Source organism: Pan paniscus, chromosome 6 (genome assembly GCF_029289425.2).
Source record: "Pan paniscus chromosome 6, NHGRI_mPanPan1-v2.0_pri, whole genome shotgun sequence".
NCBI lineage: Eukaryota > Metazoa > Chordata > Mammalia > Primates > Hominidae > Pan > Pan paniscus.
The window spans coordinates 59,366,086-59,438,174 of NC_073255.2; the positions used below are offsets into that span (position 1 = coordinate 59,366,086).

Here is a 72,089-nt window from a genome sequence, read left to right on the forward strand (position 1 = left end):
TCTAGGAACTTTAACGTTTTGGTGTTCTAACTTCGACCATATTAAACCTAGATTTTTTCTCAACAGAGTTTGAAGTTAGGAATCATATTTTCCTTTGTTTCCATGCAGCCATCCAAAAGACCAACCATCATTTATAGAAAATATCTTCCTTTGATTATTTACCTCAAATCTCACCTTTATCATATATAAAAGTCCATATATACACATTCAGATGCCTAAATTCTCTCCTTTAATATCGTTTGTTCATTTCTCTAACCTCATGCTAATATGACAATGTCCTAACAATTCTTTATATTGCCTTGATATCTAGTAGATCAAGCCTTCATAGCTGCTATAGTCTGAATATTTGTGTCCTCCACAAAATTCAGATGTTACAGTCTAATCCCCAATGCAATGGCATTTGGAGGTGGGGCTTTTAGAAGATGATTGGGTTACGAAAGTGGACACCTCATGAATAGAATTGGTGTCCTTATAAAAGAAACCCCAGAGAGCTCTTTCACCATGGATATTCAGGTAAAGACACAGTGAGAAGACAATAATCTATAAACCAGGAAGTGCACCCTCACCATCTGCCAGTGCCTTCATCTTGGATTTCCCAGCCTCCAGAATTATGGGGAATAAATTTCTGTTATTTATAAGCCACCCAGCCTTATGGTATTCTGTTGTGGCAGGCCAGATTGACTACGGCAATTTCTCTTCTTTAAAAAAAAAATCTTTGCTATTCTTTATTCTCAAAAATTTCCAGAAGAAATGTAAAATTCCTTGTCAATCACCACAAATGACCTTTTGACATTTTTATTAGATTGCATAAATACATAAAGTCATGTGTCTTCCAGTCAATGAAGATGAAAATACTCTCATTTTATTTAGATATTCTTACATTTCTCTCAATACATTAATAGTTTTCTATACAGAAATCCTGCACTTTTTCATTAGATTTATTCACAGGTGTTTGATAATTTTATTCTCTTGTAAATTTTATCTTTTTAAACTATTTTAATAGTCAATTTTTGTTGCTAGGATATGGAAATACAATTGATTTGATACATTGACCTTATATGCAACAATTTTTTCTAAATTTACATATAAATTCTGACAATTTATCTTTAGATTTTGAATTTTCTACATATATAGTCATATCAACTGCAAATATTGTCAGTTTTATTTCCACTTTTTTGATTCTTACATATTTTATTCATTATTCTTGATTTAATGTGCTGTTAGCTAGTACCGCCAATACAATGTTGAATGGTTCTGAAGGTTGTGGGCATTTTTTCTAAGTCTGAAACTCAGAGGCACACATCAACATTTTGCTGTTAAATATGATATTTGATTTTGATATGTAATAGATGTCCTTCTTAATATTAAAACAGTTCTCATATTTTTGTGTTAAGAAATTTTTAAAATAATAATCACAAATTGATATTTGATTTTATTACATTTTCATTAATTTCTTAAAGTAGTTCACTAAATGAGATCCAAGATTTACCATGCTAGCATTAGAAGTTGAAAGTGGTTCTAAGAGTTTGCTTGGCTCGGTAACTGAAACGTGGATTTAAAGATGGCTTACATTCAAGGAAGTTAAAATTATAAACTTCCATAGTATAATATGGAAAAAGATACCAAAGATTCAGGAAGATAGGAATGCTGTATGTGTTTATTATGTGAAACACATTTACCTTCCCACTATTCCCTGGGAGGGCTCAGAAGACACCCTGTTCTCTAAGACATTACCAATTATCAGTGAAGCATCACTAGCTGCCATAAAGCCAGCTCTGTGGGGTCAGCCTTCTGTAGTGCAACATTGTAATGGGCTCCTTTTTTGATGGGGATGACTTCTTCATGGCAGCAGTTAAACATTTAATTAAGCACAAAAGTGCAGTAATAAGCCAAATAGTGCCATGGCCATCCAGGGATTTTAATCTGGTGTGGATCTCTGCTTGTGGCCCATTAATCATGATGGACCTAGAAACTAAATATGTAACTACTGATACATAGTATTACCCAATATATACAACTGGGAAAAAACATAAAAGATTTTAGATCTGGTCAACAGAAACATGACTAGGCATGTGGTATCATCCAGAGAGTAGATCTCTATTAAGAACTGAGTGTGTGTTTGTGTATGTGTGTGTGTGAGAGAGAGAGAGAAGAGAGAGAGAGAGAGAATATTTACTGAAGAGGGAGAAGACATAGAGAAGTTTCTCTATGTCTCTAATCTTAGAAGAGAGAACTCTAGGCTGAGCATGGTAGCTCAGGCCTGTAATCCCAGCACTTTGGGAGGCCAAGGCAGGTGGATCACCTGAGGTTGGGAGTTTGAGACCAACCTGGCCAGCATGGCGAAATCCCATCTCTACTAAAAGAAAAAAAAAAAAATTAGCTGGTCATGGTGGCACATGCCTGTAGTCCCAGCTACTTGGGAGGCTGAGGCAGGAGAATCTCTTGAACCCAGGAGGCAGAGGTTGCGTTGAGCCAAAATCATGCCACTGCACTCCAGCCTGGACCACAGAGTGAGACATCTCAAAAACAAAATAAAAGAAGAAGAAGAGAGAACTCTAGGATGCAATGGAGAGAACTGGAGAAGGTCTGGACCAGTATGGAAAAGAGAGGGTCCCATAGAGTACAGAAGGCTGGTACATCTTGCTTGGAGAATGAGGGTACCTAGCACATGTGGTCCAGTCATGTTGTCTGGCTAAAAGACTGCAACTAAAATAGTGCCAGCTACAGTTTTTCCTTTACTCTTACATTTACTCCCTTCTCTCCAGTTCTATCACACCCCTGAAATTCATTGTCACAGCACACCATTCCTGTGCACGTGCATGCATGCACACAACACACATATCCACCCCTCTCAGTATGGAGCAGCAAACACAATATTCACAATTAGTAACCAAGCCCTCTGAATATAGCACAAATCCCAGGAAATTTTGAAGACTTGCTTTATCTTTTTCTTTTCTCCTTCTTAAATCGCAGTGCAGTTTCCAAAGTATAGTTTCCTGTACCCATGTTTCCTTAAATCTAAAGTGTCTTTGCCCAATCTTAGCAATTACCAAGACTAATTGATGATTCAGCCCAGCCATTGGGGTTACTCCCACAGGAACTATAGGTCTCTCCAAAGAGAATGTAAGCCGACTCCTAATCCTGAATTTAGAACGCTCTGACTTGGGATAAAAAATTACTTTTATCCACCTCAAATAACCCCCCAACTAAATTCTGACTGTTTATAAGACTCCTTTTTTTTTTTTTTTTTTTTTTGAGACGGAGTATCGCTCTGTCACCCGGGCTGAAATGCAATGGCGCGATCTCGGCTCACTGCAATCTCCGCCTCCTGGGTCCAAGAAATTCTCCTGCCTCAGCCTCCTGAGTAGCTAGAATTACAGGCACATGCCACCACGCCCAGCTAATTTTTGTATTTTTAGTAAAGACAGGGTTTCACCATGTTGGTCAGGCTGGTCTTGAACTCCTGACCTCATGATCCGCCCACCTCGGCATCCCAAAGTGTTGGGATTACAGGTGCGAGCTACCACGCCTAGCCTAAAAGACTCTTAAATGATCTTTCATCTTGTACCTTGCCAGTTACCCAGTCATGATGCTTAACTTGATATCGGATCTAAGGTCTTCACATTACTCTTTAGCTAGGGTAGTCATATCATTTACCATCCAAAGGGCACAGCTTTTGACAGTATAATAAAAGTGTGTGTTATTAATAATTACAATGGGACAACTGACATAAATCAGTACCATTCTAGTGGTGTCACATTTTTAACCAACCTAGGATTTCCATGATGATCCCCTAATTCTCAGGATTCTAAGAGTCCAGGGACTACACAGAGCTCTGTGATGACTAGGATCCCTTTCCTAAGTCACTGAGCCCTTCCTACTGTGACTCGAATAACTCCAATCAAGTTTATTATCATAAAGAATCACTCCATCGCCATTTAATAACATACCTGGCTCAGTTTACTTTAGGATGGGTGGAAGCTCCATACATACTGGAGTCATACCAAAACGCTTTTCCGAAAATAACTCTGCTAGAACACTGCTAAATCAAATATAGAACTCCAGACTCTTGCCCTGCCCCTCTTCTCACACATATCTCATAAATATAGTCTCAAGGCCCTAGTGTATTTTTTATGTAGTCTTGTTTTGAACTAATTTCAGTTTTTCTTTCAAATATTAGTTCTTAATTCCTCAATATCCACAGAGTATACTTACCACAGTTTGCCTCAGGAGAAGCTCAGAATATTCCCATGCATTCTCCTAAAAATATCACTACAAGGTTTAATGAGACTTCCCTTTTCATTCCATCTGAATTTTACAAAGCCTCAGGTTCATGCGTCAAAGATAGGGATAAATGACAATAAAAATCAGTTAGCTTTTATTGAACACTACTGTATGCCTGACACTGTGATTAAGCATTTGCATGCATTATCTCAATGGATCTGCACAAAATATGAAAAAGGAACTATTATTTACAGGGAAAGTGGGTGAGGTCTAGGAAGGGTAAGCCACTTGCTTAAGAACATATAGACAATAAATACTGAGAGGAAATTTGACCCCAGGTTGGTAGAACTCAGAAACCACTTTTTTTTTAGAGATGGAGTCTCGCTCTGTCACCTGGGCTGGAGTGCAATGGCATGCTCTCGGCTCACTGCAACCTCCGCCTCCCGGATTCAAGCGATTCTCCTGCCTCAGCCTCCTGAGTAGCTGGGATTACAAGCATGTGCCACAACACCTGGCTAATTTTTGTATTTTTAGTAAAGACGGGGTTTCTGCATGTTGGAAGACTGGTCTTGAACTCCTGACCTTGTGATCTGCCTGCCTTGGCCTCCCAAAGTGCTGAGATTACAGGCGTGAGCCACCGCACCTGGCCCAGAAACCACTTTTAACTGAGAATGTGTATACTTAAAAAATGTAAGGCTAGCTAAATGTTTATAACTTGTTTTGTTTCTTGAAAGATTTTCAAAAGCATTGTTTTAAGTCATTATTTACATTCATTCAAACTGTAAATAGAGGTATAGAACCATAGACAAACTTAGAAATTATAGATTTTATCAAAAATTGCTGCTTTTCTCATAGTTTTGTTTTCTTTCTCTAAATAATTATCTGCTACACAAAAATAGATATGGAAGGCAGTTACTTGGTTATTCATGCTAAAAATCCATAACAGATTTTTTAATGAGAAACACATATATTGAAATTATTAAATATCACAAATCCTGAGCTTTAACCGCAGCATAATTCTGAAGCAGGAAGGAGCATTCCTGAGACAGTAGATTCAGCCACAGCATCCTCAGCTTTTCTTACCTGGTGGCCTCTAGTTGAAGATTTTTTTCACAAAGGGATGGACACATAATATTGATGCTAACTGTGTTGCTAATGAAGACATTGAGAGGCACAGCTTAGTTTTGATCATGAGCCCATTTTAATTTCTCATAAGAGACAAAAAATGAATGTAAGTAGCCATGAGTTTTGTAGAGGGCATCTAAGCTGATTGTGATATTGAGGCTTCCCTTTGCCTTTCCTGGATGTTGCCTCTAGGCCAGATATTACGATTTAAAATGACATAACATGACCTCATGAATAATCTGAGGTCTAACTTCGTGAACTCCAATTATAAAGTTACATAGATTTCCACAGAATGAAAGCCAGATGTAAGTAATTTACATTTTAGTCATGTATAAAAGGAAGAGATAAAAGGAGAAATGCCATCTGGAAGATTAAAATCAACAGTAGCCATGTAATGGGCAGTTAGTGTCCACATAGGTCACCTGCCTCTTTAAAATGTTTGACACTTCCAGTGGCCAGCAGTTATTCTCTCTCTACCAATTGTTTACTTTATAAAACACAAGCTCTGAGAAAACAACAAGTTGTGTTGAGATGTGGGGACTATCTAGGATTCTGGAATCTTAAAAGACTTGTTTACCAGTGTCTAGAAAAGAGTTTGGGTGCAATTAATTTTGTTTTATGTGGTATTTTTCTTAGTAAACAACAACTTTTATTTGCTTACCTCAAGACACTAAATGTTTTACCCTACCTTTAAAGCAATTTAGATCTTAGGATGCTGAAGAAATAAAGTGTTGATTTGCTTCTGTGACACAAGTGACTAGTCATGGCAGGTTCCTTATATGTAGAATGAGTGGTTTGTATTAATTGCTTATTAAACTCTATTCCAATTCTGAAATTCACACGCGCTGTGAAGACACTGTACACATATGGAAAGAGGTATTATTCATGTTGCTTCTTCCATCATTATCACATGACAGACTCACCTGTGTCTTTGAAATTGCCAACAGGGAGAGACTGGTACATTCAGCAGGCCAAAGCATTGACTGGTATAATTAAGTGGAAAGCAAATGTGAAAAGCTCATCTTTGGTTAGTATGAGTTAGCAGCTTTCTCCTGTACTCTTATTTTCTTCAAATGAAATAGAATTTCTTTGTGGATATTTTTTATATTGCTTCAACATTTAAAGACTCTGTACTATTTCCTTTTATTTCCTGAAGTGAGAAAAGAATTTAATCCAGGAATGAGATTGTGAGTGAAAATGTTTCTCAATACCCTGAAATATTCTGTCTTATGCAGTTTTGATCATCTCCAAAGAAAGTGTTCAAGAACACAGTAGGATGCACATCGAAGGGCATGGACAGAAACAGCTCATCTAACCCAGTGAGGACTGTCTTCCAATTCTTTAGATGGCTATTTTAAAAGTCACTTCTAAAGGAAATATCTAATTTTGTATCTTCCAATTACTTATGAAAAGCTTTTAAAGTTTACATTCGCTCTTAAGCCTCAACTTATGACAAATTTTGAAAGTGTGATATGGAAAGCCATTCTATCATGAGCCTATGGGAGTGAAATACAGTGATCTCCCTCAACTTCAAGATGGAAAAATGTCTCCAAATCCTTAGGAGAAAAGGACAGAGCCACAAAATATAAAGACCCTCCCCCTCGCCAGTTCAGCTCCTAGGTGGATCAATTGCTCTCAAAGTGTATGTAGAAGCCTACAGACATCACAAAGAAACAGTGTTTGAAAGAGTAAGTTAAATAAGTTTGAATATGTAAAAAAATGAATAAATATAATCTAAATAAGATGCCAAAGGAACACAATGGAATGATCTCCAACAGATTTTATTATGCCTGAGGAAAGAGCATATTCAGATAAACATTCCTATTTTAGGTTTTGGGGGAAATGTCTGAATTTTAAGAAGCAAAATAATGACCAAAAGCTCATTAAGAGGGCAACAAAGCAATCAAAAAGTGAGATGGTAGAATTTGATTTTTGGAGCACTATCAATAGGTATTTTTTAAGGAGAGATTTGCAGCTATTTTTATAGGATAAGGCATCAGCAATCACTTTGGCAAAGGAGAAATGGGCAGGAAATATTTCTCTTATATCTGGATGCAGACAAATTGTCTTTCCTGATAATTTACTTCCAATCTTGTAGGAGAGTACAGTGTTTTACAAGAACTTGTATAAAGAATTGGACCTAGTCTCAGAACTGTGATCATGTGATATACTGAATATATTTACTTCTTAATTAAATTTTCTCATTTCAAACTGTTAACATAGAGACAGTTTGTCATTAACAAGGCAAATGACCTATAGAAGATAATGCATACATGTTTATTAGCACTATTTACAGTCCTTGAGATGATATAACACATATTTAAGAAAAAACGTTGGTCTACATTGGCAAAACTAAAATACCCATCAGGCACTTTTCATAAGGAGAACAAAAGGCTTTTTCAATTTCATCTTTCTCCTTCCTTTTTTTCTTCCCTCCTTTCTTCTTTGTTTCCTTCATAGCTTAAATGCTTATAACTTTATTTTAAAGTAATTCAATGGCTTACTTGTACTATAAAAGCTTTCTCACACTTTATTTTTCACACTCTTAAGCTTATTTTTATTGTACTTTTATTGTTACAGTGATCAAGTACTTCTTTTAAATAGCTGAAATGCTTTGCTAAATTAATTTAGAACTCCTCTTACTTAAAATAAATGCCCTTTATATTGAGAACTGTTTTAACAGCAGATAACCTTGAAGTCAGGTCATTTCCATGACATATTATACCCATGTTTATGCTAAAGGTTGAAATAAAGCCAAAATCATGTTAGCACATTGAAAACATCCTGTTAGGCTTAACATTTAAAGCATATGCAAGGTTTTGTTGTTTACTTTCCACGTAATGCTTAGTATGGTTCAGGTGTATTAACTTGGATTATGTTTCTATGTTCTGAACTCATTGTCCATGAATGTTTGAACATAAAGAGATTTCTTTTCTTAGAACGATAAACTTCAAAATCCTTTGCTAAATACAAGGAGGATACAGAGTCTGGTTGGCCTAAACATGAACAGATATAAAATATCTCCCATGATTGTCTCCAAATCCCATATTCTGCCCCTACTCACAGTAAAAAATAAATATATTTTCGGAAAATAAATAATATTGTGATGACGTTATTGTGTCTTTAGTTTTCTGAGCTTTAAGTTATTGCTGCATTCAGCAACAGAAGATAAGTGATTTAAAATGCAACCGCTATGTTAAGGTAAATTTTTTTTCTGGCTAGTAAAGGCATTAGCCAACTACAAATTCTTTATCTGTAAAATGAAAATACATACCCTACATTGGCTTCCTGATAGCATTATTAAGACTAATTCATATTTCAAACTAATACTGAAAATTTGTGGTATCGTTGCACAGAAATAATAATGGAAATAAAAAATGTGTACTCTTCTTAGATGGCAAATGCTATTAATTTTGTTAAAAAAATTTAAATCCACTAATAGTTGGATTGCATAAGGACAGATAGAGTCTTTAACATAATATACATTGTTGTTTCAGTTCTTAATAAAAAATAGAATGTACATCTCAAATCTTCACCAGGGCAGATAAGTAGATTTGTTCCACATTCTGAAACTTATTGTGATTTTTTGTGTCTAAAATAAGATTCCTTATTTACTTAGTCCCAGGGAACATTACATAAGTATTGTGCTATGCAAAAGAAAAGCAAATAAACAAAACAAAATCACGTAATGAAGACCTTAAAGGTATTTAAAACCCCTCCCCCCTCCAAAATACATGGAAGATGAAGGAAAAGAAGGCAGGAGGTACGTAATTTTTTAAAAAGTAAACATAGTATGGTAGGCTTTTCTTTCGAGAAAATTCCCTCATTGCGTGACTTTTTGTACTTTTTCTCTTCTCCGTCTGCCAGCTGGAGCGATATGGCTCCTGCATGAGCTGCTTGTACTGAAGGCTGTTCAGCAAGAAATTCGTGTGAAATCGTAGCATGTGATGCTCCTGGTTGGAGCAGTTAATAACTGGTTAAGCGGCATTTCCCTAAATGGCTGTTTTCCTCGGCCCACCCGTCTCTCATTGCTCCCCGGTCCTCAGCAATGCCCCAACTCCCTCCCGGAACCTTTCGCTCCGAGCCCCCCGCCAGCGCCGCAATCCCGCCACTGTATTGTCCTCCTCAGCACCGAGCGATCTGATCCGCCGAGCCAGAAAGACACCCGATGGGGGAGAGAAGCAAAGTGGGAAAAAACCGACGTCCCTGCTCTCCAGAAGGGAGACCCCAGCGGCGCCGCCGAGCCCTGAGCCCTCCGCGGCCGCCCGGCGCGAGCTCCCGGGCGGGGCGCTGTCCAGCGCGCACAGAGTTAAAGGCATCATCGCAGCCATTAGAGGGAAAAGTTGCGGCGCCGCGAGCCCGGCGAAGTCCTCAGCCCGCCCCACTTGCCCACTCCCCACTTCCCGAGCCGGCTCCGTGTTTAGGGAGGGCAGTGATCACGCAAGCCGGAGCGGCGGGCTGACGTTGGACGAGCTGCCAGGTAGCTGGAAGCAGGCAGCCAGACAGCCGAGACACTTCCCAGCGATTCCAGCCTGGGCTCCGCAGGAAGCCTCGCTGAATCCCAGCCAGCTGGTTCTAACCTTCCAGAATCGCAATCCCTTCTCCCCACAGCCAGCCCTCGCCGAGCAAGCAGCAGGATGTTTGCAGTGTCGCGCCCAGGGCTCTGAGACTGAGCCTGCCATCCACTCGCACGCCTTTCTTTCAGGGTTTTTCGGCTGTTGGCTACACTGATGTGACCCCCCTCCCTTTTTGGAATGATGGGGATCTTTTTGGTGTATGTTGGATTTGTTTTCTTTTCCGTTTTATATGTACAACAAGGGCTTTCTTCTCAAGGTAAGTCTTGCTCAATGGCAAATATACATTTGCTTGCGTGTGTGTGCGTGTTTCCTACACTCAAAAAGAATGGACAGGCAGATAGAATAAGCTTCCTAGCAAGTAACAGTGGGCTTAGGCTGTATAAATAGTGTTCTGTTTGACGATTTTTTTTTAAGTTTATTAAACTGTAGACTAGCTAGGCTGGAGAGAAAATCTAGCTGGTGCCTGACAATGAAGTGGGCTCCTCGGTGAGCACAAACACAGGGTCGTGTGGTGTGTGTGTGTGCGTGTGTGTGTGCTTTCTATCTGTGTGCATGCACAGGGTAGCCACTCATGCATACATAATCATCACAAACAAACACAGGGCTGGATATTGGGACTCTCCATTGCCAGTCCCTCTTCCTTGTGTAGTCAGACTGGGCTTAGAGTTTCCCTTTTCTAGGTCCGTGTGACTCCTTTTGTATGTGTGTTTATCAAAGGACAGACTCCTCTGAGGACCCATAAAAAGCCACAACTTGCATGACAAGCAGCGGCAGCCTGCTGAACCCGATTGTTCAGGACATCGTAGGCTGCAGTGGTCGTTTCAGCACCATGAACAGATCACATCTCTGGTGCCAAAAGACTGCATCACTTCTGCAAGCAGAAATGCCATACTCCTTCTGCCAGCTAGAATAGAAAAGTCCTTTTCCGATCAGAATGTCTCCTTAATAGCTTCCCTGTTTTAGGTACAAATATAGTTTCATTTCACTAGAGATCATTTTTGGGATTTCATAAAATGTTGAAAAGAGACAGTGTCTCTCTTTAAACCGGGGGTGAGGTGAGGGGTGGGGGGAGGAGTGCATCCACCCCAAATCATTTCTGCATTCCCCATGGCCCTCTTCTCCATAAGTGTGCATTGTGGTTGTGCATTTCCACTGGCCATACAAATCTTCCCAGGACTGCTTTTAGGGAACCATCAGCTCTTTGCAAAGTGCCCCTTAGATAAGATAAGAACAACCACGTTGGTAACAAGATAAGAGCATTGCATGTTCAAGAAATGCCTTTAGGAGGAAGGAAACATTATATTTTTGTGAGTTTCACCAGGGTTGCATGAATCTTGCAAACTAGCAGTGTCAAGGTTGGTAATGAAAAGGCTGAGAAACATCTCCATAGTGACTTCTAAATAATATTTAATCTGAACTAAGCCTGGATGTGTGATCATTACATCTTAAGATGTATGGCAATTCAAAATACAGTGACTTGATGGGAACAAATAAAGGTTAATTTGGAGAGAAGGAAACATATACAGTTTATAAAGTGTGCAACTTGTTTCACTGCTGCAGGCGTGTTTCACTGGTGTTGCTAATAACCGTTTTGATGTATCAGGAATGTGCATTTTGACAGATAATCATGATCTACTCTGTTACATGAAACATCCAGTTAGTGGTAGATTGTTTAGAAACTTAGAGGCAAGAGACTCTCCTCATTTATCAACTTGACAGATTGCCTAAATTGTATCTCACTGACTCTCTCAGTAAATGTTGTGGAATACTGCAATCTGACAAAAGGTATTTGGATCTACCTGCGGGGATCTTGGCTAAGAGTTATTGGCAAGCTTGTTAACCTTTCCATTATCTGGATTTGATCAACAACATAGTGATTTAGGTATGATACCAAAAGTTAGACAGGAAAGAGGCAAAGGAAGGGGGCTGGGGGAACCAGACGAAGCCGAGGATGTAAGAGAGGGGTTTTGTTGCTATTTAAGTCCAGGAAAAATGTAGCGAGCTCTCAAGGAAAGAGACTCAGGCAAGAGGGGTGTGGATATTCCAACAGGATGCCTTTCTGTTTTGCAGCAAAATTTACCGAGTTTCCGCGGAACGTGACGGCGACCGAGGGGCAGAATGTGGAGATGTCCTGCGCCTTCCAGAGCGGCTCCGCCTCGGTGTATCTGGAGATCCAATGGTGGTTCCTGCGGGGGCCGGAGGACCTGGAGCCCGGGGCCGAGGGGGCCGGCGCGCAGGTAGCGGAGCCCGCCGACCCCGCGTCTCCCCTTCGCTCGCCCGGTCCTCAGGGTGTCCGGCCCGGGGCTGGGGGCCGAGGTGCTGCCTGGACACCCCTGGGGACCTGCCCGGTTCTGTGGAAGCGAGTGACCCCCAGGGCTTCTAGGGAGGGAAAGGGAATTTGTCCTGGGGACGCGAAGTTAAAACCCAGAAGGAAGTCCTGCTGCCCAGTTTCTTCCTGTTAAACCGGGAAGCGCCTCCTCCTGTAAGTTCTGGTACTTAGGCAGATGCCCGCCTTGCCCCTACCGCGCTGCCACATCCCGGGACATCCGGGAGCCCCTTTCCAGGACGAAAGGAGTGGCAGGGGAATCGGTGGGCGGCCTCCACCCTCCGCCCCACCCCCTCTCCCTTCTCGGGGCACCAGGCACCATCTGGGACCGCAGCCCCCAGGCTGAACAACCAGAGAACCAAGGCGGCCAGCTCCTCTCATCTCCACTTCTAACAGATATGTGGGGTGTCGGGGAGAGAGGGAGAGAGAAGGAAAGGGGGAAAATGGAGGAGGGAGAGGAGGAGAGAAGAAAGGGGGAGACCGGGAGAGGCACAGAGAAGGAGAAAGAGACGGAGAGAGGGAAGGGGGGAAAAGGGGAGAGACGGAAGGGAAAGAGAAGGGAGGGAGAAAGAAGGTAGAAGAGAAGGAGAGAGGGAAGGGGAAAAGAGGGAGAGAGGGAGTGAGGAGAGGGACAGAGAGAAGGGAAGGAGGGAAGGGAGAATTGGAGTGGGGAGGGGAGAAGAAGAGGGGGAGAGGGATAAATTAGGGGGAGAGAGGGAGAGAGGGAAGGGGAGGGGGAAGGGGCTGGGAAAGAGGGAAGGGGGAGACGGGAAGAGACAGTGAAGGGGAAAGAGAGAGGGAAGGGGGGAAAAGGGAGAGAGGGAAGGGAAAGAGAGAGAGGGAAGGGGAAAAAGGGAGAGAGGGAAGGGAAAGAGAGGGCAGGGAGAGAGAAAGGAGAAGAGAGGGAGAGAGGGTAGGGGAAAAGGAGGGAGGGGGCGAGAGAGGCAGAGAGAAGGGGAGGGGGAAGGAAGAGAGGGAGAATTGGAGTGGGAAGCAGAGAAGGAGAAGGGTAGAGGGAGAAAGAATGGGGAGAGAGGGAGAGAGGTAAGAGATGGGGAAGGGGGTGGGAGAGGAGAGAGAATGAGAGGGGGAAGGGGGGAGGAAGAGAGGGAGCAGGAGAGACATGGGGGAGAGAGGGCACAGAAGGGAGAGAGGGAAGGAGAGGAAAAGGAGAGACGGAGGGAGAGGGAAGGGAGAGACAGGAAAGGGAGAGGGAGGGAAAGGAAGAGAGGGAGAGAGGAGTAGAGAAGGGGCAGGGAGAGGAGAGAAGGAGAGTGGAGAAGGGAAGGAAGAGGAGAGAAGAGAGGAAGCGAGGAGAGAAGGAAGTAGGGGAATGGGGAGTGTGGAGGGGACGGAGGGTGACTTGGGAAGAGACAGGAGAGAGGGTGGTGAGGTGGGGAAGGAGAGGGAGAAAGGAGGAGATGAAGAAAAGGAAAATAGCGGGAGGAGGGGAGAGGGGAAGGGGGTCCGGGCAAGGGAGACCTAGTTGAGCGAGAGGCGGCGCCCCTGCGAGCCAGCAAGAGAATCTGGGGCCAGGAGCGCGGGGCGGGACGGCAGGCGGGATGGTGGCCGGAACAAAGGCGCGAAAACTCGTCCCGGAGCACTTCACCTTCACTCACGCCGGCCGCCCCACCCCTGGCGCCCGCCCACCTCCGGGCGCGCGTCCGCACGGGTCAACCCGCGAAAAAGACCCGGCGGCTCCCGGCCCCGCCTCCCGAGCGCAGCAGCCGCGCGGCAGGAACAGCGCCGGGACAGCCCCGGGGAAAGCGCGGGGACGGCGTGGGGTATGCCGGGGACGGCGTGGGGTATGCCGGGGACGGCGTGGGGTATGCCAGGGACAGCGTGGGGGCGGTGCGGTCTGGGCCTGGACAGGGGTGGCCACGCCCCTGGTCGCTTCCCTGTCCCCAGGTCACCCTGACGGCCCTGCCCGGAGCCGCGAAGGCTATGCTCGCGTGGGGGCGGGTGGTCGGGCGGGTCTGGCGCGGGACTGAGCGTTCGCTCCTTGCCCGCAGGTGGAGCTCTTGCCCGACAGAGACCCGGACAGCGACGGGACCAAGATCAGCGTGAGTGCGGGGGCGCGCCAAGGGCCGCGGGCCCAGGCCCGGGACGCACAGCCCTTCCCTGTCCCCGAGAAGGCGGCTTGCCAGCGCTGCAGGACAGTAGGACAGCCGGACAGCCGGGTGCCCCTTGCTTGCCTCATTAGATACATACAAATGGAAGCACATTTAGAGTCCCTAAATAAAATTACATATTTTAGTCATGTAAATGTCTAAACATTCTGGAGGATCGTTTGCTATCCAGAGAAGTTGTGTGACACTTTCTTTCCTTGCTTTTTGTAACTTACCTAACAGTAAGAGTAAATACATTGCTAATATCTATTCAAAATTATGAAAACAATTATATTTTAGTAGAAAGTAAAACACTAACATAGGAAAATATTTTTAGGGAGAAAAATATAAAGCATCCAACAGGATACTGAAATTGTGATGAAATTAAGCAACTAAATTTTGAATGTCACTTTAATGCATGGAGTGTATTTCCAGTGCTGTTATTAAGAATATATAAATATAATGCCAAAAGCCAATATAAATGTAAAACCATTATTATAGGAGCTTGACCTATTGAAAATGTAAACTTATAGTTCCACTCTATTGCTTATTACTTTTAATAAGTGTGTGTAAAATTTAAAAAGTGAGTCTTATTTTTTTACTATACCTCAAATAAGCCGCATAGCATCAGTTAATATTAATAATACTGCTTCATTTGATAAATAGAAACGAAATAGTTATGTAATACAAAAGGAGGAAATCTGTTAAGCATAAACATATTATTGTTTGTTTTTAGAAATCTAAAATCCCAATGACCTACATTTTAAAAGAAAATGTATTTTAAGGCTCTTACAATAGCGTAAAGTGGTAGAAGATTGGACTTACATCATAACTAAAAATGTACAAATATATTGTACACAGAATCTAGTTCTGTGACCTAAATGTGTAATCTCAACATGGAAGAAAAAATGACAAAGATGAAATATCAACCATAAACTCTGATTTAAAACTCATAAAATTACTGACTTTTTAGAATACTTCAATTATTCTTATATCACAGAAACTGTTGTTTTCCTACAATATTAGAAAAGCTTTATTGGTAAAATCTAGTTTTTTCTTAATTATTTTATTTTTCACATACATATATAACTAGATAAATTGCTTGGTGACTATTCTTCCTTCACCCTTCACCTTTCTCCCTATCATCTAAAGGCCAGTAACAAAAATAGTCTTCATACATCCTGACCCCTGATGCATACATTGAGAAACATGATTACACACACAACTGTTGATAGTATTACCTATGCCAATAATGCATAAAAGTTAATGAGTAGAAGAGAGTTTTAGACACAAACTGAGGCAGAAAGTAGTTTGTTCCCTGTTTACCCACTGTGTGACCTTGAACATATTTTCTCAACCACTAGTTATTAACTTTGAATTCCCAGGAGAGTTGTTATAAAATACTGATGATATAAGCTCCACCTTCCAGAGATGCAGACTTAATATTTCTGCATTACTCCACATGCCAGTATTTTTAATAGCACCCCAGGTGATTCTAATGTACACTCAGTGTTGAAAATCACTGACCCAAACACCCCAAGCCTCAGTTTACTCAACTATAAAATGGGATAATAATATAAATACTCTAACTACCTCAAACTTTGTTAGGAGATTTAACCCAGAATAAATGTGAAAGTATTCATTTCATTTTTATAGTATTAGTATATTTATATATAATTTTATATACACATAAACCCATAGGGTTCAAATGTTGGAAATTATTTGTATATATACCTCTATATGTAAAAGCAGATGAGTGCTTCTCAGGTTTTCCTAGTAATTTATGGCCGTTTGAAAGTGTAGTGGCCATTAGCAGAAAAAATAACTTTCGGCCTCCTTCATTTCTTTTCTGTATCTTTCAAAATGAACCAAATTCTTGAATCCCAAATGTCTTATGAACCCTATCATTGTCTCAGTTATGAAGAACATATGATTATGTATTAAACCTAACTGTTCTGATAAAGATGCTCATATATATAATATAGGATATATAATATAAAATCATATATCTAATATATCTATCAGATATATGATCTTGCTATTAATCTGGAATAAAACTTATTAGAAGAAATAAGAAAGCCAATTTCAATTTTGAAAATCAAGCCAGTGTTTTATCGATGGCATCCCAAGTCCCTGTAGCATAAAGTCCCTATAATGGCATGGGATACATACTTTGAGCAACAAGACTTCAGGTGATATGAAGCTGTACCCCAAGCCATGCCACCCTATGACTAGAGGCAAGACTGCATCTAAAATTTAAGAAGAAAAATATTAATATCCAAGTTCATTAATAGCACCTTTAGTAGTCATCCCAGTGTGGGGATACAAGTGCATTCTCACTCAAACTCATGACCAACAAAATATTTTTGTGATGTCTCAGAGTTGAGGGAGTTAGTTTATAGCCCACAGGGAAGAAAAGAGGTTGTTTCACCTATAGAGTTGGCCTTATTGGTTTGTGCTTCATTGAACTGAGTTAAGCAGGCAGAGGCCAATCCCATGATGGAAAAATGACGGAGCTGCTACTGGCATGTAGACAATGGGGGGCACGTGGCTGACAGAATCTGGCACTGGCTGCATTGAACTAATTATCTCCTGAGTCTGCAAGTGCAGTGGTTGGTGGAATAGGATAGCCAAGGCCTTCAGATGTGACGTTAAGGAAATAAAAAGCTCCTTCACTATGGCTATGGGGCCATTAAGACCCTTTAACTTTCCAGTATTAGCAAGCTCAGGGTAAAAAATGGGAACAAAATCATTTGATGTAGCACTTTATTGTTTTTTTTTACCTGCAATTTTTCAGACAGTGAAAGTCCAAGGCAATGACATCTCCCACAAGCTTCAGATTTCCAAAGTGAGGAAAAAGGATGAAGGCTTATATGAGTGCAGGGTGACTGATGCCAACTACGGGGAGCTTCAGGAACACAAGGCCCAGGCCTATCTGAAAGTCAATGCCAACAGCCATGCCCGCAGAATGCAGGCCTTCGAAGCCTCGCCCATGTGGCTGCAGGATATGAAGCCCCGCAAGAACGTCTCCGCAGCCGTCCCCAGCAGCATCCATGGCTCTGCCAACCAACGAACGCACTCCACCTCCAGCCCTCAAGCGGTAGCCAAAATCCCCAAACAAAGTCCACAATCAGGTATGGAAACCCATTTCGAGCCTTTTATTTTACCACTCACAAACGCTCCACAGAAAGGTCAGTTGTATAGAGTAGACAGATTTATGAATGGTGATTTTTAAAATCGGAGACCTAGTTCAGTGCAAGTGATTATGAGAGGTGAGCACTGAGCCTGCACCAATTCACTCAGAGCTCAAAGCATGTGGGTGCACCCCGTCAGTCCCCTAGTGGTGCTTCATTTCCAGGGCATCTGAGAGCTGGACTCTGGTTTTTATCCTTTCTGTATTTACACATTATAAGAACAATAAATCATGTAATGTTGGTTACATTACAAATGCATGTTCATTTTCTCTACAGATTTATGTATCGATAATGACCCAAATTAAGAGGCTTTCACTTAATCAAAATGTAAATGAGAGAGACATGCCATATCATGCATTTTCAGCGACCCATAGCTCTAAGCAGGACTATTCTCCAAGGGCTTTTGATTTTGAAGGAGAAACCTCAGCTGCCTGTGATGATGATAATGGAAGGATGGAGGGGGGATTGAAGACTGTAAGTGGTGCAAAGATAAGGCAACTCCTCTGTGAATTTGCCTTCCAGGCCAATTTAGAAGCTTAGTCACAGGATTCTGAAGGCAGCTGTGCAAGTTAAAGCTGTTCTGAATGGCATTAATGTATGCAGTCATTCAGCCAATGGAAACGCGTGGAAGTTTTAACCTTGATGTGGGATAAAGGCTTCGTGGAATGAGCAGTACCCTGCACAACCCCGCGGCCGTCCCGATTTCCTCAAACACGTGACATGGGATGAAGGGAGCACAAACATACTGACTTTATCCTTCTTTAGGTTTTTCCCTAAAGAAGTATTGATGCTACCATCGGTAATGGAAAATTATATTGCTAATATTTAAGGTCTCTTCAGCCATTAAATTAAAAAGTCTGATTACTTCACCAGGATGATTTCTGAGATCTCATCTCATATCGTCCTGAATACACAGACACACACACACGCACACACACACACATCTCAGAAATCATCCTAATCAAATATAGACTTTATATATATCAAATATATATATACATATAGAAATACATATAGGTGTGTATCTTTAAGTCCTTGCTTGTGAACAATGCTTTTAAATGTTTTTAAAATACTGTATGCCAAAATAGGTTTTCTCTTAATGCTTTACTTCCTAATGGATGTGATTTGCAGATTTGTAGGGCACTTGGATTAGGGTTCTCTGAGTTTGCCCTGCCTTATAATGTAGATGAGCAACTCTCCTGGCATGCCTTGGTCATTGCAATTTATGTCAGTCTGATGAATAGATGGCTTAGCCTCTCTGAAGCCCAATGTGTGTGGATTTGTCTAATTTTTTTCTTTATAATCTTTTCTGCTTACCAAATTAAAGGACAAACTAATATAGCTGGAACATATATGTGTGTATCCATACACACTAAACACACAGGTATATGCTAAATTGTAATGGTAACCAAATGATGGTTACAACTTTGTGACTATTATTTGAGGAAGATTTAATGTCTTTGGAGTGATTTTCCCCTCTTTCTTCACATTATCATAAAAGAAGTGAGACACTGCAGGCAAGATTACAGAGTAGCCTAAGCAGACAATTTACAACCTAATTAGCAAGAACTCCAAATCATGGAAGTGAAATTATTATTATCCTACATAGACTGTTCCAAGTTAGATGTCATCAATCTGTTCGGCAGAATAAAATCAAACAGATTACCTATTCCAAGTGAAGAATTCCAAGGGTAGAATGAAATGCTTTATCTATTTCTAGAATGTTTTCTTAGCTTTTGGGGTTTAATAATGCAATCTCAAAATATCTATTTATTTTATTTTAATATCTCTTAGCGCTGTGATTAGTGCTAAATGATAAACTCTAGATCTCTTCTAACAATTATCAAATAAAAATTACTGCTCTTTTTGCATCCCATTGCCAGCCTTGCTGTCAGATTCAAAATTGCTTTTTCTAGATGTAAAGGTAGAAGGAGAGAAAAAAGTGACTCATGAAGTCTATATTCATTAAAAGTCCTGTTCACTAAACATATCTGCTTATATCAAAGAGTAACCTGAAATATCTGAAAATATTTAATTTCAATATTTCCAACCAGTGAATACTGGATAATATTTTTATATACTTCTATCAACATTTTCTAATTTCGATTTCAGAAGCTGGGGCAGTCCAGTCACTCACTTTACTTATGTGTAAGTTCCTATACTTGCACAATTATTATATATGATTCAGTATCTGGGGTGGATATTTATATATTATATTCACTGTAATACCCACATCCTGATTTATGATTTTTGCCTCACGATTTTCAGATTATATTCAAATAAAGCTTATTTCAATACCCATGCTTCATTTATTCATTCATTTATTCACCTTCCATCCCTCCTAGGAACTCACATACCAGGCACAGGGACACAAACATGGAAGACACACTTCTTCTCCTCAAGGAGTTTGTATTTTAGTTTGCAAGAAAACAAAATATTTGTACATTCCATTTATCATCCATCTTTATTTCATTATTCTATGAAAGGCAAGATGTGATGAAAGCACAAAAATCAAAATCTTGCTTTTGGAAGCCAATAGCTATATTGTACTAGCCTTTTATCTTTTATTGTTTGATACAAAGAGGCATCCTTCATCTATGGTATATGAGACACTGTCATCTCTGTCACAAAAGCTGGCCCGTTTGGCCCTTTATTTTCATCATAATCTTTTGACATAGTTGACTAAATTATTTAAACTGAAACACTCACCTCTTAATTGATACTATTTTTCTTTCAAAGAATTTCTGTTTTTAAATGAAGGAAAACATATTAGCTGAAAATAATTTTATATAAAATCTTCAAATTTTCATACAATTAATTTAACCAGTTTTTCTAGAGCAGAGATTTACATGAATAGAAGAAGATGGAAAAGATAGTCTATGACCATCTGCCTATCACAAGATAAAGCTAACTGTTATTTAATATGGCTAGTCCCATACCTTTTCCAGATATTTTCCAAAAGTTTTGGAGCATGTGACTTTCCCCTCCCACTTAAAATTCTTTTTTATCTTTGTGAATCCTTCACTTGTAAAATTATTTGAATACTACCTCCATTTAGTAATCAGCAATTAAAACAAAATAATGAAGCAAAACGGTTAGGCAAACAGATAAACAAAACTTGGCTTTTGCAATCCCTTTGAAGTTTGCCGTCTTCAATTGTTCTGAACACTCTCTAGTTTTGTGTACCATGACCACCTTAGATCATATCAAACCCACTCCCCTCTGCCCACTTTTTTTGGCTCTATTTGCAAGAAGCTTATCAAGAGAAGATGCCAATAAATATGATGTTATCAGGAAAGCAATACATAGAGTTAGAAGCAGAAGAAATGTTCTATAGATGTTCTGAGAAGGTGAATTCCTGCTTCTTGCTGGAGGAGTCAGGGAGGGCAACCTGGAAGAAGGGACTTGGAGGATAGGGAGAGTTCATACAAGCAAATATGGAGAAGAAAGACCTTTCGGAGAGGAGGGTGGCACCAAGCACAACTGACTGTGGAAGTCCCAGGATCTTGACCAGGATGGAGTGGTTTAGGTCCCTCTTCGCAGAGAACACAGGACTCAACGCCCCTCCACCATGCCCCCAAATACCCCAATATACTAAGCCATTCTCTACTTGTTTCTTCCTGTCTCATCCAGTGTCTCCAATCCTTCCAGAGGTCAAACATCTCCACAGACCACCTCTACTAGTCCTTCCTTTCTTCTCTCTGTCTTCACTTTTTTCTACTGACCCCCTTCCCACCTTCCCAACGTCACACAGAACTGTGAAGCAGCTTCCTGCTCCTCTTCCCCAACCTGGCCATGGATCAACCCCTGGTGTGCAGAGCTGCATGCTGGCTCCTCCAGGTAAATTGCCCAGGTCGCTCGCACTCCCAAAGCTGTCATGCAAGTCACTGGTGTCTCCTGCTTCCAATTCCCCACCCTCTCACATCTCGTCCTTCCCAGTCTCTAGGCAGCCTTTCTCCCTCGATCACTCCTTCCTGACACTCTTACCTCTCTTCTCTTTGCAGGCTGGTCCCCTATTTACTGGCTCCTAGCATTCTCCTCTCTCCTTTATTGGCCTCCTCCCCAACTAAATTCCTCTCTTAAATATAGTTCTTTTCCCATTGTCAACTGCCTGATCTTCTCATCCACTTCCATGGTTTTGACTGCTAAATTTTCTTAGGAAATTGTTCGAGTCACCTTTGTACTTCTGACTCATTTCTGTAGATCCAGACTCATGTTCACTCTTGTCCCCAAAGTATCTACATATATATCCTGCAAAAACTGTGGCAGAGTAAGGATGTCTGCACACTTGTCTCCATCCCACGCATTGAAGCCTATTTTCCTTCCCCTGAGCATAGGCTGGCCTGTGACCACTCTGCCCAATAAAGTATGAAGAAGTGAGCTGTGCTAATTCTAGACCTATCCTTTACAGGGGCTGGCAGCACCTGCTGAGCCCTCCTGGAAGCCAGCCACTGTGGAAGCTGTGCAGCCACCTTACTGAGTGAAGGCCAGCCAAGGACCTTGGTGTGCGAGCCTGGAAGCAGCCTTGGGCAGCCAGTCACCCCAGCCTTCCTCCAGCCACAGCTCCAGTGGCTGTCTCATTGCAGCATGAGGGAGCCCAAGCAAACACTGCCCAGCTAAGTACAGACAACACGCAGAATAGAGACAGATGATGATCTCCTGTCGTTTTAAGGCACTAGGTTGTAGTGAGGTTTGTTTCATGATAGATACCCAGATCAGACATCTAAAACTCAAATATTCAAGACTGAATTTATCTTAGCTTTCTCACCAAAAGGAAATGTTCTTCCTCCTATGATCCCAAACTCTTTTAATAGCATTCATCACAGTCATTGGTCTTGAGGAAGCCTTGAAAATGTTCTCATCTCTTCTGTCAGCTGCCACACTGAATTGTCCTAGTAATTGTCTCCCTAAAACATCCTTGAGAAACTGCGTCTTTTCTGTTCTAACCAATACTGGTTTCATTGTCAACACAGGCCCTCTTCACTTTCCTCATCTAATCCAATCTATTCCAAAAAGAATTTCTTGTTTTAACTCTACTACAAGGGACGTATCACAACAGAGCATGTGTGAAATGATTATTTTTTTCAAAGTGCCAACATTAGTTTTTGTAGTCTAACTCCAGCCTTGTTTCTTCTGAGTTCCTAATCTCATTCAGTCTTTCCATTTGGTATTGCCTGAATGTTTTCAGATATTTTGTTACCTCTATGGCTTTGCAAATGCTGTTTCCTTTGTATGAGTCTTTTCCTATTTGCTGAGTTCCTACAAAAATGCAAACTCCTTTGTTAAAGCTTTCTCCTTTTCTCTTAGTCAGAATTGGTTACTCATCAAGTTCTCAGCAATTCGTTTATACTTACTTTGAAGCCCTCACTGTGCCTTGTATTGTTGAACCTTTAGTGCTCAAAGTCACACATTCTGGAAAACCTCTTAGTTTTAAGCAAACTAGGACAGTTGATCACCCTAACTATAACTTCTTGGCTACAAATACTATAGCTTGTTTCTGCAATTCCTCTATGTGCCCTGAACAAGTGGGGCTCATGTTCTTATTATTTTGTATAATTATGTTTTCATAATTAGATAATTTTACCACTACTCTAGAACTGATCAAGACTCCCAAACAGTGTTTCTCAAAGTGAGTTGTGCAGCCTACCTATGCCAGACTCATCAGGGAGCTTATTAAAAATTCGTATTCCAGAACTCCACCCAGTGCCTACTGAATCAGCATCTCTGAGTGTAGAACCAGAAATAAGTATTCTATGTTCCAAAAGTTAAAAGAATCATTAGCTTTTTGAAGTTTTTCAGGGTAAAAAAATTTTCTTCTTATCATTTACTATGAGATATATATCTGTATGTGTATCTGTGTCATGCTACAAAATACTTTTTTTAGAGGCTCTGTTCTGTTGCTCTTATTGTTTCCAATGTTGGGATGGACTTTCGTGAAGCTGTTCACTCCTGTGATCAACAGCTGGTATTTGTAAGGAAACTGGCTGCGGTGAAGGTGGTACTTGTGTCTCCGTGTGTGGAGTCTGTAGTAGCTCAGCAGGAATGCTGATTCTCTGAACTATGAAATACAATTATTGTGTGTTCACCATGATGTGAACCTGACTGTTAAGAGGCAGCTGCTGCAACAGCTGCCAGGAGCCAAGAGTGGCCACTTTCAGCAGGGTTGATCTTAACACAGGATGTCAAAGTCATTGGGAGGAGGGAGATGAGGGACTGAGGGTCTTTGCAGGGAGAGTGCTTGTCTCATTTAATATGTGAGTAAATGGTGCACTGCTTTGAGGTAGAGTCAGTCATATAATTCAGCCCTTACTGCTGATTTTTGTTTAAATGATCCAACTTGGCTGCTTACACAGGTTAAATTAATTTAATCATTGTAATTCTATCATATAAATGGCAACTATGTAAATCAAGTGTCTATGAATAAGACAAAAATAGATATAAGGGAATGATTTGGATAATACAGGCCAAGGAATCTGCTAGGGCTATATTTGAACCAGAATTATGTAGATTAAGAGTCTATACTGGTTAAATTCTCCTGCAAACCATATTTAATTTTACTCATTGAAGTTCAGAACTATTTGGGCCTATGATATCAAGGTTGGATGGGTTTTTCCATTCATAACTGGCCACATGAAGGCTTGCTTGTGACTACTAGTTCCTCTGTAATTAAGAAGACATGAAACGGAATTTGCCAGTGTTCTAAGTTCTTGTCTCAAGTGATTCCATGATGTCTGCCACTTCAGGAAGCCACCAGAGGAGCAGCTTCCTGGCTAGATGGCCAAAGTGTTGAAAACTTGCTAGAAAGGCTTCACTCTGTTGGTCACAATAACACACACCCTAAAAGAGCAAGAAAGGTCAAGAGCTCCTTCTTCCAAGGACCACTTCTGCCACTGATAGGCTGAACCAGTGCCTTCATCTGAGCAGCGAAGGGGCATAAATGAGCAGGGACACACTCCTCAGACCTTCTGCCTCTGGCTCTGCCTACTCATTGGTAGAGGCACTAGTGCACAGTGGTTAAAGAGGAAGGCTGCTTCACATCTCAGCTCCATCACTCACAGCGCAGTATGTCTGTTCCCTCATTTCTTTCTTTTTTTTTTTTTTTTTTTGTTGTCGTTTTGAGATGGAGTTTTGCTCTGTCTGTCACCCAGGCTAGAGTGCAGTGGTGTGATCCCGGCTCACTACAGCCTCCACCTCCCGGGTTCAAGCAATTCTCCTGCCTCAGCCTCCTGAGTAGCTTGGATTACAGGTGCGCACCACCACGCCCGGCTAATTTTTGTATTTCCAGTAGAGACAGGGTTTCACCATGTTGGCCAGGCTGGTCTCAAACTTCTGACCTCAAGTGATCCCCCCTCTTTGGCCTCCCAAAGTGCTGAGATTGCAGGCATGAGCCACTGTCCCCGGCCTGTTTCCTCATTCCTTAAATGAGAACTATACTATAATCCTCACAGGGTTTTGACAATTGAAGGAAACGATGTACATATGAAGATTGACACTTAATAATCCCTGAATGAATGGTGACTAGTTGCTGTAATAATATGACTATTATTGCATATGCTTATATACAATTATCAGCAATGAAATGATTAGAGTTAATGGTCTTTACCACCTGGTTCTTCTAGGCAAATATCTTCCTTGCTGGTTGTGTGGAAGTGATGGGTTGAGGAAGGAAGACTAGATCTCCATTTCTGGCTTATGTTTTATGATTTATAATTTCAGAGCTTGCTTTTTTTTCTTCTGTCACAATGCCATTAATTGATGATAAATTTTCCTCTAAATAAGCACAACATATTAGCCACCAGCTGTCTTGCCCAAGGTTGTAACTAGATCTGTATTATAAAACATGATAAAATTCCAAAGGATTTTTAAGAATTTAAACTGCAACCTGAATAAATAACAGGTATTCTAAAGCCATAATTATACAAACTGGTGTTCATCTTAATTAAATTCAAGCTTTCAAAAAAGATTTTCTGAGTTTTTAAAATCACAAAGTAATTAGCAATACATCTGAAAACATAAACAAGTTAGAATATTATGTAAAGCCTTAAAAAGAGACAAAAATAAAATAGGAATATAAATTAATAATTAAAATTTCATAGTTTATGGTACCAGGTAGATACAGATTTGATTCTTAGATTTGCTATCTACCAGCTTGTTACTTTGGGTGAGCTGCTCACAAAATCTCTCTGAACCTTAAAGTCTTATGTATAAAACTGATATGGTAATACTTATCTGCCAAGGGTCATTTTTAGCATTAAATGAGATAATGGATTTTAAAAATCTAGGAGAGTAAACCTAGCATGTGAGTGAGCTCAGCAATGCCTAGTTCTCTACCTCTTTACCTACCAGATAGGAAAATATGCTACAAAATAACTATTATTTAAGAGGACAATAAAGAAACAGAAATATGAATAGATATTAAAGAAAATAAAAACAAGCCTGGAAAGCTCGAAAATTATACAAAATAATATCTAATGAATTTAAAAATGTAACAGTTAAAGAAGGACTTATTTAATTAATAATGCCAAAAGGAGACATATGATCACAGTTTACAATATATATCCAAATGAAGGCCAGTTAAAGAACTAAGCAGAAAAGAAAAATCAAATATAGGAAGATTAGCATAAAATAAGATACTTGTGGCTTTGAAGGTTAAAAGTTACAAAATAATTTGCAAGTGAAAATATTTTGCTATAACTTTAAAATTTTATTTAACTAAATAATATGTAACTAAAAAGTAAAGCATCAAACAAGGAAATATTTGTGTCTAATACTTAGGAAAATAATAAATGTCAATATTTACAGATGCTGTGATTATGTAACCCACTCCTAATCACTCCTAATCAATCGTAATAGAGATATTAAAAGTGATCATATAATATGAATAAAATTAAGATAAAAGTATAAACTTAGGTCAACCTTCTACATAACTCCAATACCAAAATAGAAAATATTTTAGGAATAATATTGAATCCTCAATAGTAGCAACAAGTAAAAGATATAAAATATATAATCTTTTTTTTACAAAGTATGGTTGCAAATAAGTAGTATGAATATGAAGACCACTAAAACACTTCATTGAGAGAGTTTAGGTTTGAATAAATGAGTTACAATGCTATGTTTTTGGATGGCCCATCTCAGAACTGCAAATCTGTCAGGTTTTTCAGAAGTATTTATAGATTTGATGCAGTCCCAGTCAAAACCCCTTCTCATTAAAAAAAAATTGACAGGTATAATCTTGGCAAAAGTTTTCTAAATCAACAAGCATCATAAAGGTTACAGTGAATCAGACATTCTGCTACATTGCCACTGGCATGGTGAATCAGTACTTCCCTTGTGAAGGAAAATTTGTCAGGGAAGAGTACTCACAAGGCTTTAGATTGTGCAGCCCATATGTCCCTGAAATCATACTTCTGAGAAGAAATTCCAAGGATATCATAGCGAGTCATGAATTGCAATACTTACCATGGAGTTTTTCATACACCTGGAAATACACAGATGACCAAAAGGAAAGTTACCTAGTGAATGTGTTAAAGCATACAGTGAACATTAAGCAGCTTCTAGAATCATATTCTCAAAGAATGTTTGGAGACATTAGAAAGGATTCAGTACATGACATCACATGAAAAAACATAGGATACAAAACTTTAAAGTGAAAAAATATATAGCATACAGAACTTTAAATCAGTCTGAGCCATGTGCATAGAAAAATAAAAGAAAAAAAGAAAATGTACAGCAGTCAATGTAAGTTATGATTTTTAATTTTTTATTGTTTCGCTTGTTTATAACTTTTGTACAATGATAATGTATTACTTTGTTATAAGCAGAAAAAGAAAATTTAAATTTTTTCCAATTAAAAAATGGTAAACAGTTGTCTCATGAGAGAGAAAATAAATTAGCAAACACATAAAATATTTCAACAAATAAAGAGAAGCAAAGTAAAATAATGGTGTATAATTATAGAGTGCATGACAAAATCTTAAAAATATCTACACATGTACATATATATACCCAAAGTACTGTTGTGAAAATGGTCGGTACTCAGAAATCGCTAGTAGCATTGAAATTAGGAACTTTGTATTTTATTATATCTTATTTCCTGGAGGCTGGGTAGAGAATCTGACCATCAAGTTAGTCTTGTTTTTCTAAGCAAATAGGTGTGATCTTGATGAATTCATATTGATTAAATAAACACATACAAGCAAATAAAATATCATGCAATCATTTTTCCTGTCAATGAGATGACTCACACAACCCCCAATTCCAAGGGAGATCAAAGTGAGGAGCAATGCATTGTCATTGGGAGTATCAAGGGAAATCGGACACAGGAAGATTTATAAATGAGAATTATGTTTTACTTAATGCAACTGCTTCACAACAGACTCTGAGAGAGCATTTTTGCATGAATTCAGAATCCTATAGGTATAAAACATACCTAATATAGGTGAAACAGTGCTTGAATTAAAGCAAATAGTAAAATCCAGGAGTTGTGATTTCTTCTTCCATGAAGCTGACAAATATGAAGCTGTAGAGAAAATTTTAAAGATGAAATTAAGTTAAGCAATTTTATTATCTTCACAGACAAACATTTTAATGAAGTTAAATAATGCAGTGAAATACTTCAAATTTTAAAATGTAAAGGTATCAAGCACTGTGCAGTGAAGGGCTCTGTTATGAGTCAATGTTTCTCTTGCTTCATTTTGATGGCTTCTGTTACAGACACACCCTGAGGAGCCTGTTCGTCAGCCTTGTATATAATCTTTTATCTTTAGTTTTTCTGATTAAACAAATCCATATGCTATGAAGGCAATTTTCTAACTTCTAGCGTTGTAAATAGTTAATTTGAAAAATCCTACATTTAGGGATTAAGCTGTAGAATCACAACCACTAAATAGAAAAAAAAAAGTTTAGAATTTAAAACCTCACTCTATTTCAAACTATCTGAAAATATTATAAGGGTTGTGAAGATAGGAATTGTGTCCTGAACTTTGGGTGTCATTGCAGCACCTAGCATTGTGTTTAGCATGTACTTAGAGTTAAATGTTTAGGGATAGAAAGTTACGTTTTGGTTTATGTATAGTGCAAAGCACTTCTGAGGATAATACCACTGCTAAGAATATCCATGAAGTTTAATGTAATTTGGTGAACGTTTAAGAAAACAACTCCAGACTGCCTATGTAGCAATGGTCAGAAAAGATTAAAAAACAGCCCTTGGACCATCCTTCATTATGTATTTGTGATGATAATATTAATTTATTTAAAATGATATTTAATGACAAATTATGTCTGGGAAGTTTGATGAACAAATTCCAGGCAATGGCTTACTTCTGTCCTTTTATTTGTATATCTTGATAAATGAGATGTGAATTTAAAAAATCTTGCGTCAAATATTTCTAGTTACTTAATGCTGATAGCTAAGAAGATAACTTCTACTAATGAAGATAATTAATAAAGCATTCTAATTAAGAAAACTTGAAATAGCTAAATTAAGGAAAAGGGTAAGGCCACTGGCTCAAACTTGGAAAATATATGGGTAAAATCTTAAGACATTTTCCTTGTATTAAAACAGGTGTGTTTTCTGAAGCCATGTAATTTATGCTTTTGTAGGTCCTATTGACATTAGGTCCTCCAATAATTCCTTCCTCAAAGTCAGACATTAATGAACCATAAAAATCAGTTTTTTAGTTTTTTGTTTGTTTTTTTGTTTTTGAGACAGAGTCTCACTCTGTCACCCAGGCTGGAGTGCAGTGGCGTGATCTCGGCTCACTGCAAGCTCCACCTCCCGGGTTCAAACAGTTCTCTGCATCAGCCTCGCAAGTAGCTGGGACTACAGGCATGCACCACCACGCCCAGCTAATTTTTATGTTTTTAGTAGAAACAGGGTTTCACCATGTTGGCCAGGATGGTCTTGATCTCTCGACCTCGTGATCTGTCTGCCTCGGCCTCCCAAAGTGCTGGGATTACAGGCGTGAGCCACCGCTCCCAGCCTTTAGTTTTTATATTTATATATCATGGCTATATCTTTATTTTTCAATTTACATAAGAAGATATGTGGAAAATGAAATCACATATTTGGAGCCATGTTTCTTTCCTTCTTTCTTTTTCTTCTATTTTTTTCACTCTGAGTTCCTCAGTTGCCATTTCTTTAAAAATATGAGTTGTTTTTCCTACTTTGATGAGAGATTTTTCTCTGACAGTATTGGTGATGGAGATCTATAGAAACATTCAAAGAGGGCGTGGATAAGGAGAGGTATTCTTTATTTCACCAACTGATGAGCGATTTCTCAGATATTCAGCCAAACTGACCTCTGTTTCCTCAACTCACGAGTTATTCTTTTCTCTGCCCTTTTCAGTTAGTAGTCAATAATACTAGCTGTGATGCACTTCTGTTGGCTTCCTAATTCAGGGCAAGCTGTCCTGACTGAGCCGGGGAAGGGCTCTGGGTGCATGATCGCTGAAAGGACACCAGTGCACATGGATGCCATTTGTCTCCATTGCATTCCCCAACTTCAATACACTTTCTGAAACCCTTAGTCAAATTTAGCACCATTCATGATCAGGGCAACAAAACCACATGTGGAATTCCTAATATGGAATTTGTGATTATTCAAATAAATTTTGGATTAAAACTACCTATGCGTGATTAATAAAGAGAATGCTAACGAATAATGAAAGCAGACAGGAAGCATTTTTAAACTCTGTGACTAAATAGTTTCAAGCATTTTAGCAACATTTGTCTATATATCAGTAAATGTAGTGCTAATTATAAATCATTCTTATTTATGCATTAAAGCAGTTATTAAATATATGTGGTATTAGAATTTCGTTCTTGGAAAGGTTTCTGTTTGTTTTTCCACCAATTTATATTGTTCTCCTTTGCATTTTGCCAAAGCCATTCATATCTCTATGTATTTTTAATAAGCAGAATTAGGAAAGTATAAAGTTTTCAGATATGAGGAATTGCCAGATGAAATTATGATGCAAATATTTGTACCATCTTAGCTCTAGAGTCAAACAGAAACTGGATTTGAGTCTCACCTGTACTACCTACTAGTTGAATAAACTCCAATAAGTTACATAATCCCCTTCAGCTTCAGTTCCCTATCAGTAAAATGATTATGGTTACCTCCTGGGATCACAGCCAGAGGTAAAGAAATCGTAAGTGTTCAAAATTATTAGCAGCTTCTATCATAACCATCATCCCATCTGCACAAAATCAGTTCTTGCTTGAATGGGTGTGCTACCATGAAAATGTGCTGTTTTCAGATGTGCAGTGTCCCCAGCAGGAGGAAGGCAGCATTGTGTGCACGCATCCACTCTTCAGTAGCTGCAGGAGGTAGAAAGGTCTGACAGCTGCAGAGCAGGGTTCTAAGCAACAAGAGAGAACAGTCTCTGGTGAATGGAGTGGCACCCATGCACCCTGTCCTGTAGACCTGCGTTCATGGGCAACTGTACTCTCCCTCAGCTACGGTAAGAGCCCTCATAACTAGAACAGAGCTGTAAATTTGCTGACTAAAGGAAAGCAAGAAAGGGAATTTAAACAGCTGCTACCAGCATGCCAGGGCACACAAAATAGGCAATTTATGTATTAGGTCAAAGTGAAGCACATTTCTTTTAAAAAACAGATTTCTGGAAGAAATTGGCACCGGACATGTAAGCATTCTAATAAAAAGATATTCTTCTCAAAAAATTATGGGATAAAATCATTCTATTATTTGACCTTTCCCCTTAAACAGTGATTTAGTATGTGCAAACCTGAATAAAAATTGCATTAGAAGCTAGCTCAGTTTTTCTCACACAGCGATTTTCATTTCTGAAGCTGGCATCTGTAATAAAAGAGAAATATGTTGAAGGGCCGCGTCTACTCGAAGAGCTGTAATGGACACTCAGTTCTTCATAAGCTGGCCTTCTTCACAGACAGAGAAGTATTTGACTGTTGCTACTTTTACTATTGGAGGATTTCCATTTTTAGGTTTGTTGTTATGAGCCTCACTAATATTCACTTTTACAAAACAAAGATTCTGGAGTCAGACCATGCAGCCACAGTGGGGTGACGAGTGGGGGTAGAAAATGTTTTCTTTCTTTTTTCTTGCTCCTTTTGATTACATTAGATACCCAGACAAGAAGAGAAAGAAGAGAAAAGCTGATCAGGAATCACGCCTAATGCTGCAGAACGATGCCCTGAAAATGCTGAATGTGCCCCCTATCTAAGCCAACTAAACTTGTATTTACACAGGAAATTAATCCATCAGAAAATATTCAAAGCCAAGAGAAAGTAGATATTTGGAGAACTTATCAAATGTACATGGAATAAGTTGTTTACTTAGTTTTCTCCACTCAGTGCCTTGAATTAAATACCCACATCCTCTTCTGGGATCTCTCCTAGAGCCCAGAGCTCTGGTTCTCATTCTCTCCCAGTCACTAACTAATGATGGCACTTTGACCCATCAATGTAAACTTTCCTGGGCCCAGACTACCAAATTTGAATAAAAAGCTTGGAAAAGAGGTTTTTGAAAAGAAGAAGGAATGCTAAAATAATAGTGGAGCCAGGTATTAAATGAATATTTAAAAGAATTCAGAGGAACCTTTGTAAGCTGTAAACGTCTATGCTATGAAAAGTTCAAAATATTGTTATATCATAAGAAATTTGGTACATTACAAAGAACAAAGAAGCTTTACATTTTATTAATGCGTTGAAAAACCAAGAGGCTGATAATGTTTTCATATCCAATATCAGTTCAGAGTTGGGGAAAAGTTAAGTTTTATATCAAGTATGAAGTATGTTATATGTGAACTATGGTATATGTGGTACATTTCCTCTGAAAAGATGAGTATACATTCAAATGATAGCTGCACATCTCAATTTAACAAATGTGGGGTATTGCAGAAAGGTTGCTTGCCTCAGGTGGTTTCCGAAAGCGGCAGATTTCTGCTCTGTGCTGATGGACCACATTGCTGTTTCTTCATATCTTTGTCTTTGCATCACTCCCTGCTAGGATGAGTTATTTCACTTTGCTGGGTTACATATTCCTGATCTGCATATTTGCCACACAGGATTGTTGTGAGGATTGACCAATATGATGGAGGCACGGTGCCTACTGCATGTTGCCTGGCACCTAGCAGGTCCCCAATAGGTTCAGCCGTTTTGGAGGGCAAGGTGTGGGCACGCGGAGGGATGCAGCACTGTTCAGCATGCCCACTGTCTCCCAGCCTGATGACTGCAGATGCAGGGAAAAAATGGTAGCACAGACGGAGGTCTAAACTAAAAAGGAAGGTGCTGAAAGGCAGCTGAGCACTTCTACCTGGCAGACATATGAGAGGGGCACGGAGGGGCAAGAGGCACGAGAACAGGAGCTGGTGGCACTCAGGCAGTGACGCGGAAGCAGGCCCTGACCTCTCCAGGCAGTGGCCCTGTCTGGCTGGCAACAGGCAGTCCACTGGAGGGAGGGGCAGCCTCACACCATTTCCGCCAGACTGCTGAGGCTGCCAAGATCTCAACTACTATGTTTTGATTGTTTTTAATTTTGCTTTCTTTTTGTAATGAAATATATGGAATTTCTGTTATTCTCTGAAATCATACGATAGTGAAGTTAATATCTGGAAGGCTTTTTCCATATTTCTCCTTGGCTGGGCTTTCATTTGTCAACTCTCTTGAGAAATGCTTGCCTGATGCATCTCAGGGGAGGCGAGGCCCACACCACTCTTGCATGAGGAAGAGAAAAGGATGAGAAATGGAAGCCAAGTTTCTGCCCTGCTTAGACTTCTAAGACTTCTCAGACTCTTCCATTTACAAAATGGAGAAAACACCTCCTCTGCCTTACAAAGACGGGGGAATTACAGTCGCGAGAGCACTGTGAAAATCTTCAAGCATAAAAACAAAGCAAATGAAAGGTATCATGATTAAATAGATGTCGAAGGACGTTATGAAATGGCATTCTGTGTCCAAGAGAAACCTCTAGGTCCCATTAGGCCTCTCTTCATCTAGGCCTGCTGCCTGTAAATTTTCTTCACATAATGTAGATAATAGCATCTTCCTTTCTTCTTCACAGAGCATTTTATGTTGGGGGTAAAGTTTGAAAACTCTCGAGGCCTTGTTGTACACATTGAAAGTAATTTTTAAACTTGCAAAAAATTTTACTCCTTGCTTTTAATGAGCTAATAGCATAATCAGTGAGGTGAGATACAAATATGATTAATTACACACAATGTAGGCCTGGTAAAGAACCTAGCAAAAGAAAATACTGCTGAAGTTCAGAGGAGAGAGAGATTACAACTAGCTACTAGGAACAGATAAATGGACAGGCAATTATCTGAGGGCAATAGTTGCTTAAATGTGTGACTGTATTAAGGGGAAAACATTATCCTGCTTGGCCTCAGCAGAGAGCAAAAGAAACCAAATAAAACAAAATAGGCAATCCTATCACAATGCAATACCTGGCATACTAATATGACAAGAGTAAAACAATTCTACACAGTTATTATGCTCACTTTTGGAAACATGTGGAAATAGTATCTCATTTAAGATCTCAAAAGTGAGTGGCAGCAGAGGAAATCAGAACTCAGCGGTCCTGACGGCAATCCTGGCTCTGCATATCTCACAAAAGAAAAGCATTTCTGTCTTTAAAATGAGCACAGAGTGGCCGAGGTTTACTTGTATAAAAGTTAATATTTCCATACAATAAACCATAACATGTTTGATAAGAAGTAATGGCATTATGTAATTAGTATAAATCTGAATGAAAATGACTATGATGATTATTTGTTAAAATTACACAGGACAAATTATAGCATTTTACATCCTCAGATTTCATTTCTAAAAGTCTTTGGGCCTACAAAGATAAAGAAGTACATATCTTTTCATTCAAGACATAAATAAAAAACAGAAAGGAGAGAAACACAATCAGTGATTTGATGACAATACAGATTTGCTTTAGAATTTACTATATAGGAAAAAATCTTTGTAATTTTCCTGGCGAAAATTAATTGTATTTAATTAAAAATATGCTAGTAAATGCATGTACTTAGAGTGGTTGAATGATTACAATCTGAAAACAAAAGTACTATGCTTCAATAGTATATTACATATCTGATGGAAGTTCAAAATTTTAGTAGCCTCAAAATATTCTTTACACTGCATAATTGGGTTTCTTTTTAGTTATAATACTCATGTAAATCATGCTTTAACTTGCACATGCTGGATATAGTATGATAGGAAATGCTGCATCAAAATGAAGCAGCTGTTTCCATAATATCTCAATGGGCTAATGGGGTCAGGCATGTCCTATGAAGGGTTGATTAATTAAGAAAGGGATGACATAAATTATGGTGCAGTTTCAACAAATTCGAGCCAATCTGCAATGCCCATGCTGAAAAGAAAACCATTATTTCACAAAATACATTTTAAATAGTGAATTATTTTACCAAGTTGTATTTGCTTTCAGCATTTTAAAACTTGTATTCAATACCAGACATACTTTGTGTGAAATCAAGTACTATTGCCTATTTGGGGAAGCATTTAATAATTTATTTTTCTTTCTTTTTTTTTTCATTAAATGAATCCCTGTCAAAGAGTTTCTCTTCAAAAGATAATGAGAATACGTGTTTAATTTTGGAAAGCTCTGATGTTATTGGTTCTCCATAGATTGTGTACATTTTCCTTGCAAAATCTCTGTACTTAGAACTGCACGTGAACTGAGCTATCACTGTTGCATTTTTTGAAACTTGTCACCCAGCTTGAATAGAGGACCACTCTGCAGAGCCCCATTACTAACCTCTGGGTCTTCCTCCAGTCACTAGGTTTCTGTGAGGAGATACTGTATACTGGTAAATATATAGCCCACCTACCAGTAAGGCAAATCAATTACAACACTAAAGTAACCTAGCAGAAATACAGTAATGTGAGTTTACTAAATGGCTACTTTGGAAGCCCCAAATATTTATTCTACATATAGTGACTTTTAGAGAACAAGGGGTTCTACCACAATTTTTATCATTGTCAGTGTGGACCCAAACATGATTTAGATGAAGTATTCAAAAGATTGCATTTCCCCACACTTACCCCCTTCAAACACATTTAATCTTTCTCCAGTTAAAAATGAAAGAAGGTAATGCTTTGATCCTCATCACATTTTTGTTCTTTACTAATAAAGGTATTCAATATGTCATTTGTAGCTAGAAGCTTATTGAATAAAATATATGAAGAAAAGAATGCAAAACTACAATTTCTTCCCTGAGATAGTCTTGGAGCTCTTTCAGGAGTTTCCAATTCTTGATAGCACTAACTTTCTCCAAGATTTCGAGGATTAAAAAAAAAAAAACACTATAAAAGTAAATGCCCAAATGCACCTACCCTAGAACAAGTTTGCCCCTCTTTGAGGAGCCTGCTGTTCTTAGGTTGTGTCATATCCCCTGTGGATTTATGCTCATGCAGTAGGAAAAAAAAAAAGATGTGTTTTTAGGTACCAGTATAGGAAGAACCAGATGACTTCAGGGAATGATCCTCAAGGAATTACTTGAGGGAAAAGTATCTGGATTTGCCCCTCTCAGTGTTCCCAGCCGTGGGGTGGCATTGTTTGAAAACAGACAAAACAAACAACACCAACTTCCTGGGACTGAAATCCTTTGTATGTGTTGTTGTTTGCAGTGCATGCCAAGACATTCATGAGCACCAGAGCCAAGCTGGCGAGCTAATTAAATATATATATGTATGTGTTTAAAACAGCCTAATAAGGAGCGTTGGAAATCTTCAAGATGAGCGAATATCTTATAACTTCTTCCGCAGGTGCGAGGATAGCTACAAGCCATGGACTTTCTGTCCTGCTTCTTGTTTGTGGCTTTGTGAAGGGTGCTTTGCTTTAATCTAAAGTGCTGACTTTTTTCCAATATCACTTTCTCTTCTTAAAGCAAAGAGCAAATCGCCTGTAAAATCTACGGAGCGGACAGCAAAGTTGACCCTAAACTCCAAGCACCACCCTGCACCCACTGTACTCTAATTCACCACACAAGGAGCGCCTGCTTCCGGAAGCATAAATGAAGAGGCTATCACATGCTTTGTTGATCATATTTTCTTTGGCAAAACACTGATCTTTTATTTTAAGAGAATTAACGTGAAGTGATAGAACGTTTTCTAATAGCAAGATCTATTTTTTCCCTTTTCTTTCGGCGACTAAAATCATCTCACTGACTGCTCAAGGGTTGGCCTGAATGTCATCAGGATAGGGAATATTTACTATGGATACCACTAATTTCCTACTAAAGGACCCAGCATCTTCAGGAAGCAAACAGAGACCAAAAGGCTACAGAACAGAAGCTATCATCAGACAAAACCCCCTTTTTAGGGGAAGAACAAAACTATCAACACTGCAAGTCAACAAGGAGGACATTACTTTAAATAAGGAATAACATGAGAAAGAAATTTTTTTATTTTCCCCTTTTTTTCTTGGATTTTTCTTCTTTTTCTTGATTACAGTTCGTGTTCAATGGTGGCAAGTGCTGGTTATGGCCAATCTCCGTCAATCCTAGGAGGTTTATAGAACTACATTTTGAGTGTTCTATATTTCAGTGTATTTTAATTCATTTTGTAATTCCTGTATATGCAAACCTGACAAATTCTGTAAATTGCTTATAGTATGTGTGCTATAACTTCAAAGTAGATGTACTGCGACCCTCATGCAAGCTGATTTTTATCATTATATATATAAATATATACTTAAGAATATCTATGTGTTGGGCCAATGACCAACTTTTTTTGACGAAGCATTTGTTTTTCGTTGATAATTCATACACTGCGTGAATTTTGTAATTCATTGTTTCACTTCTACAGGTTTGACAGCTGCAGATGGTCTCTATTGTCCTCTGCTTCATTCTGGAAAGTGCATATTCAAAATTGTATCAGTCTCTGATCGATGAATTAATTTTGTTATGTCTGTGCTAAGTTGGAATTTACGATGTTCCTTTATACATGGTGTTTATTGAGGTTTGAGAGTCTCTTGACTGTGAAGAATGTACACTGTCTGGTTTTGACAGCTATTTCTGTATTATTATCATTATAATCTTGTCAAATAGAAATGTTGCTTCTAGAAAATTTGCCTAGGAGGCGAATGTGGGGAAGGTGAAGCACTCACCATAATTCCCTAAATTCATGTTAGAACATTTCTTGCTATGGTTAAAAATGCTGCTTCCTTTGACCTTTATGAATTTCTGTACCTTTGTCATTCTGTTATTTGCTGCTAATTATATTTTAATGTCTCCTAATTAAAAATTAGAATTTGGTTGTTGGCTAAATACAATATGCAAAAGATGATGGCAGGTCCCCGACTAAAGAAGATTAATGTGTTCAGTTTTCACTGGTTAAGTGAATTATAATTTTAAATATTCCATTCTTATTTTTGTCTTTATGATAATTCAGACTATTTTATTTTGAACCTGTTTTCTACTCTGGCAAAGAAAGATAGGCAGAACTATTAAAGTGTTCCATATACATTATGGAATAGATACAGCTTGAGAGATAAATGACCTAAGTTTTCCTTCCAGAGAGACTCTTCCATTTTCTCTCATTACAAAACCAGAAGATCAGCTATGTGGGGCCATCAGCTCCCAGCCTAAGGTCCTATAACCCGAAGCTTGAAGGCAATCAGTACCTCTGCTTTTCAAAGGTAAATGTATTCATTTTCTTTGATTCAGTTATAAGCAAGTATATATTTTCATAATATTCTTGACATTACCTGAGAAATAATACTTCATGCTAAATCTTTTACTGCCACTTTTCTCATTCATTTGGTTTATCATTTCAGTTTAATGAGAAAAATTAATAAAGGTTTTGATTGCACTATTTTATTAACCTAGAAATGTATTTTCTTTGAAAGTTTAATACTTAAAAATGCATAAAATAATGGTAAGATAAACACCATCTATTAAGTTTATCTGGGCCTTAAAGATTGCATACATTAAAGCATAAGTAAGTATACTGTTTCAAATTCAGTCAAGTTGGGAAAAATCTACATGTAATGTACTTTTACTCAAAATTTAGGTCATGAGATTGGTCATTTCTAAAGCAACACAGACTTGTACCTGTATCAGCAATGTTTACCATGCTCATAATCAAAGACGTACGCTAGTTTGGAATGAGCTACTAGGCTCGTTGTATCAGTATCCAAAATAATGAAGATTTATCTGTCACTGTGCCACCAAGAGTCCAACTCACTGGCTACTTTGAGAAAGAACATGGTGCACTATTTGCTTCACACTCAAGAAGTTAATATGGAACCTTAAAAATTGGAACAGAAACGAAAACAAATTAAGGAGATCTTTCAGATATTGTGTCTCTGCGACTATAACTTTGTAAATAACCATAACTATGAATAGGAATAAAGATTTAAAAAAAAGTTATCAGACATTCTCAACCTTGTTTCCAAGGTTATGTAATGTTTATCATAAGAGAGAATCCTAAAATATTAAAATTGCTTACTTGAATTTAAGTTGAATGCTTTTGTTCTTTCTTAAAGACTTATAAATTGCTTGCAATAAAATAATGCAAATGAAAACACATGAGGGTAAAATAATAAAATAAGATAAAAATTATTTAAAGCAGAAGCCACTAGTCGGGGTTAGTAAATAAGCTTAGTGGAGTTCATGAACCCACTGGAATTCCATGTATATTTTTGCATATCTGTTTTATGGAGGTGGTCCTTCATACGGCCAATCAATTCATTGATTCTGAGTGATTTGATTATGATTTGCTTGCCTAAAAGAAGAATGTTTAGATGATTTTGAGCATCTAAGAAAACCTGATAGTTATAATTTTGAACTGGTTTGCCTTAAAGTTCTTGAATATAATTTAGGAAGGTATGTTAAGACACACATATGTGTGGGTGTGTGCAGGGGGAGTACAAAAAAAACACATTTTTAAGTTCAGAAAAAATATCATCGCAATTTGTTATAAACAGCATGGACTAATGATACAGGATGATGTTGGTTGAATTTTCAGGACTAGCAATGTAACTTTGCAATGGATACGTAGATGCCATTCAAATAAGTGATTCTGTTATTTATCCTATTTTTTTAAAGTAAAAATATTAAACATAACTTAGTTTGTATAAGAAAAAATAATTGCAGGACGTAAATGTAACCTGTCTGAGATAACACATAAAACTCTGATGATTGTATTTTGGAGTTAAGACTATGAAGCTAAAAAATATGTGTGCACATAATTTCAAATATTAGGCCCAAGTAATTTTATTTTCAGAACTGCTCATTAATTATGGGAGCACTCAGTGTTTCAGGAAGTGTTAAGACTTCAGGGTTTCAGCAATGAAATTGATAAGGCTCTTTCCTAGATCTAAGAAGAGACAGACAATAAACATTCAAAAGCAAGAACATGAGATACTGATAAATTCTAAGAAGAAAACCCAGTAGGATGATATACAGGGGTGTGACTAGGAGGTCAGAGGAGGTTGCTCTGAGGAGGTGATGTTTATGCAAATCTGAATGATAGGAAGCCCGGCAAGAGATCTGGGAGCAGAGCCCTCCAGGGAAAGGGAAGGACTTGTGCAAAACCCCAGAGGTGAAGTCCATCTAGGCTTGCTCAAAGACAAGAAAGAGGACAAGAACATTAAGTGTGGGGAGAGTGGCGAGAGGCAAGATCATCAGGCAAGGGCGCCTCAGACAAGACCACGCCAAGGGGAGAGCACAGGGCAGAGCAGGACTGTGTGGAAATTCCAACGTGAATGACTTCCAAAATCAGGACACAGGCTCTCTCCCCAGCCTGACCTCTTCTGGTGCTTAACTAACTTGTTAGCAAAACTCCTTGGGGCACAGCACTGAGCCTTCCGGCCAGGCTGCCCCTTTGTATTGACATGGCAGGGATACAGGAGGCACGAGAGACTGTAACTTTCTAGAGTTAGAATATCTCTAGTAACTCTAGAGACATTTTAGTGCTAACTTACAATTGATCTGGCAAAGAAAGATAGGCAGAACTATTAAAGTGTTCAATTTCCTTCCAGAGAGATTCTTCCATTTTCTCTCATTACAAAACCAGAAGATCAGCTGTGTGGGGCCATCAGCTCCCAGCCTAAGGTCCTATAACCTGAAGCTTGAAGGCAATCAGTACCTCTGCTTTATAATTGATCACTTTGAGGAGCCAAAGGAAAGAGTGAAAGATTGGGACTGCTTTGAGTGGAGATGGCACTGAACTCGTTGTAATAACTACAAATGCAATTTAAAGTAAAAGCATGAGTATATAAATTGAAAGGGCAGGTGGACAGAAAGGAGACTGACTCCTAGACAGGTGCTGAAAAAGCAGTGTAATTAAAAAGATAAGGGAAAGGAGCTACAACATATACACCACATACACACACACACACACACACACACGTTATCAGACATTCAAAAAATTAGATCTTAGACTCCACAATACAAATCCCAGAGGACAATGGATTACAGTGTTGTCAGGGGAGAAATATTATGATAAAATCATTGCATACTTAGTTATGTTTTCATTGTTAAAGAAATAAACAGACCATTTTGAGGTAGTTAAAGCTCAGAGAATAGCATGTATTTACTCTTCTTGAAATCTATGTTGGCTTTATGCCCCAGCTGAGATAGGAATCAAAGGTGAGGTTGAAAATAAATAGGGATAATATAAACTGTCCACCAGATTGTGTTAAATCTAAAGAATGGTTCAGTATTTTATTGTATCTCACTGTATGTGAAAAGAAACAAGTTTCACCAAACAATACTTACCCTTATTTTGTATATGCAGTGCATTATAATATTTTCTATTTTGTTCTGTCTCTTTTTTTGTTCATGCTTGACACAAAACATTAAATTGGTTTTGCAACCTACAATTTGAAATAAAAATCACAGATGTATTTATTCCAAAATAGAATACCAATAGCAAACATAATTAAATGAGAATATATCATAGAAAATGATAACTTGAGTTTTACAGTCTTATTATGTTATTAAAAGCCAGGAAGTCAGAAATGATTCAAAGAAAAAAAAATGCGTTATTTGTCCCCTGCTAAAAGTGATTGTGACTCTTGTTGGCATTGGGAGGCAATGGGGCTGCTTTTCATGTCTGTGGTCTTTGCGTGTTGTTTTGGGTTTCTGTCCTTCTTTTCTAGCTTATGATCCTCTGAACCCCTTCCTATTTTGAGTTATCCTCAACCCCTAGTGACAAGTCATGGGCTCTTCCAGAAGACATTTCCTTCTTCAAAGCTACAGGAATGCACTGGAGAGTAGCATGCCAGCCTGTGAGTCCACCTGTGCTATCCCGAGTACCCAGAGAGTGAGCAGAAGACTTTGAAGAAGTTCTGGGTAATCACTAGTCTGACCAACTTTGAATGGTACATGGCCCATGGGGCTACTAGGGAGGAAAGAGAAGGACAACCTTCTTGAAGACACGCTTGGCTTGTATAACCTCATAAGAATGGTTCTTCAGTTATTGAAAGCAGAGTTTTGGGCCACCACAATAAAGTCACACCCCCTGATCCAAACCCACCAGCAGAGTTTATAAGCCTAGAGCACCAACACTGAAGAGCCCAATGGCCCCAGCAATAATGTTTCCTGTGTGTACTGGGAGTATTACTCTAAGCCTCCTATGGAGAGAGGCCTTTGGAGAATATTAGAGAAAAAGAAATACTCACACCTCGCTGTGTGATCAGACAATGGCTCAGAACTAATACTATATCTTGAGGTCACTAGAGTGCCTTAGTCAAAGATTTAGGGGGCAAGTGATTAATAGAATACTTAGACCCCCTTAAGCCCTAGGAGACCACTATACCCATGTGTAATATTTCTGCAGCTTCTAAAAATACTGTTGAAAGGTATACCTTAAAGATGGAAGAAAGTCTGCATTGGTTCTCTGTCCTGTAAAGGCTGTAATTTTATGAAGGGGCTGGGAATTTCTCCTCTTTACCAAAATAGTCAGTAAAAAGCAATGTCTTGTCCCTGGAGGAAATGTGGATCTCCCTCTTTCTTTGGCAGTACCCGGGGCAGCAGAGTCCTCACTCTGGGCCATCACAGGCTTGCTTCCGTGCTGAGCACAGTGGTTGCTGCTGGTCCTCATGTGGGCTCCTTACTGGAGCAAATTAGCAGAGTTCCTGGCTCCTGTCCTGTAGTCTATAATTTGGCAATTTTCTACCTTACTGCAGTTAGAATTTTAAAAAGAGGTGTCTGGCTTGTTTTTTTTTGTTGTTGTTGTTTTCTATTTGCTTTTTTACCTGGAAGGGATGGAAGTACCTTTATATTATAATTTTGCCTCCAAGTTGCATTGATTTTCCAGATCTAAGCCATAATTTAGTCAGCCTGACCATCCCCTAGGATGTCCTATTGATGAGATCTGGAGATCAGGAAGAAGCAGCACCTTAGAGGCCTTTATGTATTTATATACACACTCTACAGGATGGAAAAACTTTATAAAATATGTGAAGCCATGGATGGCTCCAAATATATCTTTAAACATTCAAGGAAGTAATAATTCCAGTCTTTCACCAACTATTGCAGTCAATAGAAAGACAAGGAATGCTCTCCAATACATTTTATAAGGCAAGCATTATCTTGCTAGAGGATCTGACCATGACAGTGTGAGAGAAAAGACCGTTACAGGTTAATCTAACTCATGGATGTAGGTGCAAAAATCATCCACAGAATAATGACAGAACAAACCCAGCAATATATAATATATCACTTGAAATAAACATAGTTTATTCCGGGAATGCAAAGTTGGAAAAACCAACAATAAAATGCTCAACAGTCTTAGAATGGATTTCCCCCAGAAGCAGACACAAGACAAGAATTTGAGTCTAATCAATTTATTTAAGAGTTTCAGGAACCATCAGTAGAGGAGGAGGAAATAAGATTTAAAAAATGTAGGCAGAATGTGTTATCAAACTCGTTACCACTACATGCAACAGGAGTTTAATCCCACGGGGGTTTCAGATAGCATGAAACACACACCTCAGGGTTGTCCCCAGCCAAAGGAGAATCTGGAATATATAAATACCAGTTCCTGTCAGTCACTGATCGAGGGTGCTGGCCCTGGGAGGGAAAAAACAAAGTTAGAGGTTAATACCCAGGCACTTCAAGTCCACCTTATGAGGAGAGAGAACAGTTTTCTGCAGCTTCCAGGACAGTCTTCAGGAGGAGAACTGCAGATTGTGGCAGCTGGAGACTTGCTTACATGTTGACGTGCTCAATTCACAGAATAAAAGAAAAAAGCATACATAGATCTCATTAGATGAAGGAAAGGCATTTGATGAAATTCAATATCCATTCATGATTAGAAAACTATAGGAACAGAAAAACATCCATCTTTACCCTGGTAAAGGGTATTTTTTAAAAATGTTAGCAAACGTTCTTAATTATGACACATGGAATATTTTTCCTTTTATAATCAGAAATGAGGAACAAAACAACGATGCCCATTACCCCACATCTATCTCCCATGCAAAACTGTTCTTAGAAACATTTTACTAATCCACAATTGGGAAGAACATAAATGACAATCATTAGCAGCAGAATATATAAGCAAGTCGTATATTCACCAAAAGGAAGACTGGGCAGTAAAGAAAATGAATAAATTATGGCTATTTACAGCATTATGAATGAATAATTCATGGACTCTTTGAAAAAATCTAGCAAAGTAAAATCTAAATGAGAAAAGAGTAAATGACAGTACAGCACCTAAATTTTAAGTAGGTAAAGATTCAACATCAAAAGATGTAAAACTAAGGGAGAAAAACCAACATACATAATTGTCAAAAATCAATATCCTCACATACCAGTTTTAAAAATCTTATTTCAATAAACAAAGAAAAATACCTCAGTAATTTAAAATTTGGGCAAATCATAATTTTTCTAGAAAAAAATAGCCAGTACATGAAAATTTTCAGCCTCACTGAAAATAAAGCAATTACACCATGACTATGATGGACTAAATATTTGTGAACCATCAATTCATAAATTGAAATTCTAACTCTAAAGTGAGGGTATTTAGAGCTGAGGCCTTTGAGAAATAATTAGGTCATGAGAGTGAAGTCTATGAAATGGGATTATTACTCTTATAAAAGAGAACCAGAGACCTGCCTCTTCCTTTTTCACCATGTGAGGACACAGTGAGAAGACAGCTGACTATGAACCTATGAGCTGGAAGCAAACCCTCAGCAAATCTGCAAACCTCCCAGCCTGCAGAACCATAGGAAGTCAGTGTTTGATTAAGTCATCCAGCCTATGGTATTCTTATTTTCACAGCCTGAACAAACTAAAACAAAGAGTAATTAATGCTTTGTATATATAATTCTGAATTTTAGAAAAATGGATGTTCTTAAATATTTTATTTCCAAACAAGAAAGAAATTGTATAAATTATATTCTCAACCGGAGAAGGTAACAATTACCATTCAAATGAACCACAGGATAAAAAGAAATAATAAAGATAAAAATAATAAACTATATAATGGAAAAACTTTAAAGAACAGATAGGAGAAAGTTGTTGGACAAATAATAGCAAAATAAGTAAAACTCTGGGTAATAAAGTCAAGAAAAAAGTGGAAGAAATAAATTTTTAAGACATAAGAAGAGATGAGCCAGGTGTGGTGACTCATCCCGGTAATCAATGCACTTTGGGAGGCCGAGGGGGGTGGATCACGAGGTCAGGAGATGGAGACCATCCTGGCCAGCATAGTGAAACCCTGTCTCTACTAAAAAGACAGAAATTAGCTGGATGTGGTGGTGTGTGCCTGTAATTCCAGCTACTTGGGAGGCTGAAGCTGGAGAATCACTTGAACCCAGAGGTAGAGGTTGCAGTGAGCCGAGATCGCGCCACTTCACTCCAGCCTGGTGACAGAGCAAGACTCTATCTCAAACAAAAAAAAAGAGAGAGATGAAACATGAAAAAACTATAGAAGAATATAAGTTACATGTCATGATACTCTACAGCATATTCAGTGGCATATAAAGCTTAAAATGGCAGGGAGTAATCTCCACTTTCAGTTAAATGAAACTAGTGTTTTCACCTGGTACAGGCATGTTTCCGTTGGAACCAAAGGTAGTAGAGCTTGATAGAGGAAGAATATAAAAATTCTGTAAGTGAGAAATCTTGTGTAATAGTGGAGAAAACACTCCCACTTGGTCCTTGATTCCTGGACCCATATATTCAAGCTTTAGAAAAATCAGCACCCCATATCACATGCTGATTCAAATCATCTACTATCTTTAGGACAGTGCTTCTTTTTTTCTGGGTGTTGGCTCCAATTAGGATATAGCTAAGTCTTCCCAAGGCCAGGGCATTTGTTTCATCAGGTTAGCTGCTTCTGGGTGAGAGGGAAGCTAGGTGTAGTATGGTGAGTCCTCTGGGCCTGAGTCCTTCAACGCGTGTCCTCTGTGCAATAAGCACATTAATCAGAGGCAATGTTGGGATAATAGTGCCGGCAAAAGCACGATCATAGAGAGGAAAACCCACATGCAGAAAGCCTGTGTTTTCCCAAGCAAAGGCCCACCCCCTCCATGATGGAGAGAATCCAGTGTCAACAACTGAATACCAGAGCATCCTGGGAATGTGGGGGTCTCAGCGCCAGTTTCTACTATCAGCAAGTTGGTCACTCAACAGTTGTAGCAACCAAAACAGCCCCTGTGTGGCGGAGCCCCAGGCATTGAGCCCAAGCAAGCATATGTATACACTTAAGATAAGATGAAGTTAGGCAAGATAGTACAAGACTGCAATACACTAGAAAAATAGTAATCACCTCCATAGACAATAAATAGTATTCGATAACATTTAAAATATTTTTTAAATAACCTTATAAACTTGAATTTGAAAGATACTTTCTCAATAAAAGAAATTAAATCTATTTAAAACTAACAACAGACCACCTTTTTAACTTTTAAACACTACAAACACTTCTATTAAGCTTAGAAACAACCAGAATCTCTGCTATTAATGTTTAATATTTAATATTGATCTAATAATCTAGTGAGCACAAAAGAGAGAAATAAGAAACAAAAACTGGAAAGAGTATAATCATTACAATTGGAATGTAATATAATTATCTGCTAAAAAGCACAACAGAATAAACTGACTTTTTTGGAGCTAGTAATTGACTCTAGTATGATAAAAGATAAAATATTAATATACAAAACAGCATTTTCCTCTATGTTAGTTAGAAAAAACATAATGGAAATGGAAATGCATTCGCAATGAGAACACACACACATAAATTTAGCAAGAATAACAATGTCAAGAAATATGCCATACCTATATGAAGAAAACAAAACAAAGCAAAATACTGAGGGCGCAAAGGAAGATTAATTATTGGAAAATTATACACTGTTTCAGAATGAGTCTTTATAAAGATAACAATCCTTCCTAAAGTCATGCATCTCCAAATATATCCTAGATAGTTTTGGTGGATTTTTTTCTTTTTTGGAATTTTGCCAAATTACTTTAAACTTGATCTTAGAGAAGAAATGAAGGAAAATAGCCAAAGAAGATTTTTAAAGATAAATGAATGGAGAGTTAACCACCAAGATAATGAAAGTACAATAATTAAAAGATTGTGGCGCAGGTCCAAAAATTGACAGGAAGATGAATGAAACACAACAAATGGTCCAGAAAGTGCTTGATTGTATTTAAATAATAATACATGATAAAGATGAGATGGACAGGAACTGGGAAGGTGGGGTATTCAATCAGTAATTATGATTTGATTAAAAAGGCAATTGAATAGTCCCTATTCACCACAAACCCATGAACATTCTAGAGGATTAGACAATTACATGGAAAAATCAAGACATTCGAAACTGGTGGCAAAAAAACTTCTAAGCATGAAGCACTGGAAATAAGCAATTACAAGGGAAAGTAATAAACTGTGTTGAAACATAAAATTTCTGTAAGTAAACAAAAAATTGAAAGACAACAACTTGAAAAAAGGAAAAAAAACACAGATAAGTGAATTATACCCTTAATATTAAGGAGATTATAAATAAGAAAAGAACTGACTAATTGGAAAATGGGCTGAAGACACATACAGCTACCAAACAAAAGGAAAAAATATATTTAAAATAGGAAGAAAGGGACACAGAAGTGATATAGAGGAAATTAAAATTATAGGAATATTTTATATAAATCTATGCGAATATATTTGAAAATATAAATGTAGTGAGGATATAGACATTAAATGCTTTTTCATCCACTCAGTACTCTGCAGACATTCATTGCCTAGGTGATCTCTGTTATTTGTCATTATAAAGAAAATGCCTGAAGACAGTCTGAATTTTATCTTAGGGTTGATCCAATTTTGTTTTCTAAAAGCTTTTAGGGTTTTTAATTTTATTCCTTAATGTTAAAAATTGTTGTGAAAATATTTTTTCTCTCACTCAAATTATCTATTTAACCTTTATCTAAATATTAGCACTCTCTGCCATTTTTGTTGCTGTAAGATGTGATGGTAGTTTTTTGGCAGCAAAAACTGCCTCCAGGAGCCTATATACACATATGGCAAAACTATCAAGGACCTGCCTGAGAATGAATTGTTTAGACATTTGCTTTAATCTGTTTTTGCTCAAGTTTCCCAAAGTGATTTGCTCAGCATCCAGCACAAAGCAGATGAAAATAAATATTCCCTTCTGTAGTTTCTCTTGATGACAAGATCACTTCATGGAATAGTCCAGACTTCCATTTAGGTTTAATCAGTATGCAGTTTCTCTTCTGATATGGTGGGCAAATCCACAATGGGAAAATATAATGCAAATTATGAAAGAATGACTCAAGTTAATGCAGCACTGAAGCAGGGCACGGGTGAAGGACTGACACTTCCTAACTCCAAGACTCACTACAAAGCTATTAACAAAATAGACAAATCGATCAATGGAGTGAAAAAGAGAATTCAGAAATAGAGCCACACATTCATAGCCAATTGACCTCTGACAAAAGAGCAAAGGCAATGCTTTGGAGCAACTATAGTTTTTTACCCATGGTGCTGGAATAACCAGACACTCAAATGTCAAAAAAAAAAAAAAAAAAAAAGAACCTAGACCTTACACCTTTCACAAAAATTAAAATGGATCGCAATGTAAGACTTGTAAAACTATAACTATAAAACTCTTAGAAGAAAACTTAGGGAAAATTGCCCTAGATTTGGCAATTTGTTTTTAGATACAATACCAAAAGCATACTCCTTGAAAGAAAAAAAATTGATAAGTTGAACTTCATTAAAATTAAAAACTTCTGTGAAAGAACAGGAAAAAAAAGGTAAAAACAAGCCACATACTAAGAGAAAATATTTTCAAAACGCATATCTGATAAAAGAGTTGCATCCCAAATATACAAAAAACAATTAAAAATGACTCATTTTAAAAATGGTTAAAGCATCTGAACAGTCATCTTACCAAAGAAAATATGGCATTTTCCAAAAGAAAGTATGATGCCAATGGCAACAAAACCTATGAAAACATGCTCAGCACATATACCACTGGGGAATTCCAAATTAAAACAATGGGATCCACTACATAACTGTAAGAATATCTAAACCCAAAACACTGACACCACCAAATGCTAGTGAAGATGTGGAGCAACAGGAATTTTCATTCAATGCCAGTAGGAATGCAACACGGTACAACCTCTTGGGAAGACAATTTGGCAGTTTCTTACAAAACTAACATACTTGTCCCATATGATCCAATAATTATTCTCCTTAGTATTTACCCAAAAGAGTTTAAAATTTCATCTACACAAAACTCTGCACAAAGATGTTTATAGCAGCTTTATTAATAATTACCCAAATTAGAAACAACCGAGATGTCCTTCAGTAGGTGAATAGATAAATAAACTGTGGTTTGCCAGCAATCAAATATTGTTCAGCACTGAAAAGAAGTGAGCTATCATGTCATGAAAAGACATGGAAGAAACTTAAATGCATATTACTAAGTGAAAGACACCAATCTGAAAAGGCCACATACTGTATGATTCCAAATATATGATATGCTGGCAAAACCAAAACTATGGAGACAATAAAAAGATCAGTTGTTGCCAAGTGTTGGGGGGAGGGTGGGGTAAGTAAGTGAAACACTGGGGATTTTAGCACAGTAAAACTATTCTGTAGGACACTATAATGGTGGACAGATAGCATTCTGGCTTTGTCAATACCCACAGAATGGACAACACCAAGTGTGAACCCTAATGTAAAGCATGGCCTTTAGTTGATAATGGTGTGTCAATGTTGGTTCATCAACTTGGTAGGGGATGTTAATAGTGTGGGAGGCTATGCATGCATGGGGCAGGTGGCATATGGAAACTCTCTGTACTTTCTGCTCAGTTTTACGGTGAACCTAGAAATCAGTATATAAAAGGGATATTTGCACTCACATGCTTATTGCGGAACTATTCAAAATTGCAAAGATAAGGAATCTTAAGTGTCCATCGACAGAAAAGTGGACAAAGAAAGTGTGGTCTGTATACACAAGAGAATAGTATTCTGCCGTAAAAAAAGAAGGAAATCATGTCATTTGCAGCAACATAGATGGAATTGGAGGTCGTTGTTAAATGAAATAAGCTAGAAAGGTATGTTCTCAGATGTGGGCCCTAAAAAAGATGATCTCATGCAGATGCAGAGAATGATGGATACCAGAGTTTGAGAAGGGTGTGTGGGTTGGGGGAATGAAGAGACGTTGATCAGTGGGTACAAACATATAATTAGATAGGCGATATGAGTTCTAAGGTTCCATAGGATCACTATAGTTAGCAGGAATGTATTGCACATTTCAAAGTAGCTAGAAGAGAGGACTTGAAATATTTCCAATGCGTAGAAATGATAAATACTCAAGGTGCTGGACACCTCAAATATCCTGACTTGATCATTACACATTATATGCATGTAACAAATACTCACGTGTACCCCATATATATGGAAAATATTATGTATGAATTTTTAAAAAGCCTATTAGCAAAAAGAAATGTTATCAAGTCACAAAAAAGACATAGGGGAAACTTAAATGCATATTACTTAGTGAAATAAGTCAATCTGAAAAGGGTGCGTACTGTATTATTCCAAGTATATGACATTCTGGAAAAGCAAAACTATAGGGACTTAAAAGGATTAATACTTGCTAGGAATTCATGGGTACAGGGGAAATATGAAGAGATGAAGCACAGGGGTTTTGGTACAGTGGAACTATTCTGTATGATACTATAATAGTGAGTACATGAAGTACATTTTTAGAACTACACAAGACAAAGTGTGAACGCCAATGTAAACTACAGACTTTGGTTAATAATTACATATCAATATTAGTTCATCAATATTTACAAATGTACACCAGTACATGATGGTAATAATAGGAGAAAACAGTAGAGGAGAGAGAGGGTATATTAGAGCTCTCTGTACTATCTGCTCAATTTTTCTGTAAACCTAAAACTGCTCTAAAAAACAAAAGCTATTAATCTTTTTTTAAAAGGTGACTCTGATGCTGTAAAATGTGTCAACACACTTTACTGTGTTTCAAAAAAAATTTGAGACACTCTAACCACTCAGCATGATTGAGGTCAAGGATTTGGACAGGGTTGCAGCAATCACTTTGCTATTACTCTTATGTCTTTAATGTCAAATGCCAATGTCACTAAGTAATTATGAAGTCAATATCTTCAACTAAAAATCAAGACAAACAATAATTATATCTTCACACATCGAGATGCAAAATACACACTAAACCTTATGCTACTAAAAATGTTATGATTATGTTGATTATGCAAAGAAAACTATAATGGAAGCAATGAACCCTTAAAGTACATCATACACATTTTCTACATGATGCCAAGTTAGGAATTTTTGCTACAAGATTTCATTCTGCCTGCATGTCAGATTCAAAGGTTTGAAAATGTGAATCACAGACCTATGGGTGGATGCCAGTGGTCCATTTCATAAGTTTCTCTAAAATATATCTATCTCTAGCAGTAGTGTAGGCTCTTGGAGTTGAAATGGAGTAGAAATACAATGCATGCATATAAAGAAAGAAAGGAAACAAGGGAGGAGAGAAGCAAAAGAAAATAAATATAAAGGAAAGAATGAAGATTCCTTGATTGAGCTGTGTGTGAAAATGCCTAAATTCATTGTTTAAGCCTGAGAGAGTTCTGAGTATTCTCCATCCTACAGAATTTTAGGAATCAGAAAGATAGTCAAACTCTTTTGTATCTGACTTATATTTCAAATTTCTGAGAATATCAGAAAGTGTTAGATACAGCACTGGTTGCCTTGAAACTAAGCTCATTTTCCTCCGAACCTCTTGCAGATTTTTCTTAAAGAATCTGTTTTGTATGTATTTGCTTCAATGACAGTTATGGATAAGGCTGACGTGCCTAAAATATTTTAATGTTCCAAGACAGGAATGCATCAAATGTTTAATAAGAGCCTCACTTCATTTTTAAATTGGCAGCAACAGCACACATTCTCATATTCCCAAGCATTAACACATACCTGTTCCCTTTATTATAGCAACAGCATGGTTGGAATGAACAGCACTGTCACATCATTTTAGATGTTTATTGTGGTGCAGCATTGCATTTTATTATCCACAGTTTCAGGCAGTGAATGAAAATGATTTATACAAGCTTCTTAAATTATACCTATCTGTAGAAACATGACTAGGCTTTTAGATGACAATGATGCTTCTTTTTGTTACATATTAATTTGATCGCCTTCCTCCTTTCTCTTTTACCTTCCTTTTATGCTGTTTCAGGGAGTGAGAGGGTAGAAAGGAGAAACTCATAAATTTGAGAAGAGTGGGTATGGGCATTGGGAAAGAACAGATAAAATTGCAAAAATAGGCGATCCTTTTGGTACCAGACAACAATAAAGATGGCCCCAGGAGACCAATCTTAAAGCATGATAGGGAAGAATTCCATCGAAAATCTCTAAAATCAAAATACTAATTATACTGACAGGAAAACTAGAAGAGGTGAAGTTACTGATGTCACCATTAAACTCAGCAAAATTAGAATCCTAAATGAATGCTGATGCACTCTAATTCATCTTAGGTCCTGTATTGTTTTCCCACAATATACAGGAGAGAATGTACATATTGAATGGTTTCATGAACTATTGCCACAAGGCATTAACCTATATATTCTTAATAATATCTATCATATTTATTATAAATGTCTAACAAAGTAAGAAATATGTACACAATTATAATAATATGCAAACCATATAATGTAAATAGTTTCCAATTTTAAAGTCACTTAGCTTGTTAAATCCAGTTGGTAACCAATGAACCCATCCAATGAATGCATAGTATAATTTTGCTCAACACTTTTCAATATCTCCCATGTGTCCATAAAACATAAATTATGTTAAGTCGGCAATTAGAAGTCTTCAAGGCCTGGGCTTACCCTATGGTCTTGGCCCCATCCCATACTGATTCTTCCCAGATACTCTCTGGTTCAACAAAAACCCTATTTACCACACCCCAATGCACTGCAAGTTGTCATTAGTGACACAACCCAAGCCTCAGGATGATACATCTCAGACTATTTTTTAAATGTCTCTTCACACACACACAAAAAACCACCTGTTCATCCAATTATTTTCAAGAAGTAGCAGATACTATGGGAAAAGGTTATAATGTCCAAAACAGTAAGGTCCACGTATTCTTCAGCACAAAAAACGTCATAGGTCTTCATCAATTATATATACAGATAAGTGTTTCAACAGAGGAAATAATCACAAATACAGTCATGCGTCACTTAAATGGGGATATATTCTGAGAAATACATCCTCAGGTGATTTCATCATTGTATGAACATCATAGAGTGTACTTAACACAAACATAGCTGGTAGAGCCCACTACACACCCAGGCTATATGGTATGGCCTATTGATCCTAGGCTGCAAACCTGCACAGCACACTACTGTCCTGAATACTGTAGGCAGTTGTAACATAATAGTAGGCATTTTTGTATATAAACATATCTAAACATAGAAAAGGTACATAAAAATATAGTATAAAAGAGAAAACATGGTACACCAGCATAGGGCACTTACCACTTGAAGGACTGGAAGTTGCTCTGGGCAAGTCAATGAGTGAGTGATGAGTGAATGGAAAGGCCTTGGACATTACTGTGCACTGCTGTAGACTTTATGAACACTGTATAATTAGGCTACATTCAATTTATAAAGAAATATTTTTTCAATAATAAACTTTAGTTTACTTTTTCTTTACAAACTTAAATTTTTTAACCCTTTTGTAATAACACATTGCTTAAAGTACACATTATGTAGGTTTTATATGTACATATATGTACATATATATAAAAGATTTTCTTTATATCCTTATTCTATAAACTTTTTCTATTTAAATTTTTTTTTTAATTTTTACTTCTTAAATTTTTTTTAATGTCTTACAAACACACACATTAGCCAAGGCCTACACTGGGTCAGGATGATCAATATCACTGTCTTTCACTTCCACATCTTGTCCCACTGGAGAGTCTTCAGGGCCAATAACACGCAGGGGGCTGTCACCTCCTATGATAACAATGCTTTCTTCTAGATACCTCCTGGAGGACCTGCCGGAGGCTGCTTTACAGCTAACTTTTTTTAATAAGTAGAAGTATACTCTACTCTAAAGTAACAGTAGCCGAGTGCAGTGGCCCACGCCTGTAATCCCAGCACTTTGGGAGGCAGAAGTGGGTGGATCACCTGAAGTCAGGAGTTCGAGACCAGCCTGACCAACATGATGAAACCCCGTCTCTACTAAAAATACAAAAATTAGCCAGGCGTGGTGGTGGGCCCCTGTTATCCCAGCTGCTTGGGAGGCTGAGGTGGGAGAATTGCTTGAACTTCGGAGGTGGAGGTTGCAATGAGCGGAGATCACACCACTGCACTCCAGCCTGAGTGACAGAGCCAGACTGTCTCAAAAAAAAAAAAAACAATAACAATAAAAGTATAGTATATAAATATATAAACCAGTAACATAGTCATTTATTATGATCAAGTATTAGGTATTGTACATCATTGTATTGCTAGACTTTCCTACGACTGGCAGCACAGCGATTCATTTACACCAGTGTCACCACAAATGCCTGAGGAAAGTGTGTGCTGCAACACTGGGAAGGCTAAGCCACTAGGAGATAGGGATTTTTTCAGCTCCACTACAATCTTCAGGGACCACCATCATATTTGCAGGCCATCATTGACCGAAACTTGTGTGGGACATGGCTGTAATAGTCACAAAAGCTACCTTTCCATGTCATTGCCAGCATTTCACCCCTCCCTGCCTTGTCACCTGACCTCTTTGTTGGCCTGGTCCACCCTGCCTGACTTACCCACTCTAGGCTCATCACATTCATTATCTGAAGCTTCCAATTCACCTTAGGGGTTTGCAGTTAAGGTGTTTCTGTAATTTGGTGTGTTTCATTTTAGGTGTCTCATTTAAAAACACAGATTTCAGGGAATTTAAATGACATGGCTAAGCCAGTTACAGAAGACAGGAAAAGACAGGATTCACAGATACTGTTTTCTAAGCCAGTGTCTTCCTCCTCCTCCTCCACGCTCGTTTCCATAAAAATGATGCCTTTCACCAGAGAAGTGTCGTGGCCGTGATGAGCCACTTAACCTCCCTGAGCCCCAATTTCCTCATCTGTCAGAGGGAATTATGAGTTCTGTCCTGCCTATCTCGTATGGCAGCTGCAAGAAGCAAATAAGATAATGTATGTGAAGAAGTTTCTGAAGTGCTAATAAAAAATTAAAAGTGTCATTTTATTATCTGCACATGAAAGACAACTCATGAGCACTGGGATTAAAAATACCAGATTTAACCTCTTACTGTGTTGCCATGGCAAATAATGAAAGATGTTTGGGCTTAATGTTTTTCCAAACTATGAAATAACAATGTTAAACAAAATGTTCGCACAGTCCCTGCTAGGGATGGAACCAAGGTTTGTGGGAAACTGATGGTGACTAATGCCTTCCCATCTACCAATTAAAATAGCCTTCAAGACATCAGAAGAAGTAGCAAACTTGCAAAAGATTAAGAGTGTTTAAGAATTCTTAGAAACGTTCTTCTTTAAAGTACAATGCCTTTGGGTTTTCAGTAAGATTACCGATTGTGCTTCGATTAAACTGAAGTCTCATTAGAAAGTTCCAAAATAAGGCCTAGGAAGACTAATGAAAATTCATTCCATTTTTAAAAGCTAAGATTGACAGTAAGTGTATTGCTAGAATTTGCAAGGGTTTTATATTAATTACAACATCAAGGAAGCTGGATTTAGAATTGTCCCTGGGAGTCTACCACACTCAAAATCCATCACACAGGGCTGCTGCTCACAGATTACAATTGTTCTTCCCGGGAGGAAGGAGCGGCCATCCTCGGCTGAGCTCTAGCTGTTGTGAGACAGCAGAGAAATGTATGCTCCCAATCAGAGGATGAGGTCAGGGAAGACAGGAAGAGGTCCGATGTCCAAGCAATCTGGGAATTGGGGTTTTTCATCGATGCCACCATCTCTTCAACATCAGTAAACAAGCAGAACCACGTGAAGTGAATCGCTGGACATTTACTCCCAGGCTTTGCTTGTTCAGCAGTTACAGATTGGAGATGGGAACTCACAAAGGACAAGGGTGGATGTTAGAAATGCTGAGACCAATACTCCTACCCTGAAAGCAGACAATAGGTCTTGATATAGCCCTCTCTTTTAGTTCTTATTTTGCAAAAAGAGAAAACTCATGCATAAATACATTGAAAAATAAATGAACCCAAAACAGCGGGATTTAATGAAAAGGGTACATGTTGATCACAAAACCAATCAGATACAAGTGTTACTACTATGTTTTAAATAAATGTAATAATATATAAAGCCTTAAATTATTTGTAACCACTTTTCACAGTCTATTTCAAGACAAATGGATCCAAACATGGAAAAAATAATCAATATATCAATTCAAAGGTTTTATAATCAAAGCATTATGGGGGTGGGTAAAAGGATATGTGTTTACAACATTATAAAAATGTTTTTGAAAAATATCAAAACATGAAATTTTACACAAAATATGATAATAACTAATATTACCAAGTACTCACAATGTGCCAACCACATTTCTGATATTTACACATATTAACTTATTTCATTCTCATAAACATGCAAAGTAGACACTGCAGTTTTCTCTCTTGAGGGAAGAAACTTGATTCAAAGAGGTTAAGTAATGTGAATCTGTGACACAATGTCACCAAGACAGTATGGTAGAATCTCAATGACTCAATGTCACCAAGATGGTATGGTAGAATCTCAGTGACTCAGTGTCACCAAGATGGTATGGTAGAATCAGAATTTAAAATACATCACTCTCTGGTTTCAGATTCCTCACTTATAATGACAGTGCTACATTAACAACAGCAACAACACATACGTACAGTATACACACATACAGTATACACATACACACACATACCATATACAACATATACATATAGTGTACACACACATACAGTATACACACACATATGGTATACACGTATACAACATATGCATACAGTATACACAGTATACACACATATAGTATACACACATACAGTATACATGTATACACAGTATACACACACAGTATACACACATACAGTATACACATATACACAGTATACACATATACACACATACAGTATATAACATATACACACAGTATACACACATACAGTATACACATATACACAGTATACACATATACACACATACAGTATATAACATACACACAGTATACACACATACAGTATACACATATACACACATACAATATACAACATATGCATGCAGTATACACACAGTATACACACACATACAGTATACACATGGGCAGTATACACTTATGCACACACATGCAGTATACAACATGCATACAGTATACACACATATACAGTATACACTTATACACACAGTGTACAACATATACAGTATACACACACAGAGTATACACATGCATACATACTATACACATATACACACACAGAATAAACATACATACAGTATACACACATATGCAGTATACACATACATACACACATACATTATACAACATATATATACAGTATGCACACAGTATAAACACACATATAATTAATGCTAGAAGGCTATACACAGGAACACTATTGATTGTTGTATTAAGCTATACGATTCAAGGATATTTACAGTCTTGTACAACTTAATAATTTTTATTATGAAAGCCCCTCTATTAATACTTCTAAAATGTTAAAGTACTTTATCTAAAAAAATAATTTTACCATCCATCGACTCAGACATGAGCAACAGGATAAATATAAACAGTACGAAAGACACCATCTGTACAATTGTGTAGACAAATCCAAGTGGATTTTATTCTTGTTAAAGTAAGCATGTTGATTCAGTGATGTATTGTTTCCAAGTTGACTTAATTTAGGTGGCCTATTCCATTCTTTCTATTTAGGGCTTCTTTATTTCTTTAGTTGTATTTATACATTGTTTAAAACAATGCTTTTAAATCAGATAGTATAAAAAGGTAAAATCATTAATAATATTCAAATAAGTGGACCAGACCCTAGAACCTGAAAGGAAGTAAACTGTGCACAACACATTCAAGATGATGCAGTGAGTGTGAGTTTAAACTACCTGTTGCTCAGGCCATGTTGAACAGGAACTAGTGCAATGAGCATAGGCTCAGGCAGCCACATTTTGGGATCATTTCAGATCTTAAACCCTGTGCCTCAATTTCTCCTTCCATAAACTAGGGATAATAATAGAACCTGTATCATAAGGTTGTTGAGAAAATTAAATAAAATGTTGTCATAAAATGTAATGTTGGTGTGAGGTTCTTTTGTTTGTTTGTTTGCTTTTTTTGATACGGGGTCTCACTGTGCTGCCCAGGCTGGAGTACAGTGTGGTGATCATGGCTCACTGCAGCCTCAACCTCCTGGGCCCAAGCCATCCTCCCACGTCAGCCTCTGGAGTAGCTGGGACTACAAGAACACAGATTCATGCCCGGCTAATTTTTTTCAGTTTTTGTGTAGAGACAGAGTCTCACTAGGTTGCCTAGGCTGATTTTTAATTAGAACAGTGCTTGCTATATAGTAAGTGTTCAAAAGATGTTAACTACTATTCTGATTTAGGAAATAAGGTAACAGGCAATGGAAATAAGCAGCACCATGGCTTCCTATGTTCCCTTACAGAAAGGTAATTCCTGTGGGTAGTGGGTGGATAAGGCTGCCTTGGATGAAAATGAATAGACTAGAGCCTTTCTACCCCGTGTGTTTCTGAGATTAGCAGCACCTTCATCATCAGCAAGTTTGTTAGAAATGAAGAATCTCAGCGCCCTCCCACATGCCTGAATCAAAATCTGCATTTCAGCAAGACCTCCCGGGAGATGCTGTTCAGGAAGCCCTGATCCAGAGCACAGATGCACAGACGCGGCTTGTTATTGTGTGGCTGTCCTCACACCTGAGGTCAGAGGCTTGGCTGCATGCCACCCCTCCAGCCTCCTTCCTGAGGTCTCTGGGTTCGGGAGTCCCATCTTCATTTGGTGAAGCACTCCTTCAGCCAAACTCGGCCCGGCCAAGACAATCACCTGTCACTAATTTTCCTGCCATTCGGTTTAAAGTCTATGATAAAGAAAATATCTAAAAAGAAATTGCTATCTGAAATTTTGATTCTATTTTATTTCTATTGCAAATTGCTTCTAGCAGAACCTGACAAAAATAACCCCTGCTCTTTCTGAAAATGATCACGAGTCACCGTAAGGGCACAGTATGCCTTACTAAATTACACTGCCAACTGGAAATTAGCAATTGACCTGCGCATCCCTTTTTAATAAGAACATCCCTGCTGGTATTGATTTATAGGGAGCATTATTTCCTATTGCAGTATGAGTAGTAATAATTTTTCCTTGGAGGCACCTTAAGTTTTTAAGAGTTCCTGTAACAAATGAGATTTTAACAAGGCAGGAGTAATTTTATGTGATTGTAGGCTGTTTGTTATGCACTGGTGATTTATTTAATTGAACATGATAGAGAAGACTCCAGTATTACAAATACACATCACCAACAACCGCTTTACACGCATCTGAAAATAGAAAGGGAACACGAGATGATGAAAGCATTGAGGCATTTTTAAACTCATGAAGAGAAAAGGCACTCAAGAAAAGTGGACATCTAGAATGTCCACTTGTCTAGTTGGTATTTAATTTGTCTACACACTGAGCATTCTATATTGACATTAGTAGGTGTTAACTCCTGGGCTCATACCCTGTGTCCTAACATGACTGTAATTATCTGCTCTTATTCAATGAACCAGCTTTTTGGTGTCACTCTGGTTTTCTTGACTGCTTTGCCCACCAGTAAGAGAGAGTGTCATTGAAATGGAGGAAGGTGTATCTCCATTTGGGCAGATGCCTTGGTAATCTCAAGCTTTCAAAAGAGAATATCAACACTACCTCAAGTGATTATTTGTTAAGTCATGTGGCTTGTTCCCCATTAGGAAGCAGATTCAGTGCACTCAAGCTACTCATCTGGGGCACACAGCCTTGAGCTCATTGCTACTCAGAATTTATTAAAATTCTGTTGAGCTAATCCACACTTCAGGGGAAAGACTGCTATCTTTCCCTGCCTGAAGATACTTCCTCATCTCTAAGTCAAAAGAAATCAGACATCTAGGTAGCTAGGCCTTGTCACACTGGCCATGAGAATACTTACTCTCATTCTAGTTCACTTTAGTGTGGTAGCACATACATCTAATGAGTATCATATGAAAAATAAAAAAGCTGTGAATACATTAACGGAGCTTATGTAAATGATGCTGTCAAGGATAATTTTATGTACCGCATGCAGTGATTATCTCTGAGAGGAAGTCCTCTTTGGTGCTCATAAGAAATTAGTTGTATGTCTTCTGAAAATTTATTTTCATCTTGTGGACAATGATTTATATAATGAAAAGGCTTTCCTTTCTGCTTTCTCTGCTGGAAAGCTTCTGGCTGACCCAGTTTTTTCAACTTTGTCTAATTTCTGGCACCATTTTTTGTCTCCATCTTTAGTCTATTTTCTGATGCGTCCACTTTGAACATTTATTATCTGCTTGGATTTTAATTTTCTTTGTAAACTACCATAAATCTTTAATAAGAAGTAGGTAAGTTAACAGCAGAGACAGGTGACAGCCATCAGGAGACCATGTGCCCACCCAAAGCCATGCACACATGAAGGACACATCCTTCTGAACAATGCTTCTAGAAACCACCATGGGCATCCTATTGTGCACTTTAATTTCTTATTAAACAAAACAACAAAACGAAATTGCATTGATAAAACAAGGCAAAACTTTACTGACCACAAAATTCTTATTCCTGAGATAAACAGGCAAATGGGAGAAAAGGAGTTTTAAATGAAAAATTACTGATGCTTACTCACCTCCTCCATTTACATGAATAAAGATAATTTCTATTTATGAAAACGGTCCCTCTTTAATAATTCTCTAGAGGTTCTTGACTTCTGAAGAATTTTCCTCTGAGAGATTTTACATTAGCAGGAATACCTTGAGATGGAGGATTAATTTAAACTATTCCCTGAAGCCAAGTGAAGAAACTTTTTAAAGCAAGAACAGAAGAGCAAGTTGTTTAACTGCTGCTGTCACATGGAAAAAAATGAGGACCGAGAAATAGTAGTCACTGGAATTGAAAACATAAATATCACAAATGACCTTGAGTGAGGTTTCTGTAGAATGGTAGGAGTGGAGGCTTGTTGCACAGGTTCAAGAAGGAATGAGAGAATGTAAAATGAAGGAAAGAAGTGTAGAAAATGTTTTCAAGAAATTTTTCTAAAAAATGAGCAGATAAGGAGGGCATTGCTGGAGGGGAACACAGAGTCAAGGGAGGACTTTTTTAGTTTTTTTTTTTTTAAGCTTACATGTATGATGATGAAAATGGTCCAACAGAGAAGAAAAAAAAACCTAATAATATAAAACACAGATGATTCAAGCACGTGCCTGAGTCAGAAATAGGGAATAAATGTAAGTACAGGAATAGAGGAATCAGCTTTAGAGGCAGAAAGATGTAAATTTAATGGAAGACAAAGGAGGGAAAAAAAACATACACATACACACACAGAAAGAGTGAGTGTGTGAGAGAGATGCAGGTATATTGGTGCGGGAGCTATGAACGTTTTCACATTTACATTTTCTCAGAGAAATAGGGAGGGACTAAAGGAGACCTCTGGAAAAGTGGAAATTAAAAAGACTAGGGAAATATGGAATTACTGTCACCAAAAACTCTCTCAAGTACACTGATTGTGAATTTAGTGTGAGACCCACCAGTATCATTGCATGTTTTCCGCTAGTCTCATTTAAAGTGCATGGGGAATTGGAATTAACTGCATGGAACATTTTGCCAGGAATAAAAGGAAAGTATGTGAAAGTGACAACAGCAAATGACAAGGGGGCTTCTTCGGCTAGGAACAAAAGGAAGTGCAGCATGTGTGGGGTCTGAGGGACAGTGGCAAAGCTGTGGAGCAACTGATTGGAGGATTCCGTGAATGAATGAAGTTGGAGTGTAGAGAAAGGAAGCAGAAGTGATTCAAAGTGGTGGTTAGAGAGTGTAATACTTAAAATTGAGGTTGTGGAGGGGTTGTCATTATTGGTAATAACAATATTAAAGGTAAAAATAAATGACTGACCATTGATTGTGGGCAAGATTACTAGAAGTGGAAAACTCAAGGAAATGAGAAGTGCCAGGGTATTAAAAACATTTTCCATGAAAATATTGGCATAACCAAGAGAGTATGAATCATGAGTTGTTAGAATAAAAAGAACACCTAGGAATACAAGTGAAAGCCTTTCAAAAGAAAATTATAACACATGATTACAAAACAAAAGAGCTGAAAAAGTGAGAGATTTACAATGTGTTCGTAGATAGAAAGGCTAAATACCATAAAGATGACAATGCTTCCCAAATTAATCTATAAATTCAGAGTAACTGTCATAAAAATCTCGAGTTATTCACAGAACTTGACCAGATTGAAAAGTAAACAAAAACAGAGCTACATGAAAAATCATAATTGTGAAATTTTGAACATCAAGGATAAAGAACAAATCTTAAACCCTCCAAGAAAGAAAACCAGATCAAGAAAGCCTTTCAAAGGCCTAGAGATCAGTAGGGCATGTGACTTTTCAGAGCATTTCTGACACCGAAAAACAATGCGGCAATGAATTCAAAGTTGAATATTTCAAAAAAAAATTTTAAAGGAAGAAGACAAAGATCTCCTAACTACTCATTCTCAGGAAGTTAATGGAGACTATACTTCATTGGAGAAAAGTAGAAAACAGGCCAAGAAATTAGAAGCCATGAGATCTGCGGTGAGAGAGGAGAAGGAACGTCTCAGGAAGGCAGTTATGAAATGCGTCATAATTTTTGCTGACCAGAAAGAGCCTCTTAACAATTTTCCCTAAATCAATGATTCTCAAATAGTAGCTCTCAATTCACCTGGAAACTTGTGAAAAATGTAAATTCTCAGGGTTCTTCCCAGATCTACAGGATCAAAATCCCTGTGGCTGGGGACACAGCAATCCAAATCCACACTGCATTTAGCCCTCTCAAGGTTTCTGCTGCAACACAGGTGTGAGAGCCTCTGGCTGGGTGCCCCAATTCTCAGATGTCTTTCTTGTCATACCTATTTCCCTAAGGCCTGTTCTAGGTTTCTAACATGGGTTTATTTTTTAATGAGTTTTAGTCTTATTTTGAAAATAATACATGATCTCAACTGATATTTTGGAAAATATAGAAAAACATAAATGAAAAAGAAAAATCCTCTACAATTTCATAATCCAGAAAATAATATAGTAAACATGTATATATATATACTTGAATTATGTGGCATATACATTTTTAATATTATTTTTATTCAAATTTATATAATAGTTTCTATATTATTCAAATATCTTCTAAAACCCTATTGTACTGCCTGCATGTTTCATAATATAGTAGTAGTATGATTTATAAAAATGCTCTTTTGATATAGGACTTAAGAAGAAATATTACTTAGGCAGATAGTGAGGGTATGGGAGTCCTCAGTAAGGTTTTTGTTTTAATGAAAAGCAGCCCCAAAACCATTTTCTTTTTTAACAAAGAGCAGCCTGTAATATCAAGCTGCAGACATAGACAAGCAAGCTGGAAGCTTGCACAGATGAATGCTGGCAGTTGTGCCAATAGGAAAAAGCTACCTGGGACTAGGCATGTTCAAATTGGCGGTTCTACCTTCCCTTCTCTTTGCCAAACCACAGGTACAGTAAGAAGAAAATATGGCCCCAGCCAGGCAAAGACTCCATTTGCATAATAATATTAGGGTGGGGCAATCAGCCTTCTCCGTGTGCTATGTAAACGTCACACCTGATCAAACCAATCTGTGGGCCCTAATTAAATCAGACACTGCCACCTCAAGCCTGTCTATAAAATCTAGTGCAGTCTGCCATGGGCAGGATTTTCCTTTCAGAAGCCCCTCTCTCTCATAAGGGAGAAAGCTGTTCTCCTTTCTCTTTCTTTTGCTTATTAAACCTCCGCTCCTAAACTTGTCATGTGTGTCTGTGTCCTAAATCTTCTTGGCAAGAGACAGCGAACCCCAGGTATTTACCCCAGACAATGACACCACTTCACTTTTATCGATGGTTCTTAGAATTGTTTGAAAGAATATGTAAGCTGAAATGAATTTCATGATGGTTCTTTGTGGTTCTGTGTCATGGTTACAGGCACAGACTTTGCAGGCAGAGAGACCTGAGTGTCACTCCAAGATGTGCCATTCACTAGTTGAATAGGTTTTTGCATGTAATTCACCTCTCAGAGTTTCAGTTCCTCATCTGTAAAATGAGGATATTAGAATTCTTCATCTAGAATCATAATGAGGCTTGAACAGTGTAATAGAAAAGTGCTTAGTCCAGTGCCTATCTGTAACAACTGCTAACAAGCGTGAGGCTGCAGTAGAAATAATATTGATATCAGGAATAATAGTCACATGTCTCATTATTGGGTCTTATAAATTGTTAATACATTGTTGGGTTTTAAAGCCAAATTTATTGCAGTCACAACTTGGATTGGTAAGTCTTTTGTTTTCCCTTCCAGAAAATGTTTTATTGCTTTAACATCTAACTGATAATTTGTGAGAGTGGTCATCCTATCAAATCCCTACCAGCATGGGACATCTGCCATGACCGTTTAATAGGCAAAAGACAACACATTGTTGTAATTTGTTGTTGTTGTTTATGTTAACAGTGTTGATCAATAGTAAACAACAATGTATTATTCATTTAAGCATTTATTAAGAGGGTGGATGTTACATTAAGTGTTTTTACCACAATAAAAATTTTTTAAGTGTTAAATATTCTTTATGCATATAAAAATTATATTTCCTAGCACTAAATCTGCCCAAATGCTTTGGTTAAGCTTTCATGGAATATTGATAGTGGAGGTGACTTCTGAAAGTAGGCTACTAATGTTTCCCTGAGAAGCATGGCGGGCGGTGTGGAGGGCTTCATTCTCAGTAGAGTAAGGAGCACACAGGAGGAGGTGTGGAATGAGGAGGACTTGAGAGGCTGTGATCTGTTTAATGTACCCCGGAAATATGTGGGTAGATTTTCAGAAAACAAGGATGGACAAATAGAGTGCAGGTTCTTTTTAAGCTATTGTAAGTTTTGTAAACTTTGTTTACAAAACAAAAATTATTTAATCAATTAATTTGCATTATCAGATTTTGTTTTAGAATCATAATTGAAGGCAGTGAAGAGGACAAGTTGGAAAAAAGAAAGCTGAAACACAAAATGTCAGGCCTTTGGAATCATCTAGAACAAGGTTGTCCAAGGGAGAGAATACAGCTATGCGTTCTTAGTTTCTGTTTCTGGTTGGGCCAGTAAACCCCTTCCTCCTCCATTTTTTCTGCTTATCACTGGAGACAGAAACTAAAAACCATGGCTTCAGGCTGCTAACAGCCTAAAACAAAACAAAACAGAACAACAACACCAACAAAATAAGGGGAAGATAGGTTGGACAAGCTTTGTCTAGAAGAAAGAACAAAGCCAGTGGCTGAGGAGATGTGAAAAGAATGGAAGCAAGGACTGTTTCCGAGGTAGAATCTCTAAGTTTGTGAGCAATTGGATTTTAGTGCTAAGAGAAAATTTAGCACTGTAATTTTTACCTTGACCAAACAAAATGGGAATTTTCACCCTAACGACTTGGAGAATATGAGGAAAAGAGGAGGAATACATGCACACACATGCATACACACATACCCTTTATTTTGGGGATTTTTTTTCTCCCATTTTTCAAACTATCTCCCTTCTCATTTTAACAATCTCTCTTGCTGCTGACAATCTTTTCAAGCAGTGCTCTGTGTCTGAATTTTTTTTCTTCTCCCCAATGTGTTCCTCCCTTCCAGCACTGGAAACATAGCTTCTGGGCTGAATGTCTTACTTTTGCTCCTCTAAATCTGGTCTTCACCTTTCGTCATCCTGTTGTGTGTCCCTGAAGGCTGATCAATCACACCTTGGTAAAGGGGGGTTCCTTGCCCCATCTTGCAGTTAGGCTGCCGATAAGGACCACCAGCAGAAGGGAGAAGGAGCAGAAAGGAAGAGGGGTTGGTTTTCCAGGCTCCAGCCCTCTCTGCAGGAGAGTTGCTGGCAAGGGCCCCAACCCCCAAACAAAGCTCTCTCTCCATCTCTCCAAATTGGTTCTGAGGATTTCGGGACGCTTCCCTTCCCTTCTCTTCTGGCTTATTCAGTCCTAGAGTTGGGAATGGAGCCTTCCCCCACTACTAAATCAGGGGTGCTGTACACTTCTTTTTGGTTTCCCTACATTCTGCCCACATCTATGTAAATAGTGCCTTGATTAAACTGTTGTCAAATTGCTCAAATTGAGTGTAACATCTGTTTCCTGCTGGGATGTTAACTGATACAGAAATTGGTACTAGAAATAGCTCCAGGAAACAGCCCCTCAACATGGGATTCTAGGATTGAGTTACTCTCTTTGCCATAGGGAAGGGGGACATGAGTAACCAACTGCGTGTGGGAGATCATGATTATTCAAATTAAAGTGGAAGAGAATAAAGGGCAAGTAGAGGGCAAGTTGTTAGAAAATCGAGTTGCTGTAGCAATTAGTCCCTATAGTGAGAATATGGATTGCAAGATCATGGCATTATGTGGATTTCTGATAGCTTTAGAGCAGTGGTTCTCAACTGGTGGCAATTTGGCCCTCCAGGAGACTTTTGGCAATATCTGAAGACGTTTTTGATGGTCATAACTTGGGGATGGAAGGTTACTATTGGCATCTAGTGGATAGATACCAGGGATACAGTTAAACACCCTACAATGTACAACCACTGCAGTTATCCAACCCAAAATGTCAACAGTGATGAAGTTGAGAAACTGTGCCCTAAGGTGGACTGGAAAGCAGTGAATATCAAATTAAGAACATGTGTAGAAATCAAGAGTCTCTGCAACAAATTTGAAAGATCCCCTTATCTCCTGGAGTCAGGGGGCAGGTGGGATGAAAGACCAAGCCAGGCATCTGATCACAGGACTGCAGAGGAATACTTAGCCCTCACAGGCCTTGCACACCAACATCAGTGTCCTGCTACAGAGGCATGGGCCCATAGACAATAGACCCAGAAGACAGGCTCAGGATGTAGAACTCCCACATCTTTCTGAGAGCCCCTTAACTTCCCCATGAGAAGGAGCCAGTCTTCCTTTGCATAAAACCTTAGAAATGTCTTTACCTAAACCATTACGCCACAAGCTGATGCCAGTTTTCCTCAGAACACACCCTCTCCTCCATGCCTACAGGCCCATAGTTAAAGTTAGATTCCAGTACAGCCAGGACAAAGAAGTACCAGGGCTTCTCTGGAAAAGGATGTCTATCAGAAAATGTCTACTATCACGCCAAACTCTATCGGCAGGGCCTGGGGAGAATGTGAGAGAGTAGATTGCAGGGTGCATCAGACCAAGGAGACTTAGGCATGAAGTCTGAGCAGGTCATTGTCAATAAAATCTCTGCACTCACTTCAGGCTTTGTATTTAATGTGCTGCATCCAGCTCTTGGGCTAATGTAGATCATCCGCTAGGTTGGCTAACTGAAGCTGAAACTCAACAGTGGTTTACAGTCTGTGAAGTGCAAATCCTGCAACTACCCTGGCATGTTCTGGCAGAGATTCTCTGGTCCTATCAGGGTCATCTGGGGAACTTGCTAAAAATACAAAAAGCTACTCTGCTACTAGTCTTCTCTACTATTCTAGAGCAGTGGCTTTCAAACTCCAGTCACATCAGAGGCACTTGCGGGAGCCTTCAGAATTCACAAAGCTTAGGTCACCTTCCAGACCAATCAAATCAGAATCTCTGTGGGTGGCACCAAGCACCAGTGCTTTTTGAAGCTTCCCAGATGATTCTACTTGGCACACAAGATTGACAATTACCAGAGGAAGGAGTCCAAAGGTCCAGAGGAAGTGTTGGGTTCTTTGGAAGCGGCCCCTGCAATGTGAATTCAGGAGTCTATCACGAATCCCCCCATGATGTCCCAAAGGAGTCTATCGACATTAATCAGTATACTGATGCAGTGAGAACAAGGACATTCCAGGGTGCTTCAGAGCACTGGGACCCCCTGTGCTCTGCCCACACATTTGTAAAGAGTCTCTTTATTAAACTGTCTTCAAATTAGACTAGCTCTGATCTGACTCTGACTCTAGCTCCCCATCTATGCCCCTGGAGACATAGATAGTTGCTGTGTCCCCTGGCCAAAGTGGCACATGAAGTTCAGGTGATAGATGGAGCCATGACCTGTGTCCTTCCCACAATGGAGCTAGAAGGACTGGGGGTTCAACCTGTGGTGCTGCGCCAGTCCCTGAAAACACGGTAAAGATAATAGACTCTTTAATAGACTCACTTCTGAGAGAATTTCCTTGTTTCTCTTCTGATCAATAAATTAGACACCAATCCAGTAGAAAAGGCTAGATGGAAGCCCATGGAAATGCTTCCCTTCCCACCGGCCTCACCAAGACCGTCAACCATAATAAAATACCATTTCTGTAGAGAATTTAAAAGCTAAATGTTCCCACTGAATGTTTAAAAACTGCTTGAGTAACCTATCACATCCCTGTTCACCTCACCTGCTTGCCTAGTACAAAAGGGACATGGGTCCTGGACTCCCTCACCAGCAGTCATGTGGCTGACCCCTACTGTGGTGTGTGCAATTGACCAACCACAGAGTGTGACTTCCCACATGAGGGCGACCAGCCTGCTACCTGATGGCAAGTTGTTATGTTGGACTCCTTTCCTCAGAGAGAGATTACTGACTTCTCTTCACAGGGACAGACACACCGTTGGTAGAAATTGGGTCTCCATTGCCTCCACTTCTGCCAATGCCACATTCACAGTCCTGTGGAATGTCTCATCCATCTTTGTGTGGTCCTGCCCGTACTACATCTGTTCCAGAAGCTCGTTTTCTGGTGAAGGATGTGTGGCAATGCAATTCAGTGTTCTCAGCACCTGCTCTTTATCCCAGATGCTGAAAGTTCAGTTATTATAGCAGCTGGGAGACAGCATTCTGCCAAGCTGGGTACCATCTTACAGGACACAGTGGATCCCTTAACTAGGGGCTAATGAGTGGTGCTGTATCACCTATGGTCAGACTCAAGAATCAGGGCATGGAGGTAGAAGTGTTCCTGGTTACTAATAAAAGTCTGGACAAATGTTTGATTTGAGTCCCTAGAATCTCAGCCGCATTAGATTCAGAGGTTTTATGCCCAAGCAAACTATGTTTCACCAAGAAACATAGTCATGATTCGACAGTTTAGAAGCAGAGACTTTTTCTGGGCCATTTTGGACCCTTCATATCACCAAACCAGCAAACAGAGAAAGGGCTACTCTCTCTTATCAGATATGAGAGCAAGGAGGACCAATGACACCAGAACCAGGAGATTCCTTGTCACTAGAGAACTACGGCCATTGGTGAAGATAGAACACTCTTGACCTCATGGCACAGCTACGTGAACATGTGGGTCGTCTCTCCAGGCAAAGGACCTGCTAGATGCAGACTAGCAGAGCATAACGAGAATACAGAAAGGCTGGAGTAAGACGACAGTGATGAGTGCAGCAGAGGCCATGTGGCGAGCCAGCTCTGACGCACAGTACTCTCCCTTGCTTTCATTCTCTGCTGCCTTACCACAGGCCCCTGGTTGCAGCTAATATTTCAGGCTTCAGGCAGGAGTATGTCATATCAACATCTCCCCATGATGATATGCTAGCTGAGGGGATTTTCTGGGTTCCCTATGTTGAGGACATGGGCTTCTTACCTGGATGAAGGACAGCAGTGAAGGCTGAGGAACCAGTGGTACAGACTGATGAGTACTGTACACTGGGCCCTTAGATCCACAGATGCTGTGTGCCCTGGGAGCACCATCAATGAGAACAGAGCCCGTGGGCTCTGGCTTCCGGTTTAGTGTAGACCATAGGAAGCCCTAACAAGAAATGGAAGGATGGTGAGGGGTGGAGAGTGAGGTCAGGGTCCTATGGACTAGCAACTGGCTTCCACAGAGGTGATGGGTGCCCAACACACAGCTTGCATCTTCTCTAGATCCTGGTTCACTGCTTCGGCCCTTTGCCCATCAGGCCCGGGGTGCTCCAGAGCACGGCACTTCCTCACCGCCCCCTCCCCACACACGCCTCCCTGTGCTCTGCCCACATATTTGTAACAAGTCTCTTTATTAAACTCTCCTCAAATTACCCAATTTAAGTGTGCCATCTGTTTTTGCCAGGACCCTGACTGATACAGTTTCTCTTTTAATGAGTTTTTTTGCTATATTTTTTTTTCTTTCTATGCTATAGCCAAAAGGATTTAGGAATTTCTAATTAAAAGGAAAGTTTGTAAAAAGAAAATCAAAATGCATCTTTCTTTTCTTTTAACATTTTGGGATGATGAAATTCTAAAGAGCCATGATTTTGGATTGCAGTCTGCCAAATTACACTGTAAATAGCTTTGATTTGGAATTGTGTGCCCTAGAATCAAGGTTATTTGCAAATTTATTTTGCCAAAATCAGAAACCAGGTTTGAGAGACCCAATCCTCTTATTTATGGGAAATATTTTAACAAACTGAGCATAATTGTAGAAGGAAAGTATAGAAACATTTTTCTTGCCTGTGTATATCTAATTTGCCAACCACAAACAATATTTAAGCCATTCATTTGAGCTCATTTGCTCAGTTATTGTGGTTCCTTCAATCAGAACTATAGTTCTCTCAGCATGCTCCTGCCCAGCTGAGGATGTGAATTCAGCACAGTGCTCTTAGTACACTGAGTCAGAATTTCCAAAGAATCTTCAACAAGCTAGCCAAAGAAATTAACACATTTTATTCCTCTTCAAACACATTTAAAATCCAAACACAGGCAAAAATAAAGACATCTCAGGATGGAAGTTATAAAATAAGTGTTCAGAATAACATGATATCTAGTAATAACTGGACTAAAATTATTTCTTCTTTTTTCAGGTAGCAATATACTTCAATAGCTTGTTCTTGTCACTATACGTACATAAAAACTATGTTGAATCACTGACTATATTCTTTTATGCTCAATTTCAGGGCTGTTTTTCAATTATCTCAATGTTAAAACGTGACTCATTTAGACTCAGTCATTATTAAAGCCCCAACATTCAAGACGACAATAGGCGTTGAGCACTTCCACTGCCCAAAGTGAGCTAGACCCTAGGTCAACTCAGAAGTATTGGAGAAAGTCGTCAGTATTGTGGCAAAAGTTATCTAAGTATGTAGCAAGATGACCTTGAAGTTCTGATGAAGGTGTGGTTCATCATAGAGAAGCCACATGTGAGTATCAGTGCTTTCTTCTGACAATAAATTTGAACATTTTATTCAAATTGGTCAAACTTGTGAAAAGTTAAAAATTACCAAAAAATTACTTTGGAAATACTAGAAAAACTGAATGATCCTATGTTATGAGATTTTACATATAATTGCATAGTATATTTTTATATATTCATGATATTGTGAAATATGTATTTGGTCTTTGTCCCTGTTTCCTGGAATACAAATCTTAAAATCCTTGAAATCTTCAAAGTGCTATCTTTTCTATGCTAATGTTGACTGATAGTTTCAGCGTGGGGCTGGTCATCAGAAAAAGGTATGAATAAAGAGTTGGGACTTTCAGCCCCACCCCTAACCTCCAGGGAGAAGAGAGGAGATGAAGGTCAAATTGATCACCAAAGGCCAATGGTTTAATCAATCACACCTATATAATGAAGCTTTCATAAAACCCCAAGAGAACAGGGTTTAAAGAGCTTCCTGATAGCTGAGCACATGGAGACTGACGGGAAGGTGAACAAGAACTCATCCATGAGCCAGGAAGGTGGCCCTCCGGGACTCCACCTGGACAGAACAGAAACGTCTGCACTCGGGCCCCATCCAGACCTCACTCTGTGTATCCCTTAATCAGCCTGCTTATTCGTATCCTTTAAAATATCCTTTGTAATAAACTGATAAACATAATAAGCATTTCTTCAAGTTCTGTGAGC

General features: G+C 38.6%; 1 protein-coding gene across 9 annotated transcripts; it reads left to right on the forward strand.

The window, feature by feature from the left end:
* Positions 1-9,517: 9,517 nt before the first annotated feature.
* On the forward strand, positions 9,518-38,381 carry VSTM2A (V-set and transmembrane domain containing 2A). 9 transcript variants are annotated; one of them, XM_003815816.5, is made up of 5 exons: positions 9,518-10,182; positions 11,997-12,163; positions 14,265-14,315; positions 17,158-17,494; positions 36,333-38,381. In XM_003815816.5, exons 1-5 carry the CDS (start codon positions 10,104-10,106, stop codon positions 36,407-36,409), a joined length of 711 nt encoding a protein of 236 aa, XP_003815864.1. In that variant the 5' UTR covers positions 9,518-10,103; the 3' UTR covers positions 36,410-38,381. The 9 variants fall into 9 exon arrangements, with proteins under 9 accessions (XP_003815864.1, XP_034820013.1, XP_008967083.1 ...); XM_034964122.3 differs by lacking the exon at positions 36,333-38,381 and adding an exon at positions 36,195-36,331; XM_008968835.4 differs by lacking the exon at positions 36,333-38,381 and adding an exon at positions 18,077-27,280.
* Positions 38,382-72,089: the final 33,708 nt, after the last annotated feature.

Excerpts from the sequence above, each read along its gene's own strand:
- VSTM2A (XM_008968833.4), top strand. The coding sequence starts at position 10,104 with ATGATGGGGATCTTTTTGGTGTATGTTGGATTTGTTTTCTTTTCCGTT. Across the intron at positions 10,183-11,996 it reads ACAAGGGCTTTCTTCTCAAG|CAAAATTTACCGAGTTTCCG; the intron begins GTAAGTCTTGCT and ends TCTGTTTTGCAG. Across the intron at positions 14,316-17,157 it reads GCGACGGGACCAAGATCAGC|ACAGTGAAAGTCCAAGGCAA; the intron begins GTGAGTGCGGGG and ends GCAATTTTTCAG.